At 45.6% G+C, this 72,089-nt stretch overlaps 1 protein-coding gene and 1 long non-coding RNA gene across 10 annotated transcripts; both read right to left on the reverse strand.

Moving 5' to 3' along the window:
* Positions 1 to 14,666: 14,666 nt before the first annotated feature.
* Positions 14,667 to 18,139, reverse strand: LOC123146986 (uncharacterized). 3 transcript variants are annotated; one of them, XR_006473006.1, is made up of 6 exons: positions 16,731 to 18,137; positions 16,437 to 16,561; positions 16,167 to 16,323; positions 16,001 to 16,081; positions 15,772 to 15,928; positions 14,667 to 15,042 (listed from the first exon to the last, which is right to left on the reverse strand). It is a non-coding gene; the product is annotated as an uncharacterized lncRNA (long non-coding RNA). The 3 variants fall into 3 exon arrangements; XR_006473005.1 differs by having other exon boundaries at positions 16,001 to 16,561; positions 16,731 to 18,139; XR_006473004.1 differs by having other exon boundaries at positions 16,001 to 17,394.
* Positions 18,140 to 19,917: 1,778 nt separating this feature from the next.
* LOC123146985 (uncharacterized WD repeat-containing protein C2A9.03) lies at positions 19,918 to 35,226 on the reverse strand. Of its 7 annotated transcripts, none has more exons than XM_044566239.1 (11): positions 35,098 to 35,226; positions 34,724 to 34,901; positions 34,452 to 34,619; positions 23,853 to 23,939; positions 23,296 to 23,439; positions 21,485 to 21,619; positions 21,285 to 21,389; positions 21,105 to 21,196; positions 20,918 to 21,023; positions 20,741 to 20,827; positions 19,918 to 20,650 (listed from the first exon to the last, which is right to left on the reverse strand). In XM_044566239.1, exons 2-11 carry the CDS (start codon positions 34,862 to 34,864, stop codon positions 20,237 to 20,239), a joined length of 1,479 nt encoding a protein of 492 aa, XP_044422174.1. In that variant the 5' UTR covers positions 34,865 to 34,901; positions 35,098 to 35,226; the 3' UTR covers positions 19,918 to 20,236. The 7 variants fall into 7 exon arrangements, with proteins under 7 accessions (XP_044422174.1, XP_044422171.1, XP_044422170.1 ...); XM_044566236.1 differs by having other exon boundaries at positions 35,014 to 35,214; XM_044566235.1 differs by having other exon boundaries at positions 35,002 to 35,213.
* Positions 35,227 to 72,089: the final 36,863 nt, after the last annotated feature.

The raw sequence follows: 72,089 nt of genomic DNA on the forward strand, positions 1-72,089 counted from the left end.
GTTTTAGTTTTGTTGCAATTTTAATAAAATACAATTAAGAGTTTAGACAATCGAATTTAAAATTAAAGCATGTTGACCTGACAAGCAAAATAATATAGAACAAACATTATAATAATTATTATGGAAATAATATTTATATATGGTCCTGGTCTGTTACAACTCTCCCCCACTAACAAGAGATCTCATTTCGTGATCTGGATAGATAAAGAGGAAGATGTTATGCTATAACTTGCTTCTTTGACAAAAGAGTGAGAACAAAAAACCTAGTAGGTTGAAAATCATGAAAAGGGCACAATGGGAGACGAAAGAACATGAAACACTCTGGTTTAAAACAGAAACAAGGAACACCATGAGAACCTTGTGAATATTGAAAAACTTTGAAAGAATGCAACAACACGTTGCTTCCGGAACAATTGATGGAAAGGTAGATACTTAGGACCATTTTAACAGAGAAAAAAAGCAAGATGGCAAAACTAGACTTGAAAAGAGCACCTAGGAACATTGGTTGAAATTTTGTTATCTAAAACTCAACAAGAGAAAGATACCCTTCACGTGGTCTTTGGCAGCATCGCTCATTTCGTCGACTCGATCGGCCACCTTGGTCAGGTCGAAACCTTTGCTCCAGGCTAAATCATTAGATTCAGCAGCATAGAGTACACCGCAGATTCCCAGGGAGAGTTGGTCATCACGAGCTGGGTATCAAACCAAGTCGAGGATTAAGCCTGAACCGGTGACTTTGAACCCGACATTCAATCTAGCTCAGTTTGAGCGTGAAAATCCCTCATCAGACTCGACCTTGATTCGAAGCGTGACATCACCTCTGGTGACCTTAATGTCAGATCAGGAAAAGATGGAAGGGGAAGGGTCGAGGCCCATGTCAGGTCGGATCTTACAGAAACTTCCTCTGGTCCCGGTGATAGAACGACAACGTGGGAAACTTCTTCTGAACAATGTTAGATCAAATTCAGAAGCTCGCAATTTTAGACGGCCTAGTCTCGATGTACAATCGGATCAAGGAATCCCCAGGAAAAGTCATTTTTTCCGGCCCACCCACCAGCCATCTCATCGATGACCTAACCGAAGTCCTCGAGAGTGCCTCTAACAAAGTCGAAGATATGGAACAGGAGATTGGGATTCCTCAGATAGCCCGCCAATAGCCATCACACCTCCTGGCAAGTGGACGGTGACCTCGAGCTATGACAACTATATGGCAGGCACCCCCGATCGCAACAACAGGGGAGGTGGCAATGGCAACAAAAACAATAACGAGGGATGAAGATGACAACAAGCCGGGAATAACAACAATGGCGAGAATGTCAATCCCAATGACAGCGTAGATGAGCCTCATAGCGATCTCGGTCCCAGCAACCACGACATTTTGAATGAGTCACTCGGCAACTCGAATCATGATGCGTTAAGGCTAAGATTGGCTGGCACGGCCCGAAAGATAACCAGCGAGAAGCAATGCCTCTGTGAAGGCGCACAATACTTGGAGGACTGCTGAAACGAGCTCTTCCAGACCGAAGAGGTTCTCAAAGCTAAGGTGCAATAGGTGACAACCAATAAAGCGCCACCAAGCTACTACAAGAACCTCCTAAAGGATCCGGATGCTGTTGCCGACCACAACGCAATATCCAAGTGCCAGTGGGCCAAAGACCACTGAGACACATGGAGGAACGATACCGACTTGCGTGCGCCCGGGGGGTCGGAACATCAGCATACCTGCGTCACCATGTCTAGTGACATGGGTGGCCCAAAACGATCTCTAGTTCTGCACCAAGGACAGCCATCATCCTCCGCCTAACGACCCATCTCCTCGAATGATCTACCGACCTAGGCGTTGCCCGAAAGCATTTGTTGAGTAAGCGGGACCTATGGCTTTGATGGAAAAATAGGGACCAGCACGCCTACTCCAAATACAGATATGTGGGAAGCTGTGATGCTAGTCACACAATCGACAGTGCCCATACTCTAGGCGGCTCATCTGCAGCACATCCGCACTTCTTCTCAGATCGGGTGATTGCTCACAAGCTCCTGATGGGCTTCAAGATCGTCAACATCAAGAAATATGACGGCTCGACAGACCCTTCGGTTTGGATCGAGGACTATATTCTTGTGGTTCACATGAAAAACAACAATGATTTACACGCCATAAAATACATGGTGCTAAATTGAAGGGCTCAACTCACACTGGCTGCACACTCTGCCACCTGGGTCGATCGACTAATGGGCTGCACTCGAGGCTGAGTTCATGTCAAATTTCCAGGGCACCTAAGTTAAAAGCCCATGGATATCAATGATCTGGCCCTTGTAGTGCAGAAGTCGGGCGAGCCCATACGCAAGTTCTGGGATCATTTCCTTAAAAAGAAGAATGCAATCATCAATTGTAACGACACTGAAGCCCTTGCGGCATTCAGGAATAATATCAACAATGAGTGGCTTTCTAGAGACTTCGGTCATTATAAGCCGAGGACCATGGCCAAACTCATGGTCATGATGACCAAATTATGCGCCGGAGAGGACAATTGGCTTGCCAAGAACAAGGGGCAGAATGGAGCCCCTGGCCCACCCGAGGTACACGACGGGAATGAAAATCCACGACGCAACCGAAAGAAGAAGCATCGCAACAGAAGTGACAGCGACACTGAGGGCGGCAAGGTCAATGTAGGGTTTAGCAACTAGCACCATGGCGGCGGGACAAAGAAGAAAGCCTTCCAGGGAGAAGGGGTAGCGACTCTGAGCTGGAGAAAATCCTGGATCAGCCATGTGCCATACACCTAGGTACAACAGACAAGCCTGCCACCCACACAAATCGGAATTGCTAGGTCATCAAGCAAGCCTCGTGAGCTGAAACAACAACCTAGGAAGAAAGTCAACCCTATAATCATGATAAAGAAGACAGGTAGCGGCCTTGACCATGCAACGCTGGCCAGAAAAAATCCCTCCAAAGTGAAGGATGCCACATGATTTATGCATCCCACTTCACCAAAAGGGAATAGAATCGCGCGCTCTGTGAAGTGTACGTCGTGGAGCCCAAGGAACTGAAGTATAACCCGTGGTCAAAAATTCTGATCACGTTCGATCGTCGGAGCCCCCAACAAGTGACGAGGATCATAATGGATGGCAGCAGTAGTCTCAACCTTATTTACACCAACAATGAAAAAGATGAAGTTTGACTCATCCCGCATCCAGCCTGGTGAGACCAAATTTAGGGGCATCATCCCAGGCACGGAGGCCCAATGCCCCCAATGCATAATCATCCCAGGCACGGAGGCCCAATGCACCCAATGCACAGGGAGTGTCACACTTTATGTGGTGTTCAAAACTCCCGACAACTATCGTATCGAGACTTTGACCTTCAACATAGTCCCTTTCCGGAGTGGCTATCATGCATTGCTCAGACGAACTACGTTTGCATCGTTTCACGTCGTGACACATTACGCATACATGAAATCAAAGATGCCAGGCCCAAAAGGTGTCATTACTATCTATGGCGATGCAGAACGACTGCTCCGCATCGAGAAACGAACTTTGGCTTTCACCGCGAAGGCCCTGGCTGCCGAGGATCTATCCGGAAGCAAGGTCGAAACAGACAACATGAGCCCCACGAAGCGCTCCAAGTCAACTCTGTGCAATTCCCGTAGCAATATCGGCGAGCCTCAAGTTCATCCGGAGGATCGGTCTTTGATAACCTCGCTGGGAATTGATCTGGACCCCAAATAGGAAACGTGTTCCACAAGTTCCTCCACAAGATTTCGGATACCTCTACCTGACATGTATCTAACTAGATGAATACGCGCGCTTTGTTGCGCCGATGATTATAGTGATGATCTGTTAGTGACATCTTCCCTTATTTTAATGTGCTCAGTTGAAATGGTCAATGCGATAAAAGACCATGTGTGCGGTCTGCTCACACAGCAAGGGGGCACGAAAATGCCATTCCCACAAAAGCACCGGAAAATTATATCAAAATGCAGATCAACCATTTGTTTATATTGCAACCGTATGAACAAGATATATATAATCTGTAAGAAGACCAACTTTGGTGATTCATTTAAATCCTTAGTACCAGCCTATAATTTCTTCTTTCACCTTCTTAAGCATGATGTAGCTACGGTGTACCACTGAGGAAGAAGTTTCTTTTAAGTTGTTCAGAAGCTTGCCAAGCTCATGTATCTTGTTCTCAGAACCTGTTAACCTAGGAGTTGCCCACGTACCTCTTCTCTTAATGAAGGTTCCAAACTGGTGTCTACAAAAAAAGAATATGTTGTCAGTTATAGAGTTTTAATGTAAAAAATGCCAATAACAAAATCTATCAACCTAAGGACAGAAATAACTTATCTGTATACTTTATCTTTCAATCAAGTAAATTGTTGCAATAAGAAACTACCATCAAATAGTATAAAGCTTGATGCGGAAAAATAAACCTCACCATCTCATCTGCTAGATGCTAAAAGCTAGTCTAGTTGTTGTAATTTGCACCTTAGATGTGTAGTCAACCCACGGTCAAAGAAACATCACAAATTTAAGCAAGAAACATCTTCGAAGGAAAGTGGTGGGTGGCTACCATAGTCCAACAATAGCTGATGCAGCCTACGGGAAATTATATCCATGGCGGATGCGACAACCCATGCCAAAATCCATGGCAGTAGTGAGGCTAGGGGTTGAGCTTGTGCACACAGTTGCCTCCCTCCATGTCGCGAGACACCACCGACCACAATTCAGGTCGCTAGCCACCGCCCGGGTGCTTGCGACGTCCACAGCCACATAACCGGCCCCGCCGGTAAAGATCTCACTGCCACCTTCGAAATCGAAGGGGGCGCCGCAACCTCGACGAGGTGGGCGGTAACGACGGCGAGGGAAGAGAGGAGAGGATGGCACCTACGATGGCTAGGGTTTTCATCCCTAGGTCGCTGCACACGAGGCTACACGGGGTACGCACGAGAAGGCCATGGACCACGGCTGGCGGCTGGAGGAGGAGCGCTCGTGTGCTTTTTTTTGGAGAAGGCTTGTGTGGGAGCTTCGTGGGAGGGCAAGGAAAGCCCACGCCAAAACAAAACCGACTATGGGGGAGGCCCATATGGCGGCTAGAAATCAACGACAGAGGACCTGAGAGAGTCGTATCCTCTATAGTCGGCTGTGGCTGGATAACACATGGATGGACACGTTTACACCTGTGTGATTAGAAAATAATGCTCACCGGCTGACAATCGGGGACTATGGCATCACCACAGCCCAAGTCGATGAGAACTCTCGATTTTTTGGGAGCTTAGTAACTGTACTTTTATGCCAGGAATCCCAAAGGAATTAGCGGAGCACACCTTTAGCATTACTACCGGCTTGAGGGCGGTAAAACAGACGTTACGCCAAACCTCAGGACCTAAGCATCACTAGTAAGCTTGCATGTGCACTCTCGATTAGTACAAAAACAATATAATGAGCAAATGAAATGATGAGACAATCAATTTTATTATCTGAGAAGCACCTACTCTCAATCATGCACACATAAGTAAACTACAAAAACCATGCATTCAAGATCACTAATATTAATTCATCATCCTTGGTAAACTATTAAAAAGATAAACAATTGCTCACAGAACAGACTGGGTAGGAATCTATACCTAATATTAAAAGACGGAGGCTTTCATAGTTCTCCATACGTCATCCTTTTATATCCATTAATTGTGTGCTAACCATAAAAATTGATGGCCGAGATTTGAAGCATATATATTACGTTACATGTCTAAGTTATATGTGGACCTGACACGTGTCTAAAGTTATATGTGGACCTGGCGCGTACAAAGGTGCGTGAATAAGACATTGGAAAAAAGAGAGGAGATTTTCTTTTTATAAGTTTAGATCGGCATATGCAGAACACGTATGTGTGATATAGTATAATCAATAACCATCATCGAAGTGTCCTACATAAAAACAACAGAGTTTCTATCCGTACGTCTAGCCGCCAGGCACACAAACTCCCCCTTGTTGAGCGTCTTTGAGTAATTTTGATTTTTTTTTAAGCCAATCGACTGGGCCTTCACGTGGTTGCTTTCGTCGCTCACCTAGGCTGTCACCTGTGCTTAGAATTATCTGGATTTCGTGTTAAATAGTCCCACCTCACTCCCATAAGCTTGTTCTTATCAATTTATATACATTTGCAGATCATCAGTAATATCAATCAACCTCCTCAAGAACTACAAACAGACTGCCCAATACAGAGGAGAGAGCACCCACAGCCAGGCAATGAGAGAGAAGGTGAATTTGAGGAAAGAGGAGAGAGGCGGACACAAAATCTGAATCAGAATTTGCCAGAAAATTGACGCCAAAAAATTATGAAGATTCGCTAGAAAATTGGCACAGCCCCGAGGAACGAAGGAACAAATCCTTGGTTAAAATCAATGCGGGACTCGCTCGGACAGTGGAGCCTTGGAGACGAAGCGAGCCGAGGAACCGGGGAGGGATCCGGCGGTGGTCGTTGACGCACGGACGTAACAAAGGGGACGGGATCCGGCGGCGCAAATCCTTTGGAAAAATCAACACGGGCACTCACTCGGGCAGTGGAGCGTTGGAGACAAAGGGAGTCCGAGGAGCCACAGCGTTCCGATGGGCAGTCGTTGACGCACATACGAGAAAGATGGGATCCGACGGCGGCGGGTCCAGATCTGTTCTGGGACAGGGGCGCCGAAGACTTAGGGTGCGTTTGGTTTCTTAGCAAAAGTCGTTTTTGCCTTGCTAGGCTAGGCTTGCCCTTTGGTAGTGCAAATATATCCTAGATTTTGGAGGCAGCTAGCCTTGCTCGGCTAGAAAATCCTCGCTCGCGGGGAGAGCCGATTCTGCTCGCCCTCGACGGCAAAGCCGGAACGCGCGAAAAAATCTAGGCGGAACTCTCCGGGTGGATAAGTCCGTCCGCAACAAATCCCTAAATCTACGTTCTCCACTCCGACCTCCTCCTCCACTTTCCCCTTCGATTTTTGCTCATCCCAATGAAATCCTCCGAAGCTGCAGAGATAAATCGAGCGAGTTGGCTCAAGTTGCTTTCCACGATTACCTGAAGGCGCATCAGATTTGACAGGGAAAGCTTACATCCGCTTTGCTCAAGTCTGCGTCCTCCCCCATCCGCCTTGCTCAGGTCTATGTCCGCCTCATCTCTTGATTCTCCTGTGTATGTGTGTGCACTTTTCTTGACAATAGATTAGCTGGTTCAGAAATTGATTAGAAGCAACAAATCGTAAATACTATCTTTCTATACTCCCCGTCATCTTATCCAAGGCTGGATTCTTGTTGGGTGACCTGGCTTCGGGATTAGATTGGTACGGCTAAGGTGATAGCAAACTGTAGTATAATGCCACTGTGGCGTTGCGGTTGGGAAGGATACTGTTGTTGACAGGCACCCAGCTCTTGATTTTTATTCCAAACCAGACTCCAATTGAGTAGCTTATAGGAGTGCATGACAGGAATTGATTTTACTGGAACATGTATGATGCATCTGCATCTGAATCCTTAATTTGGTTTGTACTGAATATGCATACAGAGCTATCTACATAGCAGGCATCTGAACTGATTCATTAGTTCTGCGTATGTATTTTCTAGTGCCTGCATCTTATTTTCATTTATATCAACAAAGGTTTGTCTATGGTAGTCCTGGACTGTGTATATACTACGTGTTGTGTGGGTTATTAATATTTGATCTTCTTTGATTTATTTATAGATGGACGACAGTGCGCAAATTAACAGAAAAATTGCGTTCTTCAATGCTTTTGTAGTGGCATATTGTTCATTGATCATATATCTAAGCAACTCTAGTCACCCTACAAGATACTCATTATTAGAGAGAAATAAATAAAGAATGGCGTATCTACGAAAATTGTATTGCGGTGAGGAGAAACACTGCATTGGCGAATTGCGCATGGGAAAATCAGTGTTCTTCAAACTGTGTGATAAATTACGGAGTATGGGTCCACTTAAAGATACATGGCATTGTACTGTATAGGAGCAAGTTGCCATGTTCCTCACTACAGTAGGGCATCATAAGAAAAATATCGACATTAGTTTCTATTTCACAAGGTCAGGTGAGACAGTGAGTCATTACTTCAACAGAGTTTTATTTGCAATTGGGAAACTTGGACCAGAAATGCTTAGGCATCGAACAATTGATACACCATCAAAGATTGAAGGCAACCCACGATTTGATCCGTATTTTAAGGTATAGTATAGTGTCCATCTAGTTACCCATAAATTTTAAAATAATTTCATAGTGCAGTAGGTGTATTACTAATTAATTGTTACTTGGATGTTTAGGACTGTATTGGTGCTATTGATGGTACACATGTTCCATGTAACGTTCCATCTCGGATAGTCGACAGATTTCGTGGCAGGAAACCATTCCCTACCCAAAATGTTCTTGCGGCGGTCGACTTTGATTTGTTATTCACTTATGTTTGTGCGGGCTAGGAGGGTTCGGCCCATGATTCAACTGTTTTACGACATTCTCTTGAGCATCCAAATGGCCTTAGAGTCCCTGAAGGTAGGCCCCTGCATTTGTTACATATGAACATAGAACATATAGAGTGAATGAGTGATTAGTTGTTGATAATGTCATGTTAGGTAAATACTATCTTGCGGATGCGGGTTATGCAGCTAGGAGAGGATTCCTACCACCGTTCCGTCAAACTCAATATCATTTGCGTGAATGGAGGGGTAATAATAGACCCCGCACCCAGAATGAGCTATTCAACTTAAGGCACTCATCCCTTCGTACTACCGTTGAAAGGCATTTGGAACATTAAAGAACCGTTTCAAAGTTCTGACAACTAGGCCTTACTATCCCTTTCGTTCACAAGTATGAGTCGTCATAGCATGTTGTATCCTTCACAACTGGATATTACTAAACGGGGGTCCTGATGAACTAGTCTACATTGAGCACAACTGGTTTGAGCAATATCCAAGATCAGCTGGCCGTGTCCAACGGGATTTACGTGAGAAACAAATGGAGGTACTTAGAGATAGGGATACCATGGCAGCCAATATGTGAAGAAATAGGCATAATGTTAGACGTGGTTGATTTTTTTCAAGCTTTATGTACAAGTTTCTTGATTTTAAGTTGTATTACCACTTAGAAGAACAACTTGTGTGTTTTCTTTGTTCAACTTGTAACTATGATTTATTTCCCTTGGTACGAGTGGCAATGCGATATGCATCTCAGAGGTGTTATTCTGTCTTTGAATTATAAAATTTAATTGATGCCATAGGGATATGGCAGGTAACAACATGGTGTGGCAGCCCCAAGTTGTAGATGAAATGCTACGTTACTACAAAGAGAAGATTCAGTCTGAGGGAAAACAATTTGTCTTCAAAGAGACACATCATGAGGAGTGTGCAAAACAAATCAATGCAAAGTTTACCACCGCCTTCACACAAAGGCAAGTTTATCACAAGTTCCATAAGCTGAAAGGTCAATGAAAGATCATACTAGAGGCGAAGAACTTAAGTGGTGCCAATTTTGATGATGTCAACAAGATAATATTATATGATGAAATTGAAGTTGTTCGGATGAAGAACGTGAGCACTACTTCTAAATTTTGTCAAACTATATTTCCGTCTTGTATTATGTTTTGTCTTTTATAACTAACAGTTTCATGCTTCCTTCTCTCTTCCAGAACAAAGACAAAAGGGCAAAATATATCAATGTGCCTATTGCCAACCAGGGGCGGAGCTAGAAAATTTGGCCATTGGGTTCACTCCATGACTTGTTGTGAGAACTTGGTACTAATATGTGACGTGCAAAATCTAATTTTAAATTATCCTACAACAAAATTATTGCACCCAAAAATATATAATGAATAAAAAAATGGTGCATTAAAAACTAAAAAGTGCAAGACATACCGGTTCAATAAAATTATAAAATCACGTATTTACATACTATAAATAGAGTAGTATGAAATAACTTTGTAGCTCCAGCTATAGCTTATATCTTCCTAGAACATTGGAAAAATGGCAAGTTAGTTTGACAAGTTTGGAATAAATACTATCAAGCAAAAGAATTTTGTAAAGGCACTCACATTTTAGAGTGTTCCCTTCCGATCTTTCATCGCCTAAAAAAGATTAAACACTGCATTATTAGTAATGGTAGAAAATTTATCTTTCTCGACATAGACAATCACTCATGAACTGATCATCCATTTTGTAGCACAACTTTTCTTTTGACAACATCTCGGTGATGTTGAAGTTGCCAATCAATAACATAATTAAGACACTCAATTCGGTAATGTTGAAAGTTCTGCCTTATTGTTTTTTTGGCCACCACCATATTCATCAAACAAATCTCGATTAAATCTCCGTTGATTATCTCCAATCTCCCTTTGTGGGTAATCAAAATTAAATGGTGGCCTGTAAGGTCCCTGTTGAATATCTGCGCCGAATCTCATCTTGCTTCTTTGGATTTCTTGTGTACTTTGAAATTCTCTTCCGATCAGCCGGATCATACATAAGGCAACTCATTTTAGTTAATTTATGTATGAATAGTAGCCTTTAGAAGACTAGCTGCGGGGACATTTGATGCACTTAGCCTATGTCTTATGGGTGACCTTGATATGCCTGCATCATTATCTGGATCTGGTGACCGAGATTTCTTCGAAAATACTGATCCATGGCCTAGAACAATCAAAGTCCCTGGAGAATAACAAATCAAAAAATTAGGGCAAAAAGATCACTATCGTACAAGGCTATTAGACTAAATAGAACATACATAAGAGAGAGGGAGAAGATAAGGAAATGTAATCTAATTACCTCAAATTTTGGGGTACAATTGTTGCCGTTGTCGATCTGGCTATGGCCGATAGAGGCGGCCTCGCGGCGAGGCACCAGGAACACGAACAGACGAAGGAGAGATCAGATGCGAATTGGAAAAGGGAAAGACGATGAGGCGTACGGGCGTGCGGTTGCATAGGTAACAAATCACGGTGATTAATTACGGCAAGGAGTCAAGGACCTCTCGTGGGCTGTTCACTTTTGGCCCTTTTACTTAGTCGCTAACGTGACAACCTTTCGTTGATGGGGTCAGTCACAAGTTTTTAATGGGTTCACATCAAGTAAACATGCATCTACATGCACGTACGGAGCAAAATCTGTTGGGTTCAGTTGAACCCAATGCTTGTATGTTGGCTCCGCCGCTGTTGCCAACTTTGATGAGATGGAGTTCATATTTCAGAATAAGCATGCTACCGGGGAGTTCACGGTCCTTCAAACACCCTATGACCGTGTTCATGCTCGTGACAAGGATTTTATTGGTGACACCGAGAAGCGTGTGATTGATATTGAGATTGATCCTGCAACACAATATGATTCAGATTGTCTTCCTGATGACACCAATAATGAAAGCTCGTCTTTGAAACGTCCTAGAGGTGGCAAAAGCGATAAAGGTAAGAGGGTGAAGTGTGAGGAGAGTGTAGTTCAAGACATGACGCGGTCTCTGCGTGATATGTAGGATACTATGCGTTTCACACACGTGACCAACCCGAATGAGAATTTATTCAAAATAATTGATGACATGGAAGAATACCCTCTCTTCGTCCGACTTGCACTACAGACGTCTTTGGCCACCAATGAACAAGTGGCGTCCATGTTGAAAGGGAGGCCGATGACTGCTATTCAAGAGTTTGTGCGGCGCTGGGTCGGTGATAACTTTCATGAACACGTTCATGTTGCTCCTAACGTGTGATTCATTTTGCTGTAAATTTTTAGGATTATTTTGAATGTCTTCCAGTGTCGTCTCCTAGGGAAATAATGCCCATGCCTCATACTTGCATGTAATGATGTCATTCAGTTTTTCATTCCTGGAAAATAAGCTTGTTACTCAAAAAAATTATCAGTCAGTGTGTTTGCAAAGTGTGTTAAATTTATAATCATCAAGTTGCATCGAATTTTTGCATGACTATTTACAACTTGATCTTCTTGTAGTCATTTCTCTGTTTCACTGGGGTTGTTCTCAACGATATTGTACTGTTGATGCATTTGTTATAAGCTAGATGTATTTGAATACTGTGAAGATATTGTACTTTGCCCGCAACACAACCAAACGACTAGCTGTTGGCCCTTGCTAGCAATGGCATTGAACTAAACGTGCAGCTAAGGCAAAGGTAGCCCATCCGAGCTAACCTAGCCAGGCTAGCTCAGCTATGGGCAAGCTGGGCAATACAATCAAACGCACCCTTAGCTAGCTACATCGGGCAAGGAAACGGGCAGATGATGAAACGAGAGAGAGAGAGAGAGAAATATGGGGACGATAGGAATAGAACAAGCGAGAGTTCAAGAATGTGAATGGATAACTCCCTCAATCTGCCTGTACACGTGATGGTTGTACGTACGTGGCGGCCACTCACCAGAACACATGAGGTGTTGGTAGATTTTAACCGAGGGATTGTGGACTGTATACTTAGGTTATATTTAACCTAAATTTCATGGGATGTGCACTCCACCAGCATCATTACCACACACTACCCCAATACAACAAACGCTACAGTTCCACAAGATCTGTTTTATTTTTCCGTTTGTTTTGTGTTTGTCTAGACTCATTTCTAACTCAAATTTGAGGGAGATTTAGGTCGAAGCGGACACATGCCGGACGTCCATTTGTCCACCCGTGTCCGCACACTGGCCCTTATGGCAGCGAAACAAATTCAACTTTTCCCCACCTACCCCTCTTTTCTTTCTCCTTTCTCTCTCGAGCCATCGGCCCCGCTACCCCCGCCTCCCAGCAGCAAGAGGTCGTGCATTCAAGATGCTCCGTCAAACGAACCAACTCGTTGACGAGCCCCTTCCAGCTGGTGGCGGCCGGGTCGAGGTCCACGTTGCGGCGCTGCGCGTGCAGAGCAAATCTCTCTGGGCCGGCGGTGTGAACGACAACGCGGGGTTCACCATGGCGTCGCACGTCGCCCCGGCCCCGTTCACCCACCATGTCGAAGAGCGGTTTCGCTTCACCTCCTTGGCCGTTCTTTGGCGAGCCGTGCGGGTACTCACTTGCCGTCCCAGTGACCGCACTGATTCCCCTGGTGGTCACGTTGGTCGCCCTGGTGGTCGCGCTGGCCGCACCGATGGTCGCGGTTTTCGCCCCAGTGGCCGTCCAGGAATAGTAGCTGCATGGCCATTGAACTGCGGGCGCTCAGCACGCTGGTCCGTGTGGAATTCGGTAGCCTCTCGCCATCTTCGTCGTCGCTGGTGGCAGGCGGTGTCATCCCTGAGCCCCGTTGATGTTGTGTTCGTTCCAAATGAGTCCTCCGCGTTGGTTACACTGGATGTGTCCGTCTGTCCATTTGGATACCCAAACGACAAAAGCGGACAAAATCGGTGTCCATTAGGTACATGCATTGGAGTCGGCCTAAGATGGCTGAACCGCAAAAGCATTAACGCCGTTTCTGGATTGGAGTGGATAAATAATTGCACAGAGTAATTGTAGTTTTTTTTTCATTTGCCGATTGGGTAGGTGGGCCAGGTTAATTTTGAATCTAATTTAAATTGCTTACGAGATTTCGGTAAGAATTTGATAAATTCTTAAATAGTTGGGGTTTAAGCATACACCAATCGTTTCAGATGGAGTTGCTTGCGGAGGGTGGTCCTCGCGTCTAGCTGGATAAGATTAGCTTTTTAAGTTTTAAACATTTTTTTGTGTTGGCGTTGTTTATAATATGTGTGTCATGCTAAAGATTCCTTGCGGTGGAACCAACTCATCATGGTTCAACTCCTAGACTTGGCACCGATACTCGCATTGTCCTGGATATATTTTAGGCATCCCGGCCATATTCATTCGGTGGGAGAAGATGTTCTCATCGACTACGACATCGCCTGTGCAGGCTTCGTCAGTCTCAAGATGTAGTGTCGGCTCAGTATCTCAAGGCGCCCAAAAGCGTAGGGTGCGCGAGCAGGCGTGCCTAGGATGAGTGTATGTGCATGTTTGTGTGGGCATCTACATTATATTGTGTTAAAAAAAGAGGTGTGTCATTCGGGGAAAGAAGCTAATCGCCTTGGGATTAGCAATATTTAAACAAGATTTAATTAGGTGAACCCCGTGAGCTTTTGTTTCCGAGGATAGAGGATAAATGGCAACACAAATACGGTACTCCCTTCGTCTGGAATTACTCGTCGTCCGGAATTATTCGTCGCATAAATACATAAAAATGAATGTATCTAAAACTAAAATACATCTAGATATATTCATTTATTTGACAAGTATTTCCGGACGAAGGGAATACCTCATAGTATTAAAATAGAGGACGTGCACATATGTGTGTGAGCTGTCTTCCAACATGCTTACTGAGTTAGGTGCGTATTTATTTTCTCCCATTACAACGCACAGGCATGTTTACTAGTATAACATAAATGAATAGATATTGTCTCATCTTCATTGAGATGTCTTCACCAAGATTACGTTCTCTACTTCATCATCTTTATCCTGAGTCATTACTTAAAAGTTATTAAGTTGTTCAATGATCAACACACAATATCAGATATAAATAGTACTCTTTCTGTAAAAAAATATAAAAGCGTTCAGATAATGATCTAAACGCTCTTATATTTCTTTACGGAGGGAGTACATACTTTCATGGGGAAATAGTTAAAAGAAAATACACTTTTCTAGCAGTCTGAGTACATAGTCGTACTGCCAGGGTAAGAAATTGACAAGATAAAAAATCTAATATTACATCATCAGTACATGGAAACCTCATTGGCACACATGAATGTATCCAGAAATGACCCTGGATTGCCATCACAAGCCATTAAAACAGCATCCCAGTGTTGCAAAAAGGGTTGCTTGACAACCATTCTATTACTCAAGCTAAAAACCATTTCCAAACACTAAGAAAATCATGTCCTTCTAGAGATAAAAATAGAAATATAAGAGCCTTGATATGTCCGTTATCTGATTATCTTACAGTGAAGAAAGCCATATATCTGACTGCAAGTGTTAGTGAAATCTGTATGATTGTACCATCGAAAATAAAGCCCAGCCATAGTAGAGATGCGATTCCAAATGCAAGGCCCAGAGCAACACTGGTCAAAGAAGATACAGATTAGCATTGGTAGCATGGTTTGGTATCATCTAGTTTGGACTTGTAAATCACATACGCTCCAAGTGAAACTTGTGATAAAAACTTTATTATGGACCCTGCACCGAAAGTTTTTCCGAGAACCGTTCAATAAAATAACTGATAGACAACAATAGCAGTCCAGTAGAATGCAAGGTTATTTAGTAAGAATACAGTACAAAATAATCTTATAATTGTACATGGCGCAATTTGGTAACTATGCAATAACCCAATGGTGGGTGTGCGTTGGCTATGTTTCAAAGTTCAGTCGTGGGCAGAATTATCATTGTCGGCTACATTTTCCCGGATCAAATAAATATGAGTTGGCCGTTGCTTCTTCTTAAGAATATGCAAAGTAGTTTCATCCACACACATCCCACCCTGCCCCATCCCAAACCCCTCTGGTCTCTTTTTTCCAACATAGTGTGATTTATTTTAAATGAAGTGAAAATACACTTGTATTAAATTTCACATACAAGTCTACCAATATAATGTATACTTTTACTTCTTAGTGTGAAACATACATTCTAAAGCCCAAATAGACTTGTAATCTGTATACTATGTCAATCATTCCATTTTGATTATCATAATGGAACTGCTCCCAATAAAACACAGGAATGGGCATGCAGACAAGGGGAAAGCACGCATTCTAAAAAATCAAAAGATGAACAATTTGGGAGTCAAAGTAGCATACCTATCGTTCATTAAGGATTCTCCTTCGATTATCGTACTGAGCTTTTTGCTTGCGCCTAGGTCTTTTAGAAGAGCAATCATAGTAACATGATCGGTTGCACTGAGCGTCCGCCGAACAAGAATGATGTTTTCCAGTTCCAATCATACGGAAAAGTAAGCTACGACAAATTAGGCATCAAAACATTAAACTGAATTGCCTATGTCCGTTATCAATCCAGGCACATACATACCTTTATAGCAGCGCCAAGCAAAAATGTTGAGATCACCACACCTAGAACAGCAAGTAACATCATCTGTGCCATGCATTTCTTCTGCAAAGTAAAACTTTAGTATACACTGAATAGTAATATATGCATCTGCGGTGCTACATATAATAGCTGAACACTGGAAGCTGACCATGTAAGTAAATCTGATGGCAACAAGCCAACAATTAATCACAAAACCATCCCAACTTAGAGAACCATTTCTTTCCTACGGGCTGCTGAGTGCCATGTTGTGCCCAACCCACTGGATAATTAGTGTCATATGCACCCGAATAGCAAAGCTTAGTGACCTGCTCAATGACATAGCTTGGTGAGAGCTAGAGCAACTTACTTAGTTCTATCTCTCGTTCTCTTTACAACTTTCAAAAAAGTAATCTTGCAACAATGACAATGGTTGGCAGACCTTGTTGCTGCATGCATTTCACAAGTACACAGAGTTCCCGACACTAACTGCAAGAAAATTGTACGAAGAGTAATCCACATGGTTTAGGTAGAAGCAACCCCACAACAGGTGGGCACAACCAGTACCTAGAAGCATCAATAGGAAAATTGCCATAAGATTTTCCGTACAGTTTTGTACTATACTTACAAATTATTTCGCCCTGTCCAGCTTTTCACACATTAGTTTCAGATAAGTTGGTCCTAACAAGCCAGTTCATATATTCAGTAGTGCCACAAATTCAGTTTAATGCCTTACCTTGATGTTCCCTTGGAGGATCTACATCCACTCCCTGCTTACTTCTTCATTCTTCTACTGTTTATTCGCTTGAGTTGCACCTCACTTTTTTTATCCCTATTCAATTACCCAACAGTGAATCAAATGAGTATTTAGGTAAGCCAGACTTACAGAAATTAACTCTGAAACCGAGTATTTGTTTGATGCTGCGGGGTACGTGTGCTCATAAGCTACTATATCAGACGGAGATCTTATTGATTAGGGCACCGATAGGCGCCGGTGCGCCGGCCGAATCGTTCGGCCGGTCCAGCCCGGACTGTTCGATTTGAGCCACGCAGCCGCTGGATCCCAAGCAAAAAAAAAACGAATCGCCCCAAGCTCTCTTCTTCCTCGGGCAGTCAGTTGGATCCCGTTTGGGGGAGCGCGACGCCGCGCCTCCTGTCCCCTCCGGTGGTCGCCGGTCCCCACCCTCGCCGGTCTTCCTCGTCGCCGCCGGACCCCCACCCTCGCCGCCCGTCCTCGTCGCCGATCCCTGCCCTCGCCGCCCGTCCTCGTCGCCAGTCCCCGCCCTCGCCAGCTGTCCACGTCGCCAGTTCCCATGCAACAACTCCACCTGCGTTGCAGCTCTTGACGGCGACGGTTGTGGCTCGGCCGCCGCCCCTCGCCATTGATGCTCGCCGTAGGAAATTATATCAACGGCGACCGTCAGTCAATCAACACCGTTTTGAATGGATGTAGCAAAAAACTTCACCCGTAGTAGCGAAAGTAAACTACGGTTGCAGCAAAAATCAAACACCGTCGCCGTCTTTCGCGAGGTCGCGACTCCGCCTTACATGGATGTAGCAAAAAGCTTCACCGATAGAAGCAAAAATCTACTATGGTTGCAGCAAAAATCAAACACCGTCGCCGTCTTTCGCGAGGTCGCGACTCCGCCTTACGTGGATGTAGCAAAAAGCTTCACCGATAGAAGCAAAAAATCTACTATGGTTGCAGCAAAAATCAAACATCGTCGCCGTCTTTCGCGAGGTCGCAACTCTGCCTTACATGGATGTAGCAAAAACTTCAGCGGTGGTAGCAAAATTCTACTACGATTGCAACAAAAAATCGTCGTTGTCATCGTCGTGAGGTCGCAGCTCCGCCTGATGGATGTAGCAAAAAACTTCGCCTGTAGTAACAAAAACCAACTACGGTTGCAGCTTCCCCTTATTATGCAGTTTCATTGAAGCTTTTCTGTCTATGGTTGAAGCTTTTTTCAACAGCTGTTGAAGCTGTTCTAGGTGACGGTTGCAACACTAGTATACGCGGGCTGCATCCAGCCATGGCGGCAGGCAGCCATGGCGGCCGGCGAGGGAGCGCCTGGTCGCCGGCGATGGAGGTTGTGGTCGCCCAGTCGCAGCCCGGGGGGAGGGGGGAAGGGGGGAGGAGGGAGGGGGGAGGGGGAGGGGATGCGCCCGCGTGAAAGCTTGAGGTAGGGGATGGATCTGGCCATGGCGGCAGGCAGCCATGGCAGCCGGCGAGGGGAGCCTGGCCGCCGGCGATGAAGGTCGTGGTGGCCCAGTCGCAGCTCGGGAAGAGGGGAGGGGGAGGGGACACACTTCCAGGAGGCGGCGCTCGCGAGAGGAAGAAGAAGCATATAAGAAAAAAAATGTTTCGTCCGTGGAAAAAAGCGAGCGAGCGAGGGGCACCGGCCGAAGCGTTCCGCCGGTGCGCCGATGCCAAACATTAAATTACCATGAAAACGTGAGGATCCCTCCAACTCTACTACTTACCATGGAAGCTGATTAATAACACACCAAAAAAATCACCAGATTGATTTGAATTAAAGGTTCACCTGATTGATTTGTGATAGACGATCAGTGCCCTTGACGGTGCCCGTAGGGAGAACTGCAGGAGATCCTCGACGGCCCAGCCAGATGACGACATGGAGGGTGACGACGGCACCTCCTGCGCCGTGGCCGAGACCGGCGCCGCCTTGGCGACGATGGCGGCGCTGTCTGGGGAGGTGGTTCGGATGCTCAGTGCGGCTAGGCAAGGCGGAAACGAACGGCGTCGTGTCAGATCTGGGCATCCCGTTGTCGATCTGGTCGAGAGGAAGGCCGGAAGTCGCGAGAGAAGGTCTGGCAGAGCTTGGTCCATGGCCATGGTTTTCTGCAGCACGGGAACGGGGAGAGGGAGAGAAATTAGTGAGGAGAGGGAGAGAGAAGGGAGGAGGAGGGCGCTAGCACGGCTAACCGCCCGAGGAGGTCGGCGGCGGCCCGTCGTAGCAGAGGAAGCGGTGACTGGACATCACACATCAGCCGAACAAGGGGCGGCGACCGCATCCATGCGGGAGCAGCCTAGCGAAGGAGCTGCGGACGGCAACGACGATCGCATCTGTGGGGCAGCGGCCGAGCGGAGGAGCGGTGGTGTGGGGCGGCGGCGGCCGGCCGGCCGTGTAGAGGGTGGGCAAGCGAGGACGGTGGCATTTGGGCGAGTGGGTATCGTGCGTGCAAGGGGCGGTTTTCTTATGGATGACTTGATGGAGGCATGCGTTTGATTGTAGTGGCTTAGTGCGTGGCTTGTAGCGTTAAACATGAAAAAAATAAGGGCTATTAGATTTTGACGATGGATGGATGTGATTGTTTGGATCTACCACTCTTTTCCTTTTATAGTGGTAGTAAATAATAGATATTGGGACGGAAGAACCAACCACTATGGATATATACTTCCTCAAAAGACATTTTTTTATCAAAATACATTTCAAGTGATGTGGATTTTAATTGTTTTTCAAATGTTAGTGGTTGTGAAATTTGACATGTATTATGTCTTAACAAGAAAAAAAACTAAAGGGCAATGGCAACGCATAAACATTCAACCATGATTTCTGTATTCATTTGATTTATATACTCCCTCCGTTCCTAAATATTTGTCTTTCTAAAGATTTTAACAAATGACTACATATGAAGCAAAATGAGTAAATCTACACTAAAATATGTCTATATACGTATATTGTAGTCCATTTGAAATCTTTAAAAAGCCAAATACTTCCTCCGTTCCGAATTATTTGTCGCAGGTATGGATGTATTAGATGTATTTAAGTCTAGATAAATCCATTTCTGCGACATGTAATTTGGAACGGAGGGAGTATTTAGGAACGGAGGGAGTATTTTCAAGAACTCGGTTGGTCAGCATTTGAGTGTAGCACATGCATGCTTACTGGTCACGTTCAAAAAGAAAAAAGCATAGTACAGCTAAAGCCCCAACTATGTACATTGATTTGATAAAATGGAATGCAAGACTACACATTAACTATCACAATCCCCATCGGTTCCTAGACAGCAACAAGACAGAACAGAAATTTATACAGCTCCAGCCCATTTATCTGGAGTGAGCTTAAGGTGCAGCAGCAAATCACTAATCACGTTGCCCCAATGAGTTCCTCCACCGGTTGCCTTGACTAAAACCATGCAGTTTTTGCAGCACAGTCAAACGATCAATCAGTCGCAAATAAAGGAACTGCAAAAGCAAACTGTGCTAACCAAAAGGCATCACCACAGGCAGTTCAAGTAATGATGCTGGTGCCTCCTCTTGAACTCCATGAGGCCTCCATATGTTTGGTCTGCTACGCCAATATAGAAGGCCTCTGTGTCTGGGCTGAATGACAAACCAGCTATTTCACCAAAAAAGTCAATCTCATGAGCTTTGCCATAATCGGCAAAACAATCATAGATGTGAACGAAATCTATAGGCTCTGCTGTTGCCAAAAAGCGGCCATCTGAAGAGAATTTGATACAACGTATTGAGCCTAGCCTTCCACCAAGGATAGCCAAGGATTGTGATAGGTTTCTAATGTCCCACAGCCGACATGTTGTGTCTTGACTCCCGGTAGCCAATATATTGCCGTCTGGGTGCCACGCAGATGAGAATGAGTAATCCAGATGGCCTCTAACTTTACCAATCGGCTAAAGCAAAGCAGAAAATGTTACTTGGTTAGTGTTAACCAGAAACATAAATCGCTTCAAAACTTGAGGAAAACATGCACATGCACTTACCTTGCCACACTTGGGATCCACTACCAAGCCATCCTCGTGATCACCAAGGACAGCAAAAAGTGTTCCATCAGGGTTAACCGAAACACTCTGTTTGAAAACAAGATATTAGCAAATAAACAAGACAGCACTCCGGAATAAACATGTCTGAGCTCTCGGTGAAAAACACAAGGTACTTACATTCACAGACCATGGGAAAACATAGTGATTAAGTAGGTCAAAATACTTGGTATCAAAAATTCTGACAGAGCAGTCATTATTAGCAACCACCAACCGTCTTGATCCACTAAAAATATACATTTTTTAAGATATTGTTAACAACAACTTGAAAGTATTGTATATCAACTCTGAAAGCACCAAATCTTACTTGGGATCCTGGTATATCTCTAAAGAGTTGGTTATAGCATTCTCATCATCTGTAACTCTCGTGCTGAAAACTATCCCATCATCCTCCAGACGCTAATAAAAACCAAAGCAAATTATCAGGTCAGAATTGTTACTTGTCAGACTATTGCAGAGTAGAAGGCTCTACTTGCCATCAACATACCTTGCATATAAGCTCTCCATGGAAACCACCAACTACCAATAAATCATTATCTACAGCCATAGTTGTGAACTGGACCATTGAGACAGATTGTGAACCATGCCCTCTCTGTTAAGCAACAACAAAATGCTGATGGATGTTGTAGCCCAAACAGAAGATGAAGCGGAAACAAACAATGTTAAGACGTGTCATTAAGTATAAACCTGTTTTGGTATAATGCAATCATCACCATTGATTAGCTCAGTGCTTATCTGGTTTAGTGATGACCAGTGTGTCATTGATTGATTGTGTACTGTATAAACATCATGCTTGGTTGTTGCCCAGACCAAATTCCTCAACTGCAACTTGAATGTCAGAATCAAAACTACTTCGTTTATTTATTAGTGCCACCTAAGACATAGAGTTTAACCATGCAATGTAGAGAATGAAATTGCACAGTATACTTACAAGAGAAATTATGACTACTTATGGGTGACAATTTAGCATTTAGGAGGCCAATATAGCTAATAAAGTGGAAAGTAGTGCGGAATTGGTATATGCAACAATCAGCAGTTCATCAGGCAACGTTTTTTTCCAAGAACAAGCAACACCTCCAGAAAAAATTCCCTTAGCCCTCCAGAAAAAACACGGACATAGTTTGGTGATGGTCTTGAAGAGCCATGGAGGAAGCTCAAGGGAGAGCATATGGTAAATCGTAATCGCGGTCAGCACTGAATTTATCAGGGACAGCCTGCCTGTAGTGTATACCGTAGAAGTTCTCCACATCGACTATCTCCTGGCGATACTGTCAACCAACGACTGAAAGTCACCTCTTGTTAGCGCCACCAGTATCAAAGGTAAGTCCAAGTATGTACAAGGAAATTGGGTCGGTTGGCAGGGGAGGGAACAGCAAGCACGTCCAGGTTCAAGCCATCACAGCAGATTGGAGAAATCGCACACTTCTGTAAGTTGGCCTTAAGCCCAGAGGTGTCGCCAAATAAGGCCAGACTCTCCTTGATTGCAATCACCTCGCTCTCCTTAGGTTTGAGGAATATCACAGCGTCGTCCACAGAGAGAAACATGATGCCGCACGCCCCATCTGTCAAGTGGCTCAAAAAACCCAGCCGCCTCAGTCTTGTCCACCATTGCATTCAGCACATCCATAATCAGAAGGAACAGGAGGGCGGAGAGGGGGTCTCCCTGCCTCAGGCCCCGAGCATGCCAAATACGGTCACCCAGTTTTCCACTGATAAGTACTCTAGAGCTCGCAATGATAGGGAAGGGAGTGATGTGGTAAGGTGAACAAGTATGTGTCATTGGGTTGTTTTGAAGATGGTTTGTCAGGGGTGGTTGTCGAGAGAGATAATTTCTAGCCTGGGCAACCTGTAAGCATAGTGTAAATTTTGAGAATCGCAAACAGGTCTTTGATTCAACCATGTAACTGCACCCCACAAAATCGTTGCCTGGGAAATGTGCAGGTTGGTTTCTCGCCTGGTGCAGTCATTGCTACTTTCAGGTAGTGCACCCCCAAGCCTGGCAGCAGCTGCCCGGGTCGTTGGGTGCTGGCAGTGCCCCTTCTGCATGATACGCGGTATGGTGTTAATACTCGCCTCCTGAATACGCTATTTTCGGCTGTTCTCCACTGCAGCAGTTAATAAGCGCGGCATGGATATAAATGGCTAGACGTGTGGCCAATGCTACCACATGGAGGTACGACCCTTAATGCCACGTCCCTCTATTTCAAAATACTTTGCATATTAGTTTTGTCTTAAGTCAAAAATTGTAAAGCTTGACCAAATTTATATTAAAAAAATATCAACATCTATAATACAAAATAAATACAATATGAAATACATTGCATAATGAATCTAATGGTATTGATTTGCTATTGTGAATGTTGATATTTTTTCTATAAACTTGATCAAACTTCACAAAGTTCAACTCAAGACAAAACTAATATGTGCAAGTATTTTGAAACGATAGTGGTACTGTTCTACTATGATAAATTGTTGAATGGTTATTAAGAATTACTCACTTTTCCATCCTGGTTCAGCTTTGATTGCATATTGTTGATGCAACCATACAAGGAATAAAACACGGCTCCAAATGAATCACTTGTGCGAGGCCCTGATTTTTCAGTGCGGCGGAGCGCGTCAACTCCCCCTAGTTGAAGTAGATGCTTCAACAATTTTTAGCAGCAAGGTGAAGTTGTTCCTCCACAATAATGTGCTAGAACAACTATGAAATAGCCCTTCTTGCCGAATTCATATTAAATATACTAATCCATGGGGGTTCACTTCGCTCTAGGATTTCAAACAAAAATATACTATACATGATGGCATTCAGAATAATCTTCTAGATTATAGCTTGTGATTTAGTTCCTTCTACATTGTATAACTTCTTTTCCGCCAATTGACCAAATCATACTCTATCTCCACAAGCAAGACATTGTGAAGAAGTTTCTCATTCATGGACATGAACAAGTTCTATTGGACAACATGATCCAATCAGTTCAAAAAGATCATCCTTAGCTGTATTTAAACTCCATATATTCTACTGTAAGTTTGAAATGACAATAGATTAGGTTCAAACCTGAAAATGCACAATTGATGGTCGCGCACGCCTCGTGTTGTACTGAAAATCGTAGTAAGGGCCGTCCCTCTCAACTTGTTTGCAATCCTGCAAGATGAAATATAAAGAAAAGCATATTCCAAACTGGTCAGCAACCAAGTATACGACATACATCTCTTAATATTTGCTTCTACTGTGGACTTTTAATCATAAAGACTAGACTTTGACCATAATAATAATGTTAATCAGTAGTGACACGATGAACATAATTTCTAGAAAAGTAGCACTGATACAATCGTGTTCTAATGAGTACAAACAATAGATCATAACAGAAGCCCTACAACTAACAGAAGCAATATGGACATCTGTATATCTCACCAAACCACTAAGCGCGCACGTGCAACATAAATAGGAACCCGGATGGTACAGTTATACATCCACTCCCCCAACCAAGATAATCTGACTTCCCACATATTATAATACTAACCAAGATTGCTTCCCACATATTTCCCACAAGATAATGTGATTTCCCACATATTTCATTTCAAATATTTGCTTCTACTGTGAACTTTCAATCATAAAGCTGAACCATTTATTACAAGCAAGATAATCTGACTTCCCACATATTTACAATACTAACAGAAGCGATCGTAGCAAGTGCTGAATCTCTCGCTCTTAACAACCACGTTTCTAGTCTTGTAAACCTGGGTCTGAAAATTTCATCCCCAATTCCATCAGAATTACAGTAGCTGTTTCTACATGAAGTTACATCTCATTATGATTACAGCTTAAGTAACACTACTAAGATTCTACACTTACCAAGAAACAAAGTGTTGGCGTACGACAATCTATGGGACCATGGCAGACCCTTTCCCAGGTTCGATGAAGAGGGATGCAGCACAGAAAGAGCAGCACCAACCACACACAGCACACAAGAATTTTACCCAGGTTCGGGCTGCAGTGATGCGTAAAACCCTACTCCTGCTTTGGTGGATTAAGTGTTATGAGCCCTGTATTACAGAGAGAGCAACCTTGCTGGCAAGGTGCTCGGGGTGCTGCTAGCTACTGCAAATGGACAGGGTCTCGACCTTTGTAAAGGTTGCCATGGGCCTCCTTTTATAGCTCAAGGGGTCACCAACAATGGCAAAATGGTAATTACATGCCGATGATAGCTACAGTGCTAACATACGTAACACTGACGGTGTAGGACAAAGGCAATTAATGATCTGCTAGGTGTCTTGATATGCTGGATGCCGGGAAGGAGGTCCTGTTCCACCTGTTCCATCGGCCCAGCTACCTTTTATTACCATGACACGTGCAAGAACGGGTGTCGATGAAGGTAAACTACAAGCAGTGGGTTGCCACGCAGCCCGACAGCTTCTACCTACCCGCCTGTGCGCCCGCCATCTGTCAACGGATTCCTGACAGGTAGGTGCGAGTGGAGCGGTGGCAAGGAGCTTGGCTTGCCGGCTCTGTCTTTGCCGGCAACGTGGGATGCTTGTTCCCGGGAAGGCCTGCTTCCCGGTGATCCTGGTCTTGACCTTGAGGTGATTCCAGTACTTCACGATGACCTGCCTCGAGGCCTTCTTCACAGTATTTATTCACCATGTCTTGAGTGTCTTGTGGTGGACTCCTCCTCGGCCATGTCCTTCCCGGCACGGAGGCTGCAACTTGCCGGTGCGTCGTCATGGGGTGAACACCCGCTGTTCACTACACCGACAGGAGCCCCCGGGCCTAGGCCGGACACGCATGCACAACGCTTGTCTAGGCTAGGCCCATCAACATGCACCGGCATACGCGTGGCGAAGGGTAACTCCCACCCACTACTTTTGACCGCGCATTGAATGCGGGATAGTGGGGGAAACAAAACGAGACGGTAGTAGAGTCGTGCGCCTAAAAAGGTGCGCCACGCCGCACGGCGAAGGGCCAGCCCCCGCGCCTTCCCCATAAAAGGATAACTGCAGGGGCGATGCTCGATTCACACTCCGTTCCATCCTTCCCAATTGCTGGGGCCATCGTCTTCCTCGCGCCGCTACACCTCTCCGCGTCGTTTCGCCCTCACTTTCCGCCAAAGCTCTCGCCAATTGCCATGGCTCCAAAGACAAGAGTCAGCAAAGAGGCAGAGAAATCAAGGAAAGAGGTAGAGGGGTCGAAGAAGGCCGCCGTGCTAGCACAAATGCGGAGGGAGAATGCCTGCTTCCCTCCGGCACTGGAGGTCGCCGAGCTCACGTACAGGTACTCTTTCCTGTGGTCGGTGAAGACGAAGGACCACGACTTCGTTGAAGTGCTGCCCGCAAGAAGCCCTGCCGGTGTAGATAAGTTCGCGTTCTTCGCCCCGTTCTTCTACTGTGGACTGGTCCCCCTTTCTTGGAGTTCTTTGATGAGCTGATGCGGACATTTGGGTTCAGGCTTCGGGATTTCAATCCGAATGCCGTCACCTGTATGTCAGCTTTTGCCCATCTCTACGAGAATTTCGTGGGGGTGGTACCAAATGTTCCCATGTTCCGTCACTTCTACTCGCCGCGAATAGAGGCAACGCCATCTCCGGTAGCATGACGTGGATCCTGAGGTCCGCACGAAAGGACGAGTATCTTGAGGGGACCTGGCACAAAAAAATGGCCAGGATGGAGAGCAGATTGGTGTTGGATCAAGATGAAGGACTTCCCGAAGTACTGCATCACCGCCACTAAAAAGCTCAAAAGGGACCCTCGCTGGTTAGACATGGGCCCTCGAGATGACGATTTTGGTCTTGTTCTGGGCCGGATAGAGGATCTCCATGCTGTCGGCTTGACTCTTGGGATGGTAGGCGCCGATTTCCTCAGGCGCAGGATAGCCCCATTGCAAAGGATGCGCCGGCTAGCCTCGGAATACAAGAATGCCGGCGACACGATGCGGCTTCGTCCCGATCTAGCCAACAACTTTGACGGTGCTGGAGCACGACTACGTCATCCGCAAGATCTTCAATAAGGGATGCACCCACAAGTTGTCGGATGCTTCCCTTGTGTAATAATGCTGCCAGGGACTCCATCTTGGCAATGACGCCGGAATGCAATGCCCAAGGTATTGTCTCCAACTGGGTGAGGCCTGAGTGTCATCAAAGAAAAGTGGCATGATGAGCTGGTGGTGATCCCTAAGACGGAGGAGAAAGATCTGGTTCATCCCACCAAAGAGCATGAGCCAGAGTGGATTGCCAGGAGGGCTGAAGCTGCATGAGGCGTCGAGTCTTCTCAAAGAAGAAGAGGCAGAGGAGGCCCCTGCTCCTCGGCTCCCAGTAAGGCTATCGCAGCGCTCAAAGCTTCACGGAAGCCTGTTCCGAAGAAGCAGCGGCGCACCAAACCGGCTGAAGATGAACTTGTCGGCACAAAGGCTGGAGCAGGGGCTTCCCCGCAACAGGCTCCGCCGCCAACGAAGAGAACAGAGGCCTCGCGGCCAAAGGTTCCGCCGACAGCAAAGCGTGTCCGGGTGCCTTCTCCTCCGACAAAAACTTCATGTTCTGGGAACCAAGCGCACTGGGACATTTGCACCCTTAACGAGGAGGAAGAGGAGTAAACCACCATCCCTTCTTCTACTCTTTAATTTTTCTTGGCGGCCGCTTCACTGATCTGACGGCTTGCTCTGTCTTGGCCTTGCAGGGACAAGGCATCCCTGATCCACAAGGTCCGGAAAGAAAGCAAGGACCACCGAAGTGAGCGAGCCGGCAACAGGCACTGGACAGAGCTCGACTCCTCCAGGGGCTGTTGAAAACAACCCGTGTGGAGAGGAGACCGGCCAGACCCTGCCGACAAGCACCACCGAAGGCGTCCCAAAGACCGACACCGGCAAGGGGGGGAGAGCGACCGCCAAGAAGCAGAGGCACGGGAAGCGGATTCCCAAGGCGTGCCTTCAACAACCGTTCCTCCGGGAGGCAGCTCGCCAGGAAGGACCATTAACGAAGAGGTTCTTGGGAGTCCTTCCCGAGAGAAAGCTTCTGAAGATATTGTCCGCGTCGAGGACATGCTGGCAACGAACCTTGCCAGAGACCAAGCGACGGCGACTGAAGTTGCCGGAGGGGGAACGCATCGCAGAGCCGACCCCTCCGGAAGAGAGGGCAACCCCTGATGCCGCGGAGGAGGCCGCGAAGGTTGCCGTGGATGCAGCCAGGGAGGCTACCGAGGCTGCCGGCAGTACCTCCGCTCCAAAAACGGCAAGCGTTGGCGCAGATGTGGAGATGGGAGTTGTTGACGACCCCCTGCCACACATGAAGCCCCTCCAGTAGGCGGGTTTCTAAGGCTTTCGAGTCCGCGAAGGGGAGCAGATGCTCCCGGCACGTCTGGTGCCAGGGAGCACGCACTTGAGGGTGTGGACGATGAGCTTATCATCCCTCCAACCATGACCACCGAGGAGCGCAATGCTGATGACGACGTCGCTTCTCTTCTTGAAGTCCATGGAGAATGGCTTCAAGGAGATGCAGCAACGCTACAGTAGGCGCTGGGAAAAACTTCAACGTCGTGTGTTGAGATGGTAGAGCAAGAGCTCCTCCAGAGGGCTGATGAGGCGCAAGTCTGGTATGCCGAGAAGCTTCAAGACATCAAGAGCCGTGAGGCCCAACTTGTTGCCGCCAAGGAATCCTTCGTCTTGGAAAAGGCAACGGCTAAGATGGCCCAGGCCGAGGCCACCAGGAAAGCTGCAATAGCTGACAGCGAGCTAACCCAGCGCAAGGTTAACCTCGACACTCATGAAGAGGAACTTGCCACCAAGGAGGAGAAGTTGGCTGCCATTCTTCGCATCAAAGACGAAGAGATCCAAGCCCTGCTGGCCAAACGAACCGAAGAGCTCGAACAGAAGCATGAGGAAGCCCACCAAGACCAGGTTGTGGAACATGCTAGGAAGATCAAGGAGGCCCTTGACGCTGCTCGTATTGCCGGCATCGCGAAGGCCAACTTGGAGTCTCAAGTGAAGTAGCTCGAGGGGGAGTTTGTTGCCAAGGACAAAGACATTGTTGCTCTCAAGGATTTAGCATAGAAGGCCACTGATGCGTTGACAGAGCTCTGCGCCTCTCTGGCTTCAAAGGACAATGAACTCCAAACTCTTGCCGGCGCCAAATCTAACCTGCAAGGCAAGCTTTCCTATTTGCAAAGTATCCTTGAGCGCGTCAACACCAAGACCCAAACTTTGACGGCTAGCTTGGATGAGGCAAGACGTCTTCAGAAGGCGACAGGGCAGAAGTTGGCCCAGGAAGAGAAATCCATTGCTGATTGGACCACACGTCTTGTCGGCATCGCCCAACGCGTCAGCACACAGATGGCGACAATGGGGTTGCACGCCTTGGATCTTAGCATGGATGCCAGCCAGCCCAGGAACACAACTTTACATCTTTTCCTTGAAGGGTTTCTCACCGAACTGGACACCTATCATAGCAATCGAGCGAAGTCTTTTGCCACTGAAGCAAAGACCCTTGTGCGCAATGTGATCCTGAGGATGTTCACCAAAGTCCTGTATTATAACCCTGATGCTGATCTGCGGCATGTCTTCAAGAAGGTCCCTCAGAGCGCCAAACTGGAGATGGCCCCACAAGCTGCAACTCCGATTGCCAACAAGGTCGCTGACAAGTGCGACCGGATAGAAGGCATCCACGGAAACTAAAGCCTTTTTCTGCATGCCTGCTCCTGTCATGGCACATGTAAAGAAACATTTTTTCTTTAATTAGGCCAGTCTCGTTGTATGCATGACATGTCTCTCTTTTTCTTTAAATGAACGTCTGCTTCCTTTCTTGAGTAATATTGCCCTTGTATGTTTCTTATACCCTACGCTTGCCGGAAAGCCTCCCGGTGCACACGCTCTAGCCGATAGCGCTTGAGGAAACGCGTCCTTAGCAACTTGCCGGGAACGCCGCCTACCGGGAAGATTAACCTTCCAAAGACTTGTGCAGCTAGCTGCCTATGTTGCTGAGCAGACTCAAAACTGCAAGGAGCGCCATCAATCCCGATAAGGCTCCTTTGTGTGCAGGTTTATGTACAAGGATGAAAATTGTTCAAGGAAGAAAGCGAAAACATCAAGAAAACTTAATTGTTTCAAAGTTTTGCAACTTAGCTTTCTTTGCTGTTCATCCTGCATAGTGGGCGGCCAATGGTTTCATGAACATCAATGGTGTACCCACACCTCTGCTCCCCCCCGGGAAACTTGCACACGAAGGGGCTCTTCTGTCTTTAAGAAAGAAAGAAGACAAGGCCGGCTAGGATGCTGACGGGATGTTAGCCATAGCCTTGCAAGGATTTATATTCACAATACAACATTACGTATAACATACATAAGAGAAATGTACATACACAAGGGTTGTGAAACACTTAAACTTTTTACTTCGCACAGGATCTGTGCCTGGCTTTTTAACAAAAGATCACATGCCACAAAGGCCAACTTGTACAGAAGTGGTTGTCGGGAAGCCGCGCCTCTCTAGGCGTGCTGCATTCTGCGACGCGCTTCCCGAAGGTCTTGCCAGTATCAGTCGCGCACTGCTCCTTGCTTTGCTTCCCGAAAACTTTGTCAGCAAGAGCTAGCGATTTGCCGGCAAATGCTGTAACTGCTTCCCGGTATAGCTTACCAACGCAAATCACTGCATCCTTGTCAGGATGGATCATGATCACCTCCATGGGCCCTGTCATCTTCAATATGTTGTAAGCATAACGAGATGTTGCCATGAACTTGGCCAAGGCAGGATGACCCAGAATGCCTTGCAGGGCAGTGGCAGCTTGACAACGTCAAAGACGATCTTCTCGGTTCGGTAGTTGATTGGATCACCAAATGTGACCGGCAAAGTGATCTACCCCTTCGGCTTGGTCCTCCCCGGGTTCACTCCTTGAAATGTTCCTGTTTCTTGGAGGTCCTCATCGGGGATTTGCATCTTCTTAATCACCGAAGGGGAGATCAAGTTGAGACCGGCACCACCATCTACCGGCATCTTTGTTACCTTGATGTTGTGGATTGTTGGTAATACCAACAATGGCAAGCTACCAACACCAGTAGTGCGATCTGGGTGGTCTTCGGCATCAAAAATGATGGACGTGTGCGACCACTTCAAAGGCTTCTGGGCATCTATTGTCGGCCCTGCTGCATTTATCTCCCAGGCCCATTGCTTGAGCTATCGGTGAGAGGAGTGCAAAGATGCCCCTCCATCAATGCAGGCACAATCAACTACATTCTGGAACCCTTGATCAGAGTCATCCTCATCTTCATCTTCATCTTCTTCATCATCTTTCTTGTCCCGGCCACGAGCGGGCCTCTCCTTCTACTTACCGGCCTTCCCGCGACAGGCTCCACGGACGCCCCGGTTTTTCTTCCCGGCACCAGCAGCACCATCTTGGGCCTTCTCCTTGTCGCGCTTTTCGTATTCCTACTTTTGCTTCTCAGCAAGGAATTCTACTTGGCGGCAATTGTTGAGGTCATAGCCAGCTGTGCGGTGGATCTTGCAGAAAGGACCGTCAGGTTTTTTCTCCGGCAGCAACTTGACCAGACGTGCAGACGGCAATTTGCTTGCCAATATCACTTGTCTTGGACTTCTTGCCGACCGTGCCTTCAACTGCCAACACAGCCTTGTGCTTGTGTTTCCGGGGGCGCTTCCTGCTGGTTTTCTTTGGAATGGAAACCTCATCATCATCAGTCGACGATGACGGCATCCTCAGGAATTTGCCTCCCTTCTTCAGCCCGTGCACATTTGTATGCAAGAAGGTACAAATCGGCAACGGTTTTCACTTGTCGGATGTTCATCTTCTCGCGCATCTTGTGGTTGCACACGTTGTTGTGGAAGGCAACGAAGAGCATACACCATGGGATATCTCATTGTATATCCCTTGTGACATCAGACATCACCAAAGCAAAAAGATAAAGGCTCAAAGCTGACCCTTGGCGCACTCCTATTTTAATCAGGAAGTCATTAGTGTCAGACATCACTTGTTTGAAAATTTGTCGCAACATTATCGTACATGTCCTTGAATGAGGGTAATGACTTTGTTGGGACTTTGTGTTTCTCCAAGGCCCACCACATGACATTCCACAGTATCTTATCGTAGGCCTTCTCCAAGTCAATGAACACCATATGCAAGTCCCTTTTTTGCTCCCTGTATCTCTCCATAAGTTGTCGTACCAAGAAAATGGCTTCCATAGTGGACCTCCGAGGCACGAAGCCAAACTGATTTTTGATCACACTTGTCATTCTTCCTAAGTGGTGCTCAATGACTCTCTCCCATAGCTTCATTGTATAGCTCGTCGGCTTAATTCCACGGTAATACTACAACTTTGAACATCCCCCTTGTTCTTGAAGATTGGTACTAATATAATCCGCCTCCATTCTTCTAGCATTTTGTTTGCCCAAAAAATGAGGTTGGAAAACTTAGTTAGCCATACTATCTCTATGTCTCCAAGGCCTCTCCACAACTCAATGGGGATACAATCAAGGCCCATGGTCTTGCCTCCTTTCATCCTTCTAAAGCCTCCCTAACCTTAGACTCCCGGATTTGTCGCATAAAACGCCAGCTGGTATCATCAAAGGAGTCGTCCAGCTCAATGGAGTATATAGGATGATATGCAGCTAATAACTTGGTTGAATTTGAATTGTTCATGATCTCAGAGGCGATGCATATGTAATGCACTTTCTTGTGTTCAGATACTCCATGCGGATCGGTTTAAAGGCTAGAGAAAAAAACTGGGGATAGACAAGTATAAAGGGTCAGCGATCCCTCTGTGCACCTTGTCCACCGTTAATTCCTCGTATGCGTTGCGATGTGGCTGTTCCTTGGGAGTCCAATTGGCGCACCATTAATATCAGCTCATAATCATCCAAATTAGCAAACTTGTGCACAAAACAAAGTTTGCATGTCCCTTTACCTTTCCCAGCCAACGCATGCTCGAGTACAAGTGATAAGATCTGGGGCAGGCCTACGTACACCCAACCGGTGTCCTGTGACACCAGGTAATTTTTGTGATTACGTGTATATAAGTAGCTCAAGTAGTCGTGTGACACCGGTAAAAAGCATCGATGGAACCACGAACAAGACGGAGCGCAGGCGCAAGCCCATCTGATCTGACGGCCCATGTGGTCAAGTAATACGTGATCAATTTGATTGATTGAATGCCCCTAAAAAAATCTGATTGAACGACATGTCGTGGGCCTGTTGCCTACTGGTTTCTCCCCTCCTCTGCCTGATTCCTCCAAGGCCATAGCCTCGCCTTCTTCCTGTTCGGCAACCCGCCACACACCTCGCGGCATGCTGGCGCTGCTATACATCGCTGGAGAAACATTAAGGCAAAGGCAACTCGCTCATCCCTTCATGCATCTATTCCATCTAATTATTGCCGTCCAATTGGATAATTGTGAGTTTCTAATTTTTGGAGTAATTCACATTTGTTTGAGAATTGTATTTCTATGATCTCAATTTTTATAGCGGTTCACATCTATTTGCAAATTAGATTACTGTGATTTTTTTGTTTTGGAGTGACTTTTTAATTTTAACAATTATCTTTGTTTTCATAGTCTGGAGCCTTTTATGCTCTACTACTATTATTATTCTACAGTACATAATCAACTAGTATCTCAAATGAAACGATTTATTTTACCCACTTGGTAAGCATTTCATTGTTGAACATTTTTAACTATTGAGTTCTAATTTTTATGCATGGCAATATAATATTACTTGATATCCACGCATATGTGATAGTACTAAACTGGGACACCGGGACATTTTTGTCCTAGGTCCGCCCCTGGATAAGATTGGGCATGCACCATTACTCCGGACCGATGGGAGTTAATTAAAGAAAGAGAGGAGAGCAGGCCTGGTATGCGCACATGGGCAAGAAGAAAGCGCAGGGAGGCGATGGATTAGTTAGAGAGAGGGGACAACAGGCACGGGCACTAGCGCACGTGCTAGAGGAAACATCCTGAGGAAGAGAAGCCGAAGGTTAGCACATTAAACGGACATGGAGACGAGAGATTTTAACCTGGCCATGATGCTGCCTTGGTTACCCCTATTTTTTGGATGGCCCTGTAAACCGGTGCAGAGGCGATACTATTTAATGTCAGTTGAGCTGCTATGCTAGTATGGGCTGATCATTGTACCCAAAGTCACCAAAATTATAAAGGTGAAGTACAGGTATTGCAATTGTCCCAATTAGATGTCTAACATATAGTTTAATCCAATTAATTATGCTCTGAAGTTCTACATATCAATTGGTACATGAACAGTACAAGTTCATCTCGACCCTGCAGCTAATCCATGAGCATCAACCCTCATATATTACCATACTTTCATCTAGCACGTTGGTTTACAGCAAAATCAGCATGTAAAACTCCCACATAAAAAACATGTGGCCATGCATATTGATGTCTCCACAATACCCAAAGTGGCCATTTCAGTAGAATAATCTGTCCTTGTGCCACTGTCTGGTTATCTCGTAGTTCATGTGCATGCGGATGCAACCTTCCATTCCGTCCATTGGTGAATGTGCCAATAAGAATGTGAATCGGATACCCTAAGAGTTGGAATTCTGAACACTTTCATGGTCCATCAGGGAGCTCAATATTGTTTGCCTCTGCGCTGCAGTGAACGGGGAAATGAAAAGAGCATAACACGCGTGACTGACCAAGAGCGGTACCTGCAAAGCGTCCTCCCGGGCATAACTGAGGTTCTGATAGTTCTTGTAGCCCTTCATCTTCATCTCCCGGTACTGATCCCTCGGGAACAGCATCTTTTCCCACGGAATCCCCTGCACGTCCTTCCCGTTCACTACGTCCTCCGCGGACACGTCCGGCATCAAGTTATCCTGCAAAACAAAAGAGAAAAGTTACAAGTTTTGCAACGCAGATGGATCGAATGGGCAACGGGGAGCAACCAAATATCGAAAGGGTCAGCCAGAGGCGGGCGTACCTGGTCATAGTTGACGAGGTTGGCGAGGAGCTCATTCTGGTTGACCTCGCCGAAGGGATTGTTGTCCCCCTGATCCTCTATGAGCTCCTGGATGCTCTGGAGGATGAACTCTAGGTTATCCTCCAGCTCGAATTCGTCCATCTTATTCCACGCTCCAATCCAGCCAAAAAGAATCACACTGCACGACAGGAAAAAATATCAACAATCTTGCCCCAAAGAATCCAACTCGGAGTCGGGCCACAAACTCGGGGCAGGGGGGCAGACGACCCAAGAATCACCCGAATCAATACCAATCTCTCCAAGAAGTCGCCTCGATTAGTCGGATTTAGAGGTGGCGGAGCAGAAAAGCGTGGGGGATTGGGGAATTTGTTTACCCTTTGTGGGGTGTGAATGCGAACTAAAAAGAGGACGCTCGAATGGAAGGCGGCGAGACGACGCAGGCGGAGCTGCACAGCAGAACGGGATTGCCCATTGCGAGTACTACTAAATGGGTTAATTGCCGCATACGCATTTGTTTTTACCCCGATAAACCCCGAAACGTTTGGATTTTAATCATATCATCCCGAATGTTTTTTCATGGCAACTTTAGTTGGCGCGAGGTGGTAACTTTAGTTGTTAAAACATGGTAACTTTGTTCAAGTTTGTTTTTTGTCAGAAAATTACAATGTTTACCAACCTCACTTGAACTAAAATTGTCATAAAAAACATTCGGGTTGCCATGCTTAAAATCCGAACGTTCGGATTTATTATTTTTCATATTTTCTCTTAAACACAATACAAAAGTATAAAGAAAGTTTTAATTTAACTGAAATTTTGATAAGATTTAATTTGATTTGAATATGTAAGAAAAGAAAAGATTAGATTTAGTTGTGATTTCTTAATGAATTTATTTAATTTGATTGAGTTAATGCAGGACGTGATTTTGAGAAAGTATCGAGTTGGTTTAGATTATTCCAAATCACTCTAGTTTGTGTCGGTTTAAATTGTGTGCGGCGTCCGTTGGGAGTATAAAAAATCGACAGAAAACTAAGAAAGGAGGGAGTCGTGGGAAGGAAAAACCCAAGGAAGGAGGCGATGGAATCAACTCACCTTTAACACTATTTACATTTAGTCGTTCAACATTGATCTCACCCACCATATTTGGATAACAAATATTAACACGGGGTTTATAGAAGGAAAGGGTACATTTCATGCCCATGGACAATCTTCAAAGTATGGGAATGGTCTCTCAAGTTCAAAACCGGCAAATCTTAGTCCGTCGACTTTTTAAATTGGATTACTTTAGTCCTTGGACTTAACAAAAGCAAATTGTGTGTTGACTTGAAATGGTTGTAACCAGTCATCGCCCAGGTGGCAATCTTCTTCTTCCTTCCCATTGTCACTCGATTGTACATTTTCTCGAGCAGTTGGTGCGTCTCAAGTAACAAAAAAAGAAGGTAGGTGTGGAGCTTGTGTGGCTTGGGACGGCGTACAAAGATGATGTATGCACACATTCCAGGGTCACCCTCCCAAGCGATGTGCTTTAATCCCAAGTATGATACCCTTAAAAGTGGTAGTACTCGGCTTAATCCTTGTCGGGTCTATATGCATCTTCTAAACTGTATCTGCATATATTAAGTTGAGGCTAATGTCGTCCATGAAGACTCGGGTCAGATAAAAGCCATCAACTATAGGGTCGAGTAACAATGTTGCCGTGCCTCCGTGACGGATGTTGGTCGGATGGTCTCTTCTGTCAAAAATGATTGAGATTTCCGACCAATGGTTATATTTCGGCACAGCTAGCTCCACGCCGTACACCTCGTGTGGAGCGCACGCTTCCTTTCCTTCATGCCGCGTGCATGACGTATATCATGTTAACGTCTTTAACTTCAGGAGGAAACTATTTTTGGCGGGCGTTGGACTGGTCTCTATCCTCATTACGAGGTTGGCCCTTGCCTTGAGTATCGGCCACAATTTTGCTGGCATGTTTAATCACCTAACAGTTATGGTTGGTGTGCATGGCTGGCTTGTCTGGAGTGTCGTCGATGGCACATGGTTTATCCAATATTTTGTCCAATGTACTTGGACCGTTCTTGCCTCCATGAAAACGCTTCCTCTTGTTACTGCCATGACGGTTGGTAAAAACTGCGTTGACTGCAATCTCCTCGGCATCACTACTACTGCCTCTATTGTGACATTTGTTGTTTCTGTTGCGTTGAGGTTTTCCATTACCGTCGTGCACCTTGGAGGTGCCTAGATCGCCACCGGGGTTGCTCTTCCAAGCCAACCAGTTGTCCTCACCGGCGCAAAACCGGGTCGTGAGGTGGATGAGGGCCTACATTGATCGCGGCTTCTCTTGTCCGAGCTCTCTGGCCAGCCATTCATCATGAATGTTGTGCTTGAATGTGGCTATTGCTTCAGCGTCCGGGCAGTCTACTGCTACTTATAATAGTGTTGGGATTCCGTGGAAAGGAAGGATAATGTAGTATAGTAGCAGATAGTATTTTTCTCAGTTAAGAACCAATGTTTGTCGAATTAGAAGGAGACGACACACAAACCACTTTGACAGTACATGCACACAGACAAAACAAATGCTTGCACCCAACAAAGGCAAGGGGGCGTCACTCCCCTTGTTCTTGCCAGTTGCAAGTATCAAATCCGGTAGTGGTAGATATAATAAATAAAAGTGAAAAATAAAAGTAAAAGTAAATAGTGAGGAATTATAAGATTTGTTGTAATATAGAGGTGAATCGACCCGGGGGTCTATCATAAATAGTATCGGTGGGTAAGTAAATTACTGTTGGGCAATTGACAGAAAAGTGCATAGTTATGATGATCATTCATGGCATAATTAATATATAGGCATTATGTCTACGACAAGTAGACAATAATCCAACTGCATCTGCTGCTATTACTCCACCACAAGACCGCTACCCAGCATGCATCTCAAAGTATTAAGTTCATGACAAACGGAGCAACACATTAAGCAAGATGACATAATGTAGACAGAATAAGACCAAGCAATATGTTCGAACCCCATCTTTTTATCCTTAGTAGCAATAATACAATATGTGCCTTGCAACTCCTCCTGTCATAGAGTAAGGACACACAAGATTGAACCTACCACTCCCTCTAAAGATCTAATCATTAACTTGGCCAAAGAAAAACTCATAGTTCAAAAAGCATTGATAGCTATAAAATTACACATAAGAGAAACTTTAAAGAGATTCAAATACTTTTAGTGAATAATCTGATCATAAACCAACAATTCATCGGATCACATCAAACGCACTGCAGAAGTTTACATCGGATTGAGCTCAGATGAGATCATTGTATTGAAGATCAAACAGGAGAGAGAGAGAGATCTAGCTATTGCTATGGACCCGTAGGTCCTGTGGGAACTACTCACATATCATCGTGAAGGCACCAAGGTTGATGAAGATTGCCTCCCTAGTTGTTCCCCCCTCTGGCAGAGTACCAGCGGAGGCCTTCAGATGTGATCACTTCAGAACAAAGGCTTGCGGTGGAAAAAGAATTTTTTTCAGGACTCGCTCTGGGATTCTAAATATTAGGGAATTTATAGGCCAATAATTAGGGCAATCAGAGCCATGAGTGGCCACACGGCACCTAGGTGCGCCCTACCCCTAGGGCGTGGCCTGCCTCATGGCTCCCTCGTGCATCTTCTGGTTTCCTCTCAAAGCTTCCAGGGTCTCTTTATGTCCATAAAAATCGTCAAAAAGTTTTGTCGTGTTTGGACTTCGTTTGTATGGATTTACCGAAAAACCAAAAACATGCAAAAAATGGAATTGGCACTAGGCATTGATTTAATACGCTAGTCCATGACAACAATATAAAATGGCATATAAAGTATACAAAAGTGATAATATAACAGCATGAAACGATAAAAAATTATATATACATTGAAGATGTATTGATGCGGAGCATCCTACGATCATCCCCATGTACACTCGAGCATACGCCATTGGACCTAAGGTACACCCGAGGAAACCATGGAGAGCCCAAGGACCAAGGCCAAGTGTGCATGAGAGCGAAGGAAGGAGAAGGAAGAAGAGTCTTCTGCTACAGCAGCCGGACATCCGGCCATGACCCGGACATCCGGCCCAACGCCCGGAAATCCGGCTCCCTTCTATCCAGAGAGCACCAGAGTCGGCCAAGTCAGCCCGGACATCCGGCCTGTCACGAGCCGCCGGGCATCCGGCCCAGCGCCCGGAAAATCTGACGCCCCATCACAGAAACTGGACCCTGCCAGCCCGGACATCCGGCCCCAGCGCCCGGACATCCGGCGTCTCGAGAAGGCCCGGACATCCGGCCCGACACCCGGACATCCGACCCCCTACCTGTGTGTAGCGCATCTGGATCGAGGCCCATGTACCCCTTCGCCCACCTAGACTATATATACTCCTCCTCTTCCCTCTTTCTAGGGTTAGCGTTGTGTTAGCTCATTTGTGAGATAGAGCTTCGCTCATCCATCCGGATCTACTCCATGAGAGAGACTGCGGCCCCTCTTCGAAGAAGATCCACTTGGATTCAAGACCTCCTCGCGGAGAAGATCCCCTCGTGGATTCAAGACCTCCTCACGGAGAAGAACCGGTTACCCTTTGTATCGTCCCTTGTTGACTTTGGATCTTGTATCTCATTTTGTGTTCATGGATCTAGCACATGTGTGATCATACTTATTGGTTTGAGTGTTTCTCTTGTGTTCCCCTTGTGATTCCCCCTCGTGACTCCCCTCATGTTCTTTGTGTTCTTCACGGGATCCGCTCCTTTCATGAAAGTTCGGCCCCTAGGGTTCCCACCCTACATCATCTTGGATCAGAGCCAGCTTGTCTCATGATATCATCTTGGTATCATGAGCCGCGTTGATCATGATTTCGGAGCCTCTCCTCTTTGTTTTCTAGCCTAATTTTGTTGATTTTGTCCTAAATTTGAAAAATCCCCACCAAAAATAGCCCCAAATTTATTTTGTGATTTGTTGGTTTGATGATGTTTTGTTGATTTTGATCCACGGATTCGTTGTGTCTTGAGTAGATCTATCTTTCCCCCAAGTTTCCCCATTTTCCATCCACGAAATCCATCAAATTTTGCCTCTGAAATCATCAATTTCCGCCCCAAACGAGATCTGGAATCATCGGGCCGGATATCCGGGCCCCAAGCCGGACATCCGGCTCGTGGAGCACAAAATCCACACGGTTCTGGACATCAGCCCCCGGATATCCGGCCCCCAACCCCGGATGTCCGGCCCCTGGGATTTCAGCCTTCGGCGTTTCATCATTTTGACAATAACTAATTCATCCGGAGTCCGATTTTGACGTTCTTTAGCTCGTTTTGAAGCTATTGACATCCCCAATCCCACAAAAATACTACCATCACCATTTGACTCCATCAAAATTTTGGAACTTTGGCATCTTTGCCTAGGGCTTCCACCATTGCATCCGCATAACCACCACCGACTTTTGCAACCTAACCCAATTTGTTTCCCATAGAATTAGTGGTTGTTTGAGTTGTGATTTGAGTCTCCTAAGGTGTTTAGGATACTTAGGGACGGTTTCTTCTTCATCAACCACCACCACCACCATAACTTCCGCATAGGCTTGACCACCACACACTTCTGCCACCCCAACTTAACCCAATTTTATTAGTGTTGTGAGTTGTGTCTCCTAAGGTGTTTCGGCTACTTAGGGACCATGCTTCCAACTCTGACACTGTGTATAGTCCACCACCTTACCCTCCACTTTCGCATTGCGTCTCAAAACCCATCATTGCATTTCCGCAATCCCATTGAGCTTCCGCAACCATTGCCGCATTCCCGCTACCACCATTTGACATTTGACATTTGAGATTTTGAGTTTGCGACTTTTCCGTTTCCTAAGGTGTTTCGGCTACTTAGGGACGAGTCTCCATTATCTTGGTATCTACATCAAGAACAACGCCACTCATCATCGCCACGGACGGTAACCTCCATAGCATATTGGTATCGTGGTATCCCTCCATTGTATATTCCCCTTGCAATCGCATTGATAACCCCTAGCCCATTTTGCGTTACTTGCCCATCGAGACTAGCCATTTGAGGATTGCAGGCAACGTTACTTGTGCACATTAGTGATCTACACCATATATTGCATACATACAATATCATATTGGTATCATATCATCCCTTGTGTCACAAGATTGTTCCCGTATATACCCAATTGCTATGTTGGTTTGTGCATTTCACATTGTGGCCATATAAAAAAAGCTTTTAAGCAAAGAAAAAGAGAGAGCAAAGAAGCTTGTAAGCAAGTGCCATAGCATCATACCCCATTGCATATAAGATTGTCATATCCGATCATCTTGGATCATAACACCGGAACATCATACATATATAGCATACTTGGGATAGAAGTCATTGCATTTTTGTCTCCTATAGGTTGTGCACAAGTGTCATATCCGCCTATTGAGCAATCGTGCTAGCATCTCCCTAGAGTTGTGCAACAAGAGCATTTTCTGTGGATTCCACATTTTGAGCTCATTCCTTGGTTGCATGACCCCATTTATCTATCTGTGTGTGCGTTTCCGTGTGCCATTCATTGCTATTGGTCTACTTGTTTCAATTGCGAATTTGTGAATCTCTTTCAACATTATTGACTCTTGCTAACATTTTGCATCAAATTTTTGTGCCACTATCTTCACCGAGCTCCACCATAAGCATTAAACCAACAAGAATTGGTACCATTGTGCTATTTCCATGTTACATCATTGAGTGATCATTGATCCATCTTCAACATTGGTTAAGGTACATTTGGTATAGTTCTTCTCCTTTCTCCACTCATATTTTCTAGAGTACTGTGATGGATAGGCAAGGCATTTCATCTCGGGTCTTCCACAATAATGACGGCGTGAACAACTACATCACCAAAGTGTCAATCTTCGAGCTACAATGACAAATGCAAGGCGCACAATCAAGATTGCGAGAGCGCATCGAGAACCTGTCCATCGACATTCGTCACTCCAAAGCAAGGAAAAGGGACTACATCGACAACAAGCTTTCCGCACAAAAGGAGGAGCAAGATGCAAGGGTGGAGGAGATTCGGACCTTGTTGATCAACCGTTCTTCCCCTTCATCATCCTCAAGGCGGCGACGTTCAAGTCACAAGTCTTCGGAGGGCAAAAATGATGCAAGCGCAAGTCGTCCATGTCCACATCTCCATGGCGACCATCATCACGCCCGTGATCCAGATCGTCATGAAGAGCAAGTCACCTCCAAGCAACATGTGCGCGACAACGAACGCCATCGAGCTCAAGTACGACAACGACACCATCAACATGAAGATGTTCGAGATGCGCCTACCTACAAGTCCCAACAAGCTCGACATCAAGCTACGCCCAAACTTCATGAGCACAAGAGAAGACGGCGAGACAAGCACCACCAAGAGGACGCTATGGCTACTACCACGACCACTTCGGCATCTTCGCCAAGTGCTATCAAAGCATCTTCGCCTTCGGACGTACAGCATCTTCGCCTACTTCCCGTGAGTTCACCTACATCGACATCTTCAACAACGAGGCGACCACCTACGAGCGAGGGCGACACTTCCATCTTCGGAAGCCCCTCCAAGAAGATGGCCGAGCATGGGAATTTCCCTTCGGTCATGGAGACGAGCCACGAGGTGCCACATCATATGGGCTTCCAACAAGAAGACGACGACAAGAAGGTCGAGCAAGGGCCATCCCCTTCGACCACGGTGACGAGCACGAACCTCTTCAACAACATGAAGACGGCGCCCATATTGGACTCATACTCCGAGTCAAGCTACGAGACTGCACATGAGACCTTATCTTTGGTCTTGGAGGAGAGTGATGATGTGCCATCTTCGGCCTTCATCCATGGCTACGACCACGACATGATTGAGCATGTAGACATTTGCACCTACATCTCTCCGACACCCACATATGACGAGATGCCCCAATTGTCATGTGAGGAGAGTCACCACCACATGAGTGACATGAGTGACTCCACCATACGTGACATTGAGAGCATTTCCTATGAGAGGATGAGTGTGACCACCACTAGCCCCACACTTAAGAGCATGCCACACATCCTATGTGAGGTTGAGAGCCATTTGAGTGACTCCACCAACCATATGAGTGAGAGCATCCAAGAGGGAGTGAGTGAGCCACAACACTTAGTGAGGTAGTTGACACGTCATGTGAGGCCACTATGATTTCTACCGACCTAACCTCTACTCCGAGTGTGTTTTCTTCTTTGGTGCTAGGTCTCCTACATGACGACACGCCTATCCTCGACGAGTCCATACCTCCAATGGAGACGGCGATGACCATGGTGGACGATGATGCACCCCCACATGGTTCCATCAAGATGAATATGACAACGACTTGGTCTTTGACACCTCACCTACAACACATGAGCGATGCTCCAAAGGTAACATAGGTGATGGTGCTTCTCTTGTCCCACTAGTGGACTATTTTACGAATGATTGCTTGCATGATGTTGACACAACTATTCCCATGATTCATGCTAGTGCGACTTCCTCATGTCATGACTTACCTATTTATGATGAATATGATGACGAGCATGTCAAGTTGCCTAGTTGTAATGTTATGCTCCATAGGATATCATGTGAAAATTCTTTTGGTCACATCATGTTTGACAATCCATTGAACTTGTCATATGCTATGAGTGAGATCTCCCATATTGCATCATTTCAATCTCAACATAGTAGCTATGCATGCCCCATTAAAATAAATCATATTTGCACTTATGGCATAGATGACGAGATGATGGTCATTGGCTTTTGTTTTTCATGTGATGATATTGACATGCTTCCTTTACATGATTTGCGCAATTCATCTACTATACCATGCCATGATCACATTGTTCCAAATATGCTTTGTTTTGGATGTTGTCAATATTCTCCAAGTGATGTTTCCATTAATGCTCATGAGGCGACCCCCATAGTTTCCTCATACATATTAGGAGATTTTGATGCATTCCATACTTTGCATGATTCCCATAATTGCATGCACCATATGCATTCCATGAATAACAATGCTCTACATATTTCTCATGATGCATTACACAATTTGAGTCTCCATTATGCTATACATAATAACAAACCTCTCATGATGGATGACATGTTTCTATATCACACATCTCATTTTTTTGAGCATTGGATATTTCGTGCTAACCAACACAGGCACGTGCGCATCATGATGGATGATGTGTACATATACCACGCACACACAATTTTCCCATTGTCTTTGTTTTGTGTAGGTACTCATGTATACTCGTCAACCTCTCAATCCCAAGAGTTGATGAAACGAGCTCTTGAGAGCAACGACGATTTGGGACCCCGTGGACTATCCTTACCACCATTCTCTTCACATAACGACTTTGTGCATTTCTTTTACTTGGCTCTCACACAGCTTTGGGCTATATATCACTTGTTACGTTATGCCCATTTCCTTGTGTTCACTTTGCATGCTATGCCTATTTCTATGATTTTGCCATGCAATTGTGACCCTTGCTTGCATCTACCCATGATTCACCGTTATGCTACTTCTATGTGTATTTGCATGCTTGGTGGAGATCCTTGTTGCTATTGCCATGTTTATCATGTGCCTCATGCTATTGATGCTTGTTGTGTTGGGAGAGCCATGATGTTCCATTGCTATTTCCATATGACCTCTTGCCGATACAATGATGATACCTTCCTCATATCTTGCTTCCATACTTATGCTATGTCTTATGCATTATTCATGCCCACTATTTGCACACATGACATGCTTGCCATGATTCCTTCTAATACGTTGCATTTTTGCACTATGATAGAGGCGGGGTGTCCCGATCTTTCGATGAGATGATACTACCGATTTGGTGGAGACGACTTTGACGATCCGACTACAAACGTGCACGACGTTGCGCCTTAGCAATCGCTAAACCAATCTCCTGAGGTTATTGACCACGCCGGAGCACGATCAACCTGACCACGAAGGTCTATTCCTGCAAGCAATTGAAGAACGAGCAAGAATATGATAAAAGCAATCTGAATATTGCGAATATATATGAAGTATTGATAAAGGTGGGGATCCGTAAGCGGTCTTGGTCTGGTCGTTGGACACAAACGAAGTACACGAAGTTGCAATGGCTAACTTTTAACTAAACAAATCCCAAGGAAAAAGCTACTAGATGGATCTACTTATATAGGAGCAAGGGGTGGCGGCCAAGGAGGTGGGAGGACGTCCCAAGGCAGCCTAAAACTAAATCAAGGTCGTACAAGGTCAATGGGCCCAAGTGGAGGTGATGTAACACCTTTGGACTTGTAGTTTGACTCGGATTCTGTTGCAGCATCAGATTGTTTCGTCCACAACTCAAAGCTCCGGACGAATTTGGAGGAGATTCCAATTGGGTTGGAAAGTGCACGAAATCTAGTTTCCAACAAAAAAAGAATCACCCAATTCAGAGTCCGTATGAAAAACTTGTGTGCGTTTTGAGTCAGGTGTGTCTGTGCAGTCCGAATCTGAATCCAGAACGTGAGAGACTTGGACTCTATCTTCTCTTGGGCCAAAAGTGACGTGAGAGAACTTTTTGAACAGCAAATAAACATCTCTTTCTTCCTTATCTTCATATGTGGATTGTACAAATGTCCCATACACCTGCAATTAGACAAAACACAAAAGTGTGTGAAGTATTTTTGTTCTGGATAACACAAATAGATTATTGAATAGTTTGCACTAGAAATCACCTGACAAATATGCATATATGCAATATTTTTGGTCATATCCAAGGTAGTCATGTCCTCATCATCCTCCCCTTCTTGAAAATAAAGCCGTCCTCGGCGTTGCTTAATCTGAAATGTGGCTAACAAAAGAGACAAGGTGTACATGTTGTATATGTATATGTCATCCATTTTTACTTCCCTTGATTTTTGCATATATGACACATGAATAGATGAGTAACTTGCATAGTTCATAAAATCTAAAGCCAAAAAATTAGCACAAGAAGTAGAAGGCATGAAAATATTGCAACTCAGTTTGCACATATAAGTGAAGCTCTTATTCACTTCAAAAGATTGACAATGTTCATCATTAAACCATCCCAACATTGGTGAATAAACCTTACTTGCATCAAATTTACATGCTACAACATGCTTAAATAAGCAAACATGCAATAAGTCATTTAACACAGAATCATCACCAAGATTAGAGGTCATATCAAAATGATTAAACATTGGTTCTTTTGCATCAATAGTTAATTCAATGGGTGCACTCAAAATTGTTGGTATTTCAGTTGTTTGATCACATGGCAAAGTCAAATTATCAACGTAGTCCTCTAAAATAGGTGGTGTGATCAAAGTAGTGGGTAGCTCATCAGATGGTGCATTCAAATTGACAAGGCATTCATCATTCTCATGTAGAGATGGAAGATCAGTACCTTTGTCATTACCTCTTATGATCAACTCAGATGATGTAGCCACTCTCGGGGGCGATGTGTCACATGGTGGAGGTGATGTAGTCCTGACAACAACGGATGTGGTTGTCATAGTATGCCTAGTAGTTGAAGGAACAATCATATCAACTCTTGGAATGTGCACCGTGCGCTTGTTCTCCTCGTGGCCAACACGTCGTTTTATTTCCTGTTCAGCTTTGCAAGCAAGATGAAACAAATGGTCCATAGGATAACACTCTTCATGAATTAGTATCTCTTGAATATCACGGTTTAATCCTCCCCAAAATCTATCCATAAAATCATCTTCACTTTCTTCTAAAGAGGAATGCAACAAGGTAGATTGGAAATCATCATAATATTTTGTTACAGTTTCACTACCTTGTTTTAAGTGTTGCAACTTCTTAATCATGTCACGAGTATAATAAGCAGGGACGAAAGTATGTCGCATGGCAAGTTTCAAATCATCCCAAGTAGTAGGTATATAATCAGGGTGTAACCGACAATATTCACTCCACCAAACCAAAGCATAACCAGTGAAAGAACCAACCGCAACCTTAACCTTTTTATGTTCATTGAAATTATGGGAAGCAAATATATTTTTTATGTCGAACTCCCATTCAATATATAAAGCAGGTTTAAAACGGCCATTAAATGGTGGTATAGATACATTAACCTGATCATGTGCATTTGGATGTTTGTGCACCTCTCGTGACGGTTGTGGTATTTGCAAAGGTGGTGGCACGTCTCCCGCGATCGACAAAGCCCATGAATTGACTCTGGATCCTGTCATGATTAGTAGAACAAGAAACAAAACCCAAAAATAATGTTCCTATAACTACTAGGATGTGGTGGTAAAACGCTCACAGTAAAGCAAATATCAATGTCTTACAAGTTCTTACCATGCAGCAGGCGGTGATCGGCAACCAGCGGTGTCAAGTAACTCCGAATATTGAGTAAAGCGATTGCCAGGGGAGCGTACGTATACACGGTGTAGAAATATGTGGAGCTGGGTTGGCTATATATGGTAGCAAAAGATTAGCAATAATCAATTCAAAGATGCAATGTTGAATAAACGCTCAACGACGGTACTGTGTTGGTCCTAGGCTAGACCGGACTAGAGACGCGAGCCTAGAACACTAATGAGGTCACGGTGTAGCACAACTAGCATCAATGAAGGATACTAAGTAGCTCTTGACAGCAAGATATAAGTGAAGATCACAACGGCAGTGAAGATAATGATGAAAAACAACTGCCAAGCAGGATATACAACAACTCTCTCTCCAACTTTCCTCTTGAAAAGTTTGAGACAATTTTCTGATAAATTCTTTCAAAAAATGCTACTAACTCAAGCTTCCCAATGCAAAAAGAATCACTCAATTCTGAGTTGATATGAGGAGTCAAAGAATTCTAAAACTGGCCTGAAAAATTGGAACAAGTTGTGTTCATGAACTTCGGAGGGCAAAAAGACCTATTTAGAAGCCGATTTGGAGGTGTCAAATATTGAACTAGTTTCTGCAACTATTTAGATGCGGCTCGTTACTATCTTCAATTTGAGTACTCACGGAGCCAAAACGGACTTCGTATAAGGAAGATACACCTGTTTTACTGAACAGTGCGCAAAACAGATTCCAATCCGAATTCAGGTACGAGACTGATTCTAGATAGATCCAATTTTTTTTTCTTCTCTCTTTTTTTTCTCACGCTTTTTTTTTCTTCTCTCTCTTTTTCTTTCCTTTTTTTTCTCTTTTTTTTCTATATCTTTTTTGTCTCCCTCTTTCCAAGACAAACTAGATAAGATGCAGATTGGATCAGGCGAAGATGTGAATGACCTCAACTATGATTATGACAATGAACAGCATAGCACGTGGTGGAAATTAATAGATGGGATGGTGGACAGCGGAACGGATAATGATGCAGCGGCGGCGTGACTAATGTGAACAGAACTCGAAACTCTAAAGGAACTAGACACTAAGACCAGCAACTGACACGACGATGCCACCGATAATTCAACTATGCAAGCAATGAATAGAAAATTGCAAAGGCTCAGACTGGCTTGGATAAAGGATGAACAGATCTAACTTTTTTTTGTGGCTTTTTCTTGGACAATAGGTAAGAAAATAAATCTAATCTAAGAAAAACTGGAAATTCTCACCGAGCAACCTGAAAACTGATACCACTTGATAGAGGCGGGGTGTCCCGATCTTTCGATGAGATGATACTACCGATTTGGTGGAGACGACTTTGACGATCCGACTACAAACGTGCACGACGTTGCGCCTTAGCAATCGCTAAACCAATCTCCTGAGGTTATTGACCACGCCGGAGCACGATCAACCTGACCACGAAGGTCTATTCCTGCAAGCAATCGGAGAACGAGCAAGAATATGATAAAAGCAATCTGAATATTGTGAATATATATGAAGTATTGATAAATGTGGGGATCCGTAAGCGGTCTTGGTCTGGTCGTTGGACACAAACGAAGTACACGAAGTTGCAATGGCTAACTTTTAACTAAACAAATCCCAAGGAAAAAGCTACTAGATGGATCTACTTATATAGGAGCAAGGGGTGGCGGCCAAGGAGGTGGGAGGACGTCCCAAGGCAGCCTAAAACTAAATCTAGGTCGTACAAGGTCAATGGGCCCAAGTGGAGGTGATGTAACACCTTTGGACTTGTAGTTTGACTCGGATTCTGCTGCAGCATCAGATTGTTTCGTCCACAACTCAAAGCTCCGGACGAATTTGGAGGAGATTCCAATTGGGTTGGAAAGTGCACGAAATCTAGTTTCCAACAAAAAAAGAATCACCCAATTCGGAGTCCATATGAAAAAACTTGTGTGCGTTTTGAGTCAGGTGTGTCTGTGCAGTCCGAATCTGAATCCAGAACGTGAGAGACTTGGACTCTATCTTCTCTTGGGCCAAAAGTGACGTGAGAGAACTTTTTGGACAGCAAATAAACATCTCTTTCTTCCTTATCTTCATATGTGGATTGTACAAATGTCCCATACACCTGCAATTAGACAAAACACAAAAGTGTGTGAAGTATTTTTGTTCTGGATAACACAAATAGATTATTGAATAGTTTGCACTAGAAATCACCTGACAAATATGCATATATGCAATATTTTTGGTCATATCCAAGGTAGTCATGTCCTCATCATCCTCCCCTTCTTGAAAATAAAGCCGTCCTCGGCGTTTCTTAATCTGAAATGTGGCTAACAAAAGAGACAAGGTGTACATGTTGTATATGTATATGTCATCCATTTTTACTTCCCTTGATTTTTGCATATATGACACATGAATAGATGAGTAACTTGCATAGTTCATAAAATCTAAAGCCAAAAAATTAGCACAAGAAGTAGAAGGCATGAAAATATTGCAACTCAGTTTGCACATATAAGTGAAGCTCTTATTCATTTCAAAAGATTGACAATGTTCATCATTAAACCATCCCAACATTGGTGAATAAACCTTACTTGCATCAAATTTACATGCTACAACATGCTTAAATAAGCAAACATGCAATAAGTCATTCAACACAGAATCATCACCAAGATTAGAGGTCATATCAAAATGATTAAACATTGGTTCTTTTGCATCAATAGTTAATTCAATGGGTGCACTCAACATTGTTGGTATTTCAGCTGTTTGATCACATGGCAAAGTCAAATTATCAATGTAGTCCTCTAAAATAGGTGGTGTGATCAAAGTAGTGGGTAGCTCATCAGATGGTGCATTCAAATTGACAAGGCATTCATCATTCTCATGTAGAGATGGAAGATCAGTACCTTTGTCATTACCTCTTATGATCAACTCAGATGATGTAGCCACTCTCGGGGGCGATGTGTCACATGGTGGAGGTGATGTAGTCCTGACAACAACGGATGTGGTTGTCATAGTATGCCTAGTAGTTGAAGGAACAATCATATCAACTCTTGGAATGTGCACCGTGCGCTTGTTCTCCTCGTGGCCAACACGTCGTTTTATTTCCTGTTCAGCTTTGCAAGCAAGATGAAACAAATGGTCCATAGGATAACACTCTTCATGAATTAGTATCTCTTGAATATCACGGTTTAATCCTCCCCAAAATCTATCCATAAAATCATCTTCACTTTCTTCTAAAGAGGAATGCAACAAGGTAGTTTGTAAATCATCATAATATTTTGTTACAGTTTCACTACCTTGTTTTAAGTGTTGCAACTTCTTAATCATGTCACAAGTATAATAAGCAGGGACGAAAGTATGTCGCATGGCAAGTTTCAAATCATCCCAAGTAGTAGGTATATAATCAGGGTGTAACCGACAATATTCACTCCACCAAACCAAAGCATAACCAATGAAAGAACCAACCGCAACCTTAACCTTTTATGTTCATTGAAATTATGGGAAGCAAATATATTTTTTATGTCGAACTCCCATTCAATATATAAAGCAGGTTTAAAACGGCCATTAAATGGTGGTATAGATACATTAACCTGATCATGTGCATTTGGATGTTTGTGCACCTCTCGTGACGGTTGTGGTATTTGCAAAGGTGGTGGCACGTCTCCCGCGATCGACAAAGCCCATGAATTGACTCTGGATCCTGTCATGATTAGTAGAACAAGAAACAAAACCCAAAAATAATGTTCCTATAACTACTAGGATGTGGTGGTAAAACGCTCACGGTAAAGCAAATATCAATGTCTTATAAGTTTGTTCTGGATAACACAAATAGATTATTGAATAGTTTGCACTAGACAAAAAGTGTGTGAAGTATTTTTGTTCTGGATAACACAAATAGATTATTGAATAGTTTGCACTAGAAATCACCTGACAAATATGCATATATGCAATATTTTTGGTCATATCCAAGGTAGTCATGTCCTCATCACACTACTAGCTTGCTTGAATTGATCACCCTGATTTCTTGCTTTGTTGCATCACCCATGTTCCACTATTACTCGCTTTCTTGGGTTGATGACATATATGCTCTTGCCTCTCACATGATTTGTCTTGATCATTGTCTCTTGTCTCCATTAGTTGCATCCCTCATATCACCTTGTATTGAGTGCGAACTTGCTATGCTTATTGATCATGGAGACTTGGACATATTCCATGTGATGCATACTTGTTTGATTGAGCCTATTGTCTTTAGTTGTAGTTGCATCTTATGCTTTCATACCATACCACACCTTGTCCTTTCTTATGACAAGAATGATGAAAACACTTGTTGGGTATCTCACCACTCGAATGATAGGTGTTTCAATTGCACTAACCTCATTTGTTTTTCTGAGTGTTTGTCATGTTCTTTCATTTTGAGGGATTCACAAGGCGGTACCATCATGAGATAACTTGGTCATGTGAAGGCGTACACGATGCGCGACACCAACATTTTCGACATTCTCATAAAGGTGAACTCATTCCCTTTGAGCCATCCTTAAATACGCATATTGGATGGGTCATTCTTTCATTGTTGCCTCTTTCTTGTTGTCTACATGATACATCTATTGGATGGAGGACCTACATTGGAGATGGACCCTATGCACCTTCAAGTTGAGGAGTGCCACGACATTGAGCTATGGTACACCACCACCCATAACAAATTTGCATCTTATGCATGGATTGACTCACATTATGATTGCCTTATTGCATCTTGTATTCCCTTGTCTTCCGTGATATATGAGCTTGTGCACTTCCTTAGCAAATTTGTTGTGATCTTCCTTGATGGCATATTCATACATCATCATCATATTGCCCACCATCAATTGCATGATCACATAGTCACATTGAGAACCAATTACCATGTTCATGCTTTTGATACACCGTCTCACTATGACATCATTTTGCACCGTGGTTGCATTGATCATATTCACAATACATTTGTGTGCACAATGAATGCTTTTGCTCCCATGAATGCTTTGCATACCATTCCATATCTTTTGGATAAGCTTCATGCACCTTGTCATGAGCAATCTTGTCGCACGGACTCATTCTTACATGATGGACACTTTGTATGCGCTAACTATTGTATTTTCGAGTGTTGTTTGTGTTTGCTCTTTTTGCATGTATACCACTCCGGCGACACCTTGGAGTACTTGGATTGCGCAATGTCTTCAACTCCGTCCAACTACAAGTTCATCCACAACTACCGTTTACATGGTGATGAGGATCACGATCCGAGGTTGGATCTTTCCCGAGGGAGGGGAGATTATGCGGAGCATCCCACGATCATCCCCATGTACACTCGAGCATATGCCATTGGACCTAAGGTACACCCGAGGAAACCATGGAGAGCCCAAGGACCAAGGCCAAGTGTGCGCAAGAGCGAAGGAAGGAGAAGGAAGAAGAGTCTGTTGCTACAGCAGCCGGACATCCGGCCATGACCCGTACATCCGGCCCAACGCCCGGAAATCTGGCTCCCTTCTATCCAGAGAGCACCAGAGTCGGCCAAGTCAGCCCGGACATCCGGCCCCCAGGCCCGGACATCCGGCCCGTCACGAGCCACCGGACATCCGGCCCAGCGCCCCATCATAGAAGCTGGACCCTGCCAGCCCGGACGTCCGACCCCAGCGCCCGGACATCCTGCGTCTCGGGAAGGCCCGGACATCCGGCCCGACACCCGGACATTTGGCCCCCTGCCTATGTGCAGCGCATTTGGACCGAGGCCCATGTACCCCTTCGCCCACCTAGACTATATATACTCCTCCTCCTCCCTCTTTCTAGGGTTAGCGTTGTGTTAGCTCATTTGTGAGATAGAGCTTCGCTCATCCATCCGGATCTACTCCACGAGAGAGACCGCGACCCCTCTTCGGAGAAGATCCACTTGGATTCAAGACCTCCTCATGGAGAAGATCCCCTCGTGGATTCAAGACCTCCTCATGGAGAAGAACCGGTTACCCTTTGTATCGTCCCTTGTTGACTTTGGATCTTGTATCTCCTTTTGTGTTCATGGATCTAGCACATGTGTGATCATACTTGTTGGTTTGAGTGTTTTTCGTGTGTTCCCCTTGTGATTCCCCCTCGTGACTCCCCTCGTCTTCTTCGTGTTCGTCATGGGATCCGCTCCTTTCATGAAAGATCGGCCCCTAGGGTTCCTGATGTAGGGTAGAACCATAATCGGTCAATCTTTCACGAAAGGAGCGGATCCCGCGAAGAACACGAAGAACACGAGGGGAAACACAAGGGGAAGCAGGAGAGAATCACTAAACCAACACGAAATAGTCACAAATGTGCTAGATCCTCAAGTACATAAGAGATCACACGATTCATGGACAACTAGGGACGATACAAAGGTAGCCAGTCTTCTCCGTGAGGAGGTCTTGATGTTCTTCTCTGCAAGGAGGTCTTGAATCCAAAGGGATCTTCTCCGAAGAGGGGCCGCGGTCTCTCTCATGGAGTAGATCCGATGTGTATGAGGCTCTATCTCTAAAATGAGCTAAACCAATGCTAACCCTAGAAAGTAGGACGAGGGGGGGTATATATAGTCTAGGGGGTTGAAGGGGTACACGGGCCTCGACCCTTCACTGTGCGCAAACAAGGGAGTCCGGACGTCCGGGCGTCGGGCCGGATGTCCGGGCTGGGTGGCCGGATGTCCGGGCTTGAGGCGCTGGCCTTGCTGCTCTCTGGTTCGGTGGTGTCCGGATATCCGGGCTTGAGGCCGGATTTCCGGGCAGGGCCGGATGTCCGGGCCGGGGCCGGATGTCCGGGGCCTGTAGGTGCTCGGAGGCTGTGCAGCTAGCGGTGGACGACGCTCCAGGGGCCGGACGTCCGGGGTTGTGGCCGGATGTCCGGGTCCTGGGAGGTGTTCTTGACTCCTTCCGTGGGTTCTCTTCATCCATGAACTTGGGGCTTGTACACCTTCACGTGCATCTTTGGGAGGGTCCTCTTGGTACCTAATCATGCACAATGTCTCGGATTTAGGTAGTAGCCATGTCTCGAGAGGATCATATGTAATATCACTAAGGAAGGAAGTCACCTCGTTCTCGAGAGCTCTAGCTCTAGCTCGTGTCATGGGTCCTCTTGGCTCTTGTTGAGGCGATGGTAGGTCCATGGGGATGACCGTAGGATGCTCCGCATCATCTCCCCTCCCTTGGGGAAGATCCGACCTCGGATCGAAATCCTCATCACCATGGTAGGGCGATAGATCTTTGACATTGAAGATGTCGCTCACGGAGTACTTGTCGCGTGGGATGTCAATCTTGTAGGCGTTGTTGTTGTAGCGTTCGAGCACCTTGAAAGGTCCATCCGCTCGTGGTCGAAGTTTGGACTTGCGTTCTTGGGGGAAGCGGTCCTTGCGAAGGTGTAGCCACACAAGATCTCCAATGTTGAATACCCTAGGGTGCTTGTTGATGTTGAGCTTGGTCGCAAGTCATTGTACTTGGCGCTCGATGGTGTGCCTTGTATCTTAATGCACCTTATTGAGATGGTTCACGCGTGCGCTTGCGTCCATATTGATGCGCTCTTGTAGTGGTAGAGGGAGAATGTCCAATGGGGACAAAGGGTTGAATCCGTAAACGACCTCGAATGGGGACTTGCCGGTTGTTGAGTGTCTTGCTCAGTTGTAGGCGAACTCGGCGATAGGTAGACACTCCTCCCACTCCTTGATGTTCTTCTTGATGAGTACTCAAAGTAGAGCGGAGAGTATGCAGTTGGTCACCTCCGTTTGGCCGTCGGTTTGAGGATGGTAAGCCGTGGAGAAGAGTAGCTTGATTCCGAGCTTGGCGCATAGGGTCTTCCAAAAGTAGCTTAGCAACTTGACGTTGCGTTCCGAGACAATCGTCTTTGGCACTCCATGAAGACGCAATATTTCCCTACAAAATAGATTGGCAACATGTGAAGCATCGCCTATCTTGTTGCAAGGAATGGAATGTGCCATTTTAGAGAAACGGTCCACAACGACAAATACATAATCCTTTCCATTTCGAGTCCTAGGCAATCCAAGTACAAAATCCATGCTAATGTCTTCCCATGGTTGATATGGAATTGGTAAAGGCGTGTAAAGGCCATGGGATTGAGCTTTGGACTTAGGTTTGCGACATGTAGAGCATCGGTTGGTGAAGCGGTTGACATCGCGAAACATCTTGGGCCAATAGTAGTTCTTGGAGAGCGTGGGAAAAGTCTTGTCGCGTCCAAAATGTTCCCTTAAGCCTCCTCCATGAGATTCCTACAAAAGCAACAAACGAAGAGAAGACTCGGGGATGCAAAGCTTGTTAGCTCTCATAAGATATCCGTCTTTGATGTAATAGCGATCCCAAGGGGTATGCATCAAGCACTTAGCATAAGGAGTAGCAAAAGTAGGATCATGCTCATACAGGTCTTTTATGTGCTCAAAGCCAATGACATTCAACTCAAATTGAGTAACAAGCATGCATATTCGGGAAAGGGCATCCGCCACAATGTTTTCCTTACTCTTAATGTACTTGATGACACAAGGAAAAGATTCAATAAATTCACTCCATTTAGCATGACACTTCTTCAACTTGGTTTGACCTTTGAGGTACTTGAGCATTTCATGATCGGTATGAATGATGAATTCATGCGGGCGAAGATAGTGTTCCCATTCATGTAAAACACGGACTAAAGCATATAACTCTTTGTCATTCATGGGGTAATTGAGTTGCGCTCCAGAGGGTTTCTCACTGAAGTAAGCTATGGGGCGCTTCTCTTGCGTTAACACACCTCCTATGCCATTACCGCTAGCATTGCAATGAATCTCAAAGGGTTTGTCAAAGTTGGGTAATGCAAGCGCGGGAGCATGAGTAAGCAAATTCTTAAGCTCATGGAAAGCGGTATCTTGGGATGGTCCCCAAACAAAAGGCGCATTCTTCTTGCTCAAAGCATGCAAAGGAGAAGCAATGGTGCTAAAATCTTTCACAAAGCGATGATAGAAACCCGCAAGGCCAAGAAAGCTACGCACTTGTTGCAAGTTGGTTGGTTGTGGCCAAGTCTTAATAGCATTGATCTTGGAATCATCAACATGAACACCCTTAGAAGATACAACAAAACCCAAGAAAACAAGCTTATCAACGCCAAAAAGGCATTTCTCCATATTAGCATAGAGATGCTCTTTTCGAAGAGTTTGTAAAACGGTTCGGACATGGGTGACATGCTCTTTGAGAGACTTGCTAAAAACAAGGATATCATCGAAGTAGACCACAACAAACACACCAATGTAAGGTCGAAAGACATGATTCATAAGACGCATAAAAGTATTCGATGCTTCCGATAGACCCATAGGCATGACTAACCACTCATACAAGCCGAACTTGGTTTTGAAAGCGGTTTTCCATTCATCACCCTCTTGTATGCGGATTCGATAGTAACCACTCTTAAGATCGATTTTTGAAAAGACAGTGGCACCACTAAGTTCATCAAGCATATGTGGCACCACTAAGTTCATCAAGCATATGTGGCACCACTAAGTTCATCAAGCATATCATCAAGGCGTGGAATGGGATACCTATAACGAATGGTGATAGCATTGATAGGTCTACAATCGGAGCACATACGAAAGCTACCGTCTCGTTTTGGCACAAGAATGACCGGGACGGCACAAGGCCTCAAACTTTCACGCACATGTCCATGGTCTATGAGATGCTTTACTTGCCTTTTTATTTCTTTGGTTTCTTCGGGGTTGACACGGTAGGGAGCTTTGTTCGGAAGAGGTGCTCCGGGGATGAGGTCGATGCGGTGCTCGATGCCTCGTAGTGGAGGTAGTCCCGGAGGTAGCTCGTCGGGGAAAACATCTTGAAATTCCTGCAAAAGAGAAGACAACACTAGAGGAAGAGTGTGAGAGGTGTTAACTTGTGGTTCATTGTCCTTGCACAAAAGGACGTAGTGTAGGACACTAGATGGGTTCTCACACACTCCTCTTATCTCACTTTTGGTGGCAAATAGGACTAAGTTCTTCTTTTCGCTCATCGTGGAAGCGCTCAATTTGGGCTTGTGGCGCTCACTCTCTTTTTGGTGGCTCGCTCTCTCACTATTCTCTCCACGATGGGTGGCTTTCTTGTCGGCGATCACTTGGCTTGGAGACATGGGACGAAGTACGTACTCCTTTCCCTTCATCTTCAAGATGTAGTGGTTCGTTTAGTCGTTGTGGATGACTCCTCTATCAAATTTCCATGGGCGTCCAAGGAGAAGGTGGCAAACGGTCATTGAAACGATGTCACACTCCAAAGTGTCTTCATAGGCACCAATTTTGAAGGAGATTTGTACTCGATGCTCAACTTGGATAGTGCTGGAGTCGCTAAGCCATTGCACTTTGTATGGATATGGGTGCTTCGTCTTGGGCAATTGGAGCTTGGAGCAAAGTTCTTCACTTGCAAGATTATGACAACTCCCCCCGTCGATGATGACCTTGACGGATCTTCCATTGATGCCGGCCTTGGTGTGGAATATGTGGCATCTTTGGTCTTCGTCTTGGTGATGTTGGAGAGTCAAGACCTTGGAGACAATAAGAGCGGGACTTGAATCTTCATCGCAAAAGACTTGTTCCTCTTCATCGTTCACTTGCCGGTGCTGAAGGAAATATGCCCTAGAGGCAATAATAAAGTTATTATTTATTTCCTTATATCATGATAAATGTTTATTATTCATGCTAGAATTGTATTAACCGGAAACATAATACATGTGTGAATACATAGACAAACATTATGTCACTAGTATGCCTCTACTTGACTAGCTCATTGAATCAAAGATGGTTAAGTTTCCTAGCCATAGACATGAGTTGTCATTTGATTAACGGGGTCACATCATTAGAGAATGATGTGATTGACTTGACCCATTTCGTTAGCATAGCACTTGATCGTTTAGTTTGTTGCTATTGCTTTCTTCATGACTTATACATGTTCCTATGACTATGAGATTATGCAACTCACGTTTACCAGAGGAACACTTTGTGTGCTACCAAACTTCACAACGTAACTGAGTGATTATATAGGTGCTCTACAGGTGTATCCGAAGGTACTTGTTGGGTTGGCGTATTTCAAGATTAGGATTTGTCACTCCGATTGTCGGAGAGGTATCTCTAGGCCCGCTCGATAATGCACATCACTATAAGCCTTGCAAGCATTGCAACTAATGAGTTAGTTGCGGGATGATGTGTTACAGAACGAGTAAAGAGACTTGCCGGTAACGAGATTGAACTAGGTATTGAGATGCCGACGATCGAATCTCGGGCAAGTAACATACCGATGACAAAGGGAACAACGTATGTTGTTATGCGGTTTGACCGATAAAGATCTTCATAGAATATGTAGGAGCCAATATGAGCATCCAGGTTCCGCTATTGGTTATTGACCGGAGACGTGTCTCGGTCATGTCTACATAATTCTCGAACCCATAGGGTCCGCACGCTTAAAGTTCGATGACAGTTATATTATGAGTTTATGTGTTTTGATGTACCAAAGGAGTTCAGAGTCCCGGATGATATCGGGGACATGACGAGGAGTCTCGAAATGGTCGAGACGTAAAGATCGATATATTGGATGACTATATTCGGACATCGGAAAGGTTCCGAGTGATTCGGGTATTTTCGGAAGTATCGGGGAGTTACGGGAATTCATATTGGGCCTTAATGGGCCATACGGGAAAGGAGAGAAAGGCCTCAAAGGGTGTCCGCACCCCTCCCCATGGGCTGGTCCGAATTGGACTAGGGAAGGGGGGCGCCCCCTTCCTTCATTCCTTCTCCTTTTCCCTTCCCTTTCCTTCCCTCCTACTCCTACTACTTGGAAGGGCTCCTAGTTCTACTAGGAAAGGGGGAATCCTACTCCCGGTGGGAGTAGGACTCCCCTAGGGCGCGCCATAGAGAGGGCCGGCCCTCCCCCTCCTCCACTCCTTTATATACGGGGGCAGGGGCACCCCAAAGACACAACAATTGATCTCATATGCACCCCAAAGACCCCAAAGACACAACAATTGCGCGTGCATCACCATGATCTTGCGTGTGCGTAGGATTTTTTTTTGAAATTACTACGTTCCCCAACAGTGGTATCAGAGCCTGGTTTTATGCGTAGATGTCATATGCACGAGTAGAACACAAGTGAGTTATGGGCGATATAAGTCATACTGCTTACCAACATGTCATACTTTGGTTCGGCGGTATTGTTGGTTGAAGCGGTCCGGACCGACATTACGCGTACGCTTACGCGAGACTGGTTTTACCGCCATGCTATGCACACAGGTGACTAGCGGGTGTTAGTTTCTCCAACTTTAGTTGAACCGAGTGTGGCTACGCCCAGTCCTTGCGAAGGTTAAAACAACACCAACTTGACAAACTATCGTTGTGGTTTTGATGCGTAGGTAAGAACGGTTCTTGCTAAGCCCATAGCAGCCACGTAAACTTGCAACAACAAAGTAGAGGACGTCTAACTTGTTTTTGCAGGGCATGTTGTGATGTGATATGGTCAAGACGTGATGAGATATAGGTTGTTGTATAAGATGATCATGTTTTGTTGAAGTTATCGGCAACTAGCAGAAGCCTTATGGTTGTCTCTTTATTGCATAAGATGCAAGTGCCAAATAATTGATTTACTTTATCGCTATGCGATAGCAATAGTTGCAAGAGCAATAGTTGGCGAGACGACCATGTGATGACACATTGATATAGATCAAGATGATGGAGATCATGGTGTCATGCCGGTGACGATGGAAATCATGACGATGCTTTGGAGATGGAGATCAAAGACACAAGATGATGATGGCCATATCATGTCACACATTTTGATTGCATGTGATGTTTATCTTTTATGCATCTTATCTTGCTTTGATTGACGGTAGCTGAGGGAGTCCTGGATTAGGGGGTGTTCGGGTAGCCGGACTATACCTTCAGCCGGACTCCTGGACTATGAAGATGCAAGATTGAAGACTTCGTCCCGTGTCCGGATGGGACTTTCCTTGGCGTGGAAGGCAAGCTTGGCGATGCGGATATTCGAGATCTCCTACCATTGTAACCGACTCTGTGTAACCCTAACCCTATCCGGTGTCTATATAAACCGGAGGGTGGTAGTCCGTAGGACATCAACTCCATATACAACAATCATACCATAGGCTAGCTTCTAGGGTTTAGCCTCCTTGATCTCGTGGTAGATCTACTCTTGTACTACCCATATCATTAATATTAATCAAGCAGGACGTAGGGTTTTACCTCCATCAAGAGGGCCCGAACCTGGGTAAAACATCGTGTTCCCTGCCTCCCGTTACTATCCGGCCTAGACGCACAGTTCGGGACCCCCTACCCGAGATCCGCCGGTTTTGACACCGACATTGGTGCTTTCATTGAGGGTTCCTCTGTGCCATCGCAATCAGGAAGGATGCCTCCTCCCGTCTTTAAAGACGGCACCGTTGCTAAGGGAGCCTTGGCTGTCGGCCAAACTCTCCGGCTAGGTGGTTTCCTCATGACCGCATGTTCGGCTGTTGCGCCGACGGTGACCTCTCGGGTCATCAAAAGCAACCTACACGTCGGCTCGGAGCTCGTCGAGCAGCTAGATCCAATGGAGCTCTCTTCCGTAAACGAGCTCTTGGATCGCATCGCCGCCCTGGGGGTCGCTACGGATTACGACCAGGTTGGGCTTAAACCCGATCTAAGAGAAATTAACTCTCCCCAAGTCACCCACCACGTTGCCGTGGTAGAGGCGCAATGCGGCGACCCTTCATCTATTTTAAGGACTAGCTACGTCTGAATTCCCGACTCCTCCAAGCCGGATACCCGCGGAGAGGAGAATGTAACTCAAGACCTGAGCTTAGGATCAGGCAACGGGCTAGATTCGTTGGACAACATCCAAGAATCCGAACTTCAGAGTTCGGAAACTCTTCGGCCTCCGAATCTTGGATTGGGTGAGGTTTCAGATTCAACGACACCCACCCACCCGAACATAAGTGATCTCTCCCAAATCAGGCAGAGGCCCGAGGAAACAGTACATCATTACTGGGCCAGATTCCTCCTGGTTATGAACAGGATAAAGGATTGCCGCGAGGGAGATGCAATCTCAATTTTCTGCAGTAATTGCTCGGACGAGGGAATCCTTAACGCCGTAAGTCGTCGTGATATTACACGCTTCGCTGACTTGGCGTCCATAGTACAAAAATGCTGTGCGATGGAAAGCGCCTGGAAAACCGAAATAAAATTTTGGGATAATCCGGCCTTGAATAGTAATCCCGTCCGAACTAAGAGGGTGCATCATCATAGGACACCCGGGATAAACACCAAAAAGCCAAAACCCTCTACAGGGCATGGAACCGTACTGGAAAGGTGGCTTGATGGACCCTGTAGAATCCATAGTACAGAGGACGCCACACCAACTCATAGCCTTAGAGCATGTTGGATACTCCGGCAGGTGGCCAAAATTGGCGAGGACCTCTTAATTCTGGAGGCCACAGAAAGCCAGCCCGAGGACACCAGTACCATTCTCACAATCTTCGAGACTTTCGCATCAAACAATATGTGAAAAAGAACACTCCGCAGCCTCGCCGAAGTCTATCAAGTTGCAACAATAAATCCATGGAGCGACACTGCTATTACCTTCAACGCAAGTGATGAACCTAGATTCCGAACAGCCCGAGCACCAGCCGCATTGGCCCTCACTCCCATAGTGGACGGCTTTCGCCTCACCAAGGTGCTCATGGATGGAGGCAGCGAACTGAACCTCATTTATGAGGAAACCCTTCAAAAAATGGAAATAGACTGGAACCGCACCGAGCGAAGCAACACAACCTTTAGAGGAATAATCCCCAGTCGGGAAGCGCGCTGCACAGGAAAAAACACACTAGATGTGGTGTTCGGCACGCCAGATAATTACAGGTCCGAAGAAGTCATGTTTCAGGTGGCCCCGTTCAAAAGCGGATATCACGCTTTACTGGGACGGGAAGCATTCTCAATCTTCCAAGCAATACCCCATTACGGGTACATGAAGCTTAAGATGCCCGGGCCGAACGGAATTATCATTCTAGCTAGTGATCCGGACGTAGCACTCCGCGCCGAAAACAAGACGGCCGCATTAGCCCTTGAGGCACTATCCGAAGCCTTAGCGGCCGAGGAACTGACTGTGCTGCGCTCCACGGTTAACAGGGATGATGTGATACTCGATAAGAGATCCAAATCCACATCCTTCAAGCCAGCTAACGAAATAGTCAAATTCCAGGTCCATCCAACGGACCCCAATAAAACAGCTTCCATCGGGGCACGACTGAACCCTGATGTAGACGCCGCACTGCGAGAGTTCCTACGAGAGAACTGGGACATTTTCGCCTGGCACCCTTCAGACATGCCAGGGATCCCATGCAGGCTGGCCGAACACATCTTAAATATCCTAAAAGGATTCAAACCTGTCAAACAAGCCCTTCGGCGTTTTTCCGAACCCAAGAGACAGGCTATGGGAGAGGAGCTAGCCAAGCTATTGGAGGCCGGATTCATTAGAGACATAAAACATCCGGACTGGCTAGCAAACTTGGTGATGGTACCAAAGAAGGACAAATCCTAGCGCCTGTGTGTCGATTTTAAAGACCTCAACAAGGCTTGCCCAAAGGATCCCTTCCCCCTCCCCCGTATCGATCAAATTATCGATGCCACCGCAGGACACGACTCGTTGTGTTTCCTCGACGCATACTCTGGATACCATCAAATCAAGATGGAAGAATCAGACCAAGCCGCAACAACATTCATCACACCATACGGCCCATTCTGCTTCAACACAATGCCCTTCGGGCTGAAAAACGCTGGCGCAACATATCAGCGCATGATCCAGACATGTCTGGCAAATCAGATCGGCAAAACAATGGAGGCGTATGTTGATGATGTGGTCATCAAATCAAGACATGTCGAATCTCTAGTAGACGACTTGAGGCTTACATTCGATAACCTCTGAAAATATGACATCAAGCTCAACCCAGAAAAATGCGTCTTCAGCGTTCCAGCCGGAAAGCTCTTGGGCTTCATTGTATCTGGTAGAAAACAATCAAGCAGCGGACGTCCTGGCACGCATCAGAGAAAAACGCGATGCAGTCCCCCCAACATCTTTTTGGAAAGATTGTTCAAGCCATCTGTAGCTTGGGAGGGGGAACCCGCAAATAACAGCCCGGACCTAGCCGCACCACTCGACGCCAAACAATCTGACACAATTGGAGGCTCTGCCAATGAAATTACACCTTCAACCCACGTAATAATGGCGGTTATCGCCCCATGGACAGAACCATTCCTAGCCTACCTTACTAGGCAGGAACTCCCGGAGGACCAAAACGAGGCCCGCTGCATAGTGCGGCGATTTAAAGCCTATAGAGTCCATGAGGGAGAGCTTTATAAGAAAAGCACTACCGGAGTCCTTCAAAGGTGCATCTTCGAAGAGGAAGGGCGGAACCTTCTGGCTGAAATTCATGCCGGACTTGGTGATCACCATGCCGCTGCTCGGTCCCTTGTTAGCAAGGCTTTCCGTACAGGCTTTTATTGGCCGACGGCCCGGGCAGACGCTCAGGACCTAGTCCAACGATGCACTGGTTGCCAACTTTTTGCCAACCAAAGCCACATGCCACCCACCACACTCCAAACTATACCCATCACCTGGCCTTTTGCGGTCTGAGGGCTTGACATGGTCGGACCCCTTAATGGTGGGACCGATAGGAAAAAATACTTACTGGTCATGGTGGATAAATTCACCAAATGGATAGAAGCCAAGCCTGTTAAAATGGCCGAATCTGGACCTGTGATAGACTTCATATCCGGGGTTGTACACCGTTATGGCGTCCCCCACAGCATCATAACCGATAGCGGTACAAACTTTACCGCCGACGAGGTAAAACTCTGGTGCAAAAACATGGGCATCAAGCTCGATTATGCTTCCGTCTATCACCCACAAACCAACGGCCAGGTCGAACATGCAAATGGTCTTATCATGAGCGGCATTAAACCCAGACTGGTGCGGTCCCTCAAGGAATCTAACATGCACTGGGTAGAGGAGCTCGACTCCGTGCTATGGGGGCTGCGGACCACGCCAAATCGCACCACCGGATACACACCATTTTTTATGGTGTACGGCGCAGAGGCAGTTCTGCCCTGCGACATAATTCATGACTCACCTAGAGTGCACATGTACGAAGAAAGAGAAGCCGAGCTCGATCGGCAGGACAACTTGGACGCCCTGGAGGAGGAGCGTGACGTGGCAAAAGCCCGTTCCGCATTTTATCAACAGTAGGCCCGAAGATATCAAAGCAGAGAAGTACGGGCCAAAAATTACAATGTTGGCGAACTAGTTCTACGCCTGCCGGATAAGAAAAAGGACAAACTGAAGCCCAAGTGGGAAGGTCCATTCATAATCGACCAAGTCCTGACTGGCGGGGCGTACCGCCTACGAGATGCATCAGATAACCGACTCGAGCCGAACCCGTGGAACACCACCCGTCTCCGAAGATTCTATGCCTAGCGCCGGACTCTGTGTTCGTCTCCTTCCTCTGTCCATTTTTTGCATTTTTCTGTCTTACATTTCTCTCCTTCCCCTCTTTTCTTTTATAGCCCTTAAAGGCTCATCTAGTGACGCGCCACTCGCGCTCATTAAACCTGGGGCCTTCTTTAACAGAAGCTTATTTATACGGGCTTCACGCCCAACACATGCGTCAAACTTCCGCATGTACCTTTTTCTTCACCATTATATGCATCGATATGACTTAAGTTTTGGCCAAGCTGGGTTGCCTGGCTCCTGTGCTTACCCCTACGTTCCCGATTGTTCGGCTAGGCGGTAAAGGGAGCACCTCTGCGATTGTTACTGCCGGGTCAGCCGGATGTGTACCTCAGACTGGGTGAAGCCGAAAGCTAGCGTTCTTAAGGGAATATTCGGTTGGTGAGATAAAAGATGATCTTTTTACTCATTTTATGCGCCCCCAAATGCTTTTTCTGCGTCTTTTTACGTAGTTCGGACATGCACTTTAGGGCATGCCTCCCAGCGAAAGGAACCCCTAACGGAACTATTCTCTCTGGAAGATGTTTCTTACTAACCATGTAATATAACATAACAGTTGGGCACTTGTCTGATAAAGCACTAATGACCCCTACGCCTGGTCTCCACGCATACCATGGTTCTTATATAACCGCTATGGTATTCGGACACACTCCGGACCGTCAGGTCCCAAGGTTGAAGCGAAAAGGTCGGCAACGACAAACGATCTACAATCCGGCTAGAAGGCATTACACATGTCAATTCAAAATTACATAGTCATTCTAACTGATTGTATTCCTCTTCTATACCATCTAACAGGCTGTCTAATTTACAGTCCTGCTGGGAATACTTCGCGGCCAACTCTACTTGGCCGTATACTAAGCTCACAGGGATCTCCTTCCCGTCAGGCCCCACTGGTCCGACCTCGGCCATGTGGTTTGGGTCAGACTTCGTAAAACGGGTCTTCACCATGGCTCGGGCTTCCCTAGCGCCTTGTCGGCAGGCCGATATCTTCCAAAACCGGAAGCGCCACCGAGCTCCCTTCAGCTTCTCAGCAAGCTCTCCAAGGCCCTCGGGCATGGAGTGGGCAGGCCATAAGGCTTGGGCAACACCTCGCATCGCCTGCCGAATTCGCTCGTGCAGTTGCATGAGTTCGAGAAGAAGGTCACCCGTAGAACCGGGCATCTCCTCTGCAGGACGACCTGTGAGCATACCTACAGACATTACTCTGTTAGTCGACTTCCTTGCCGAACTCTTTTTTTTCAAAGTTCGTTCAAGCACTTATTGAATATGCCGCGTCGAAGCCGCTGATTCTCCCTCGTGGAGTTCGACAGCTAGCCACGAACATCTTTAAGTTCAACGTCCAGCCTGGTGTTGGCATCCTGAAGATCATTCTTCTCTCGCCTCACCTTTGTCAACGTACTCTCACCGGACTTTAGTCGGCGTAAGAGTTGTTGCTTTTCCGGATCGAGTCCGGCGTCATCTGCCACATGATTTATCAGATTTGCACCCACACCGCACAATACTAATCTTTCGAAGCGTATCTTACCCGAGGGGGTCTCTTTGGGCTCCCCTGCTGCGGCCTCTAGTTGGGCCTTGCACTTTTCCAGCTCCTGGGACAGTACGGTATTCTTCTTTGTAAGAACCTGCTTATTAAATGATCCTTAAATCAGTTGCTCTAACTGTTTCAAGTCTCGGGGGCTACTGGTATATCTATATTTGACCAAAATTTTCTTACCCGTATGTCTTTTACATACTACTCCATGGCTCTGGCTAAACCATTTTGAGCGGCACGGAGGTACGCATCTCCCGAATTAAAGGCATCTAAAGCCTCTTGGGAGAAACAAGCGTCGCGTAGAACTGTCCGGCGACGCCTGTGGTTCATGGCACTCTCCACTTCAGAATTTGTGGCAGACAACCTATCTGCATCCTCTATCGGAGGAGCGTCCGGTGCGCGCCTTGTGCTCGCCTCCGCTTCCTGGCCAGACGTTGGAGCCTGGCTGGTGGGGGCGCGATTGGCAACCTCTCCGGATGTAGTCCGGCGAGGTCTCTTCGTTCTAAAGATAGCACGAACATTAATATGCCCTGACAGAATAACACCAGGGAAACAGAGGGTGCGCTATACCTTTGCACCGGCATCTCAGTCCGGACTGCATTCCTTTTTGCCCCACGGGGTCCTGCGGCCCCTCGTTGGCTAGCCACCGCAGGTTCGGCCTCCTGCCTCGGGAATCTCCCCTGCAAAACACGGTTATCGTCAGAAACACCGGAATACGTGAGAGTGGAATCTCTCTCAAGGGAATGAGACTCCGGTTTCTGTCACCTGGGAGGCCGGGATTAACCCTGGGTAATCATCCGTGATGGCTACCAAGGTATTGTCCTTGCTTAGCTGATGGAACACCCCGTCGATAAGCTCCACCGATATGTCCGGGTCCTCTTCGGAGTCCGGATCGAGGGACCGCTCTGGGTCCTCAGGCTGTGAAGGGCGGCTATTTATATCCTTTACCTCCTGTCGCAGTTCCTGCACTGAAGTCGTTAGACTACATATCTAACCGTGGGAGTATAAAATAGACGGGCAAGCGCAATTATTCACTTACCCAACTTGGAGGATCGTACATAGTAAATCCGGCCTGCGGATTGACGCGGAGGAATTCCTCCTTTTCTCCCTTGTACAAAGAGGATAAGATCCTTACTAGGGCGGCAGCTGAGGCCGGCCCCTTACGACCGTAACGGGTGGTGTCATCCTCCCCGTTGAAATCCCACATGGGGTGGCCTCTATATTGAAGCGGCTGCACCCCTCGCATAATGCATGCGGCCATGACTCCAATCATGGTTAGTCCGGAATGAGCCAACAGTCTTATCCGGCACATCAGGTAAAGGACGTCTCTGTCGCTTTCTTTCTGAGAGCTCCGCAAATGCCAGCTCAAGCGTTTCTTCAATGGGGCGCTGTTGAACTCAGGGAGACCGACCCGGATAGGGTCCGATAGCGGGACGTCATCTATGTAAAACCATTCTGAAGGCCAGTCCTCGGACGCCTTCTTTGGGGTTCCGGATAGGTATCCGGTCCCGGCGATGCGCCATACTTCGGCTCCGCCCACCTGGTATATAGACCCCTCTCGAGAACGGGGCACCAGGTAGAATAACCTCTTCCACAGCGCGAAATGAGCCTCAACGCCTAAAAATAGCTCGCAAAGGGCGACGAAACCCGCAATATGTAATACGGAGGCGGGCGTGAGATTGTGCAGCTGGAGGCCGTAGAACTCCAGAAGCCCGCGGAGAAATGGATGAATTGGAAACCCCAGTCCCCTTATTAGATAGGGGACGAGGCACACCCACTCTCCTTTAGAAGGATTGGGGGTGCTCTCCGCTTGTTTTCCGCCATTATAGGTGGCGAGACCGGCTCGGACCGGGACCATGTATGCCTGAGGGAGAAATCCCTTGGCCTGAAGCGACACTAACTCGCTATGCGGGATGGTGCAACTCTCCCAGTCCCCGGGTTTGGGACCGGAGGGGCGAGGGGAGGAGCTGCGACGGCTGCTCATGTTGGAATGGACCTTTGCTGGAAGCGCTCTGATGATAACTCGCGGATAGGAGAAGATGTGGTTTGGACCTAAATCCCCATCCCATTAAATAGGCGGCTCGTTTATATGGCTAGGGGCGTGGATGTAAAAAGCCCCTGGCTTTTTTGCATTCGTTTGACACGTGGAAGACGACCATTATTGGGCGTGGGAGTCGAGGAGCGCTACATTACAACAATCGGACATTATTTCTACAGGTACACAGGATTTGGAGAAGAACCCACCTTGCAATGCCGAACAATCTGCGCGCCGGACTCATCGTCATTGAAGCCTGGTTCGGGGGCTACTGAGGGAGTCCTGGATTAGGGGGTGTTCGGGTAGCAGGACTATACCTTCAGCCGGACTCCTGGACTATGAAGATACAAGATTGAAGACTTCGTCCCGTGTCCGGATGGGACTTTCCTTGGCGTGGAAGGCAAGCTTGGCGATGCGGATATTCGAGATCTCCTACCATTGTAACCGACTCGGTGTAACCCTAACCCTATCCGGTGTCTATATAAACCGGAGGGTGGTAGTCCGTAGGACATCAACTCCATATACAACAATCATACCATAGGCTAGCTTCTAGGGTTTAGCCTCCTTGATCTCGTGGTAGATCTACTCTTGTACTACCCATATCATCAATATTAATCAAGCAGGACGTAGGGTTTTACCTCCATCAAGAGGGCCCGAACTTGGGTAAAACATTGTGTTCCCTGCCTCCTGTTACCATCCGGCCTAGACGCACAGTTCGGGACCCCCTACCCGAGATCCGCCGGTTTTGACACCGACAGTAGCATTATAAGATGATCTCTCACTAAATTTCAAGATAAAAAGTGTTCTCCCTGAGTATGCACCGTTGCCAAAGTTCGTCGTGCCCAGACACCACATGATGATCGGGGGTGATAAGCTCTACGTCCATCTACAACGGGTGTAAGCCAGTTTTGCACACGCAGAATACTCAGGTTAAACTTGACGAGCCTAGCATATGCAGATATGGCCTCGGAACACTGAGACCGAAAGGTCGAGCGTGAATCATATAGTAGATATGATCAACATAGTGATGTTCACCATTGAAAACTACTCCATTTCACGTGATGATCAGTTATGGTTTAGTTGATTTGGATCACGTGATCACTTAGAAGATTAGAGGGATGTCTTTCTAAGTGGGAGTTCTGAAGTAATATGATTAATTGAACTTAAATTTATCATGAACTTAGTCCTGGTAGTATTAGCATATCTATGTTGTAGATCAATAGCTCGCGTTTAGCTCCCCTGTTTTATTTTTTGATATGTTCCTAGAGAAAACTAAGTTGGAAGATGTTAGTAGCAATGATGCGAATTGGATCCGTGATCTGAGGTTTATCCTCATTGCTGCACAGAAGAATTATGTCCTTGATGCACCGCTAGGTGACAAACCTATTGCAGGAGCAGATGCAGATGTTATGAACGTTTGGCTAGCTCAATATGATGACTACTTGATAGTTTAGTGCACCATGCTAAAACGGCTTAGAATCGGGACTTCAAAAACATTTTGAACGTCATGGAGCATATGAGATGTTCCAGGAGTTGAAGTTAATATTTCAAGTAAATACCCGAGTTGAGAGATATGAAGTCTCCAACAAGTTCTATAGCTAAAAGATGGAGGAGAATAGCTCAAGCAGTGAGCATGTGCTCAGATTGTCTGGGTACTACAATCGCTTGAATCAAGTGGGAGTTAATCTTCCAGATAAAATAGTGATTGACAGAATTCTCTAGACACCATCACCAAGTTAGTAGAACTTCGTGATGAACTATAATATGCAAGGGATAACGGAAATGATTCCCAAGCTCTTCGTGATGCTGAAATCGATGAAGGTAGAAATCAAGAAAAGCATCAAGTGTTGATGGTAAACAAAACCACTAGTTTCAAGTAAAGGGACAAAGGGAAGAAAGGGGAACTTCAAGAAAAATGGCAAGCAAGTTGCTGCTCAAGTGAAAAAACCCAAGTCTGGATCTAAGCCTGAAACTGAGTGCTTCTACTGCAAAGGGACTGGTCACTGGAAGCAGAACTACCCCAAGTAATTGACGGATAAGAAGGATGGCAAAGTGAACATATGTATATTTGATATACATGTTATTGATGTGTACTTTACTAATATTTATAGCAACCCCTCAGTATTTGATACTAGTTTAGTTGCTAAGAATAGTAACTTGAAACGGGAGTTGCAGAATAAACAGAGACTAGTTAAGGGTGAAGTGACGATGTGTATTGGAAATGGTTCCCTGATTGATATGGTCATCATCACACACTCCCTATACTTTCGGGATTAGTGTTAAACCTAAAATAAATGTTATTTAGTGTTTGCGTTGAGCATGAATATGATTGGATCATGTTTATTGCAATACGGTTATTCATGTAAGTTAGAGAATAATTGTTGTTCTCTTTACATGAATAAAACCTTCTATGGTCATACACCCAATGAAAATGGTTTATTGGATCTCGATCGTGGTGATACACATTTTCATAATATTGAAGCCAAAAGATGCAAATTTAATAATGATAGTGCAACTTATTTGTGGCACTGCCGTTTAGGTCATATTGGTGTAAAGCGCATGAAGAAAATCCATGCTGATGGGATTTTGGAATCACTTGATTATGAATTAGTTGATGCTTGCGAACCATGCCTCATGGGCAAGATGACTAAGACTCCGTTCTACGGAACAATGGAGCGAGCAAAATATTTGTTGGAAATCATACATACCGATGTATGTGGTCCGATGAATATTGAGGCTCGCGGCAGGTATCATTATTTTCTGATCTTCACAGATGATTTGAGCAGATATGAGTATATCTACTTGATGAAACACAAGTCTGAAACATTTGAAAAGTTCAAAGAATTTCAGAGTGAAGTGGAGAATCATCGTAACAAAAATAAAAGTTTCTACGATATGATCACAGAAGTAAAATATTTGAGTTACGAGTTTGGCCTTTAGTTAAAACAATGTGAAATAGTTTCACTACTCACGCCACCTGGAACACCACAGTGTAATGGTGTGTCCGAACGTCGTAAACGTACTTTATTAGATATGGTGCGATCTATGATGTCTCTTACCGATTTACCACTATCGTTTTGGGGTTATGCATTAGAGACAGCTACATTCACGTTAAATAGGGCACCATCTAAATCCGTTGAGACGACACCGTATGAACTATGGTTTGGCAAGAAACCTAAGCTATCATTTCTTAAAGTTTGAGGCTGCAATGCTTATGTGAAAAAGTTTCAACCTGATAAGCTCAAACCCAAATCGGAGAAGTGCGTCTTCATAGGATACCCAAAATAAAATGTTGGGTACACCTTCTATCACAGATCCGAAGGCAAGATATTCATTGATGAGAATGGATCCTTTCTAGAGAAGGAGTTTCTCTCGAAAGAAGTGAGTGGGAGGAAAGTAGAACTTGATGAGGTAACTGTACCTACTCCCTTATTGGAAAGTAGTTCATCACAGAAATTTGTTCCTGTGACTCGTACACCAATTAGTGAGGAAGCTAATGATGATGATCATGTAACTTCAGATCAAGTTACTACCGAACCTCGTAGGTAAACCAGAGTGAGATCCACACCAGAGTAGTACGGTAATCCTGTTCTGGAGGTCATGTTACTTGACCATGACGAACCTATGAACTATGAGGAAGTGATGATGAGCCCAGATTCCTCAAAATGGCTTGAGACCATGAAATCTGAGATGGGATCCATGTATGAGAACAAAGTGTTGACTTTGGTTGACTTGCCCGGTGATCGGCAAGCCATAGAAAATAAATGGATCTTCAAGAGGAAGACGGACGCTGATAGTAGTGTTACTATCTACGAAGCTAGACTTGTCAGAAAAAGGTTTTTGACAAAGTTCAAGGTGTTGACTACGATGAGATTTTCTCACTCGTAGCGATACTTAAGTCTGTCCGAATCATGTTAGCAAATTGCCACA

The sequence above is a fragment of the Triticum aestivum genome, chromosome 7A (genome assembly GCF_018294505.1).
Source record: "Triticum aestivum cultivar Chinese Spring chromosome 7A, IWGSC CS RefSeq v2.1, whole genome shotgun sequence".
NCBI lineage: Eukaryota > Viridiplantae > Streptophyta > Magnoliopsida > Poales > Poaceae > Triticum > Triticum aestivum.

Coding starts and splice junctions, on each gene's coding strand:
- LOC123146985 (XM_044566239.1), bottom strand. CDS start 34,864: ATGGACGAATTCGAGCTGGAGGATAACCTAGAGTTCATCCTCCAGAGC. Junction 23,440..23,852: donor CATCAATTGTGCATTTTCAG/GTTTGAACCTAA, acceptor AAATTGTTGAAG/CATCTACTTCAACTAGGGGG. Junction 20,651..20,740: donor TGGATCCCAAGTGTGGCAAG/GTAAGTGCATGT, acceptor GCTTTGCTTTAG/CCGATTGGTAAAGTTAGAGG.